Source organism: Narcine bancroftii, chromosome 2, assembly GCF_036971445.1.
Source record: "Narcine bancroftii isolate sNarBan1 chromosome 2, sNarBan1.hap1, whole genome shotgun sequence".
Taxonomy (NCBI): domain Eukaryota; kingdom Metazoa; phylum Chordata; class Chondrichthyes; order Torpediniformes; family Narcinidae; genus Narcine; species Narcine bancroftii.
The window spans coordinates 172368516-172440352 of record NC_091470.1 but is presented as its reverse complement, the minus strand read 5'-3'; the positions used below and the strand labels follow the sequence as shown (position 1 = coordinate 172440352).

General features: G+C 43.9%; 2 protein-coding genes across 3 annotated transcripts; both read left to right on the top strand.

Moving 5' to 3' along the window:
* Positions 1-15406: 15406 nt before the first annotated feature.
* Positions 15407-34128, top strand: LOC138752518 (proproteinase E-like). 2 transcript variants are annotated; one of them, XM_069915322.1, is made up of 8 exons: positions 15407-15443; positions 16693-16781; positions 25079-25176; positions 25385-25513; positions 28144-28280; positions 29375-29517; positions 31882-32034; positions 34047-34128. In XM_069915322.1, exons 3-8 carry the CDS (start codon positions 25154-25156, stop codon positions 34062-34064), a joined length of 603 nt encoding a protein of 200 aa, XP_069771423.1. In that variant the 5' UTR covers positions 15407-15443; positions 16693-16781; positions 25079-25153; the 3' UTR covers positions 34065-34128. The 2 variants fall into 2 exon arrangements, with proteins under 2 accessions (XP_069771423.1, XP_069771422.1); XM_069915321.1 differs by lacking the exon at positions 25079-25176.
* A 16980-nt stretch (positions 34129-51108) lies between these two features.
* Positions 51109-71038, top strand: LOC138754609 (F-box only protein 6-like). The gene is made up of 6 exons (XM_069919110.1): positions 51109-51526; positions 55896-56208; positions 65434-65560; positions 65985-66080; positions 67457-67592; positions 68867-71038. The coding sequence occupies exons 2-6, from the start codon at positions 55950-55952 to the stop codon at positions 68999-69001; spliced, it is 753 nt and encodes a 250-aa protein (XP_069775211.1). The 5' UTR covers positions 51109-51526; positions 55896-55949; the 3' UTR covers positions 69002-71038.
* Positions 71039-71837: the final 799 nt, after the last annotated feature.

The window sequence follows — 71837 nt, the reverse complement described above, 5'->3', positions numbered from 1 at the left end:
TCCTGCTGATCTGAGCTTTTCCACTCCAACTGCCTGAGTCACCTGACTCCAATTGCCAGGTGCAGCCTTCAGATAAAATCCCTGTTGAAGTCTGCTCTGATAGTTAAGATTGTTTATGGGATACTGAGCTACATTAGTCAAGGGATTGAGTTCAGGAACCATGAGGTGGTGTTGCAGGTCTAGAAATCTCTGGTGAGATCACACTTAGAATGTTCATTTCTGGCCACATCATTATACAAGAGGTTTGAAAGCTATGGAGAGGGTGCAGAAGAGATTTAGCAGAATGTTTCCTGGATTGGAAATTATGTCTTCTGAGGCAAGTTTAGCAGAGTTAGAGCTTTTCCCTGGGGAGTGAAGAAAGATGAGAGGTTGACTCAAGGGAGGTCTACAATATCATGTGATGTATAGATAAAGTAGACCGACAGCATCTTTTTTGCAAGGCAGGAGTAGCAAACACTAGAGGAAATCTGTATAAAGTGAAGGAAGGGAAGTTTTGGAAAGACAAAAGGGATAGGACTTTTACTTGGAGAGCTGTGGGTTCCTGGAATGCATTACCAGGGGTGGTGGTGGAGGCTGGAACATTAGGGGCATTTAAGAGACTATTGAACAGGCACATGAATGAAAGACAAATAGAGGGTTACAAGGTGCGAAGGGTTTTGTTTTTTCGGTAGGATGTCAGCAAACATTGACGGCCAAAGGGCCTGTAGTGTTTCAGTGTTTTATATTCTAACAGTATGGGAGAGTTACACTTCATTCTGCCAGAAAACAGCTTATTGCAGATTAGTGTGGCACTGCCTCAGAGAAGGGGGGTTGACCCTATTGAAGGCAATGGTCACATTGGTATCTCGATTGTGACTCACCTGGGGCAAGCCTTGCAGAGGGTTTCTTAGAATCCAGCAATCAATATTCCAAGATGGTGAAAACTCTGCCCCCAGTCACTGATCTCCCCTTCCAACATTCTCCATTTTTCTGACAGTACATCATCTCTATACACTTGGGAAGTGGAGAGTAAGTAGCACTTAATGAACCACATGATCTGAGCTCTGGGCTGAATGAAGTAATCCTGATGTCACCTACATGAGAGAGCAGCAGAAATTTGGCCAGAGATGCGTCCGTGATGAGATGGAGGTTGTGGACCAGTTCCTTTCATATTTATTACCTATTTTATTCTCTTATAGCATATTATGTTAATTAAATATATTTATTGGTTGTTAGTGTGCGTTACCTACCTGTGCAACTGCAACAAGCAGGAATCACATTGCATCTGCACATTGATAATGTTATTGATGTAATCTCAATGCGTTTATTGTCCTAGACATTGTATGATGCAGGAAAATTCTTCTTTGCTGCAGCCAGATACTTTGTTAAAAATTCAACTACAATTCTCTTCAAAATTTAATAAAAACTGATTATAAGTACAAAATTAGATAGATAATAAATCTTCAGTTATTCCAGCACAAAAAAAGTGACTTTGCGATAGTTCAATTAGACCTTTTGTGTTGTCGGAGCAGGGCCTAATTAGTGTAACAAGGGGCTGTTCAAGAGCCTGATAGGTGTTGGAGAGAAACCGTTCGGTCCAGTACATGACAATAAACTCTCTTCAGTTCGTTGATTTACAGATTTCAATGGCGCAGCACTTCCTGCAGATGTAAACTTCTGGTATAATTTTTTAAATATATTTTATTTATTAGAAAACAAAATAATAAACACAATTACAAAATTAAAATATTAACAAATTGTCAAAAAAGATTTCATGGTTACATAGAAAAAAAATCTAACACAAAGAATCCTAAAAAAACCTAACCATATCAGCCCCCATCTACCCCTCCCCTTAACCAACTTCTACCCCCCTACTCCCCGCAAAAAGGGAAACTAAAAGAAATAAATAAATAAGGAGAATAACCTCAATCCAGCTGCACTCATGGCCAGTCTCAGATTTTCAAATTAGAATAATCCAAATATTTTTAAATGTATAGTATTGATCTTGTAAATTATAAGTGATCTTCTCCAGTGGTATATAGGACCTCATTTCTGAATGCCATCGTTGTAAACTCAGCTCCATCTGATCTTTCCATGAAACAGCTACATGTTCCCTTGTTACTGCTAGAGGTAATCCCAGGAACGCCATTTGAAATTTATCTAATTTGTTGAATAAAGCCATTTCATTAAAGTTCCCCAATAAAAAGATCTTTAGGTCTAGAGAAAATTGTATTGTGTACTGCAGAAAGTCACTTAATCTAGCCCCCAAACTCTTGTCCCTATCGCAAGACCATACTGAATGCAAAAAGGTACCCTTCTGCTCATTACAACAAAACCACAAATCTGAAGCACTCAGTTTCTATCGTTTCAAACGCTCGAGTTAAACATAATTGGTGTATAAAATTATACGTCACCACCTATACCTAACATTAACTAACTTTGTCATAGTGAACTTTGTGGTACAATTAACTGGAAGAATCTTTGAGGTTTTCGGAAAGCCCAGGATAGACTTTTGTCTCCCTGCTGCCGTGCTGGGCCTAGAGGGAGCGACCTGAGAGGAATTCCTGGGACAGAAGCTCCAAGCTTTGGAAGGAATCGAGTGAAAGACTCGTCCGTCATTCCCAGCGATTGGACTGGCAGAGCAACAGGCTGAGGCCATTTGATATTAAATTTTAAAATTTAAATTTGGACATACAGCACGGTAACAGGGCATCTCGGCCCACATGTTGCGCAATTTACACCCCCGGCTCATTCTGAACAGTGGGAAGAAACTGGAGCCCCTTGGAGAAAACCCACGCAGACATGGGGAGAATGTACAAACTTTTTACAGACAGCGCGGAATCCGAACCCTGTTCCCGAGCACTGGCACTGTAAAGGCATTGCGCTAAAAACTGCTACACCAACCGTGTCACCCGTGTTGTGACCCTTCATCTCAGGAAGGAATGCTTTCCCATCGTTTACCTTCACAGTGGCACAGCTAGAAGAACTGCTGCTTCACAGTTCCAGCATCCTGGAGACAACCCTGGCTTCCCAAGCTGTCTGCATGGCGGTTGTACATTCTCCTCATGTGTGTGTCAGTTTTCCCGTTCCCTGTTTCCTCCCACATCCTAAAAGCATGGCGGTCGGGGGTGGAGGGGGTTAATTAGTCATTGCTACTCTCCCCCAGCGTGCAGATGAGTTGCAGAGTACTGGAAAGGGGGAGTTATGAGATTAAATGGAAGTTGTGTAGATAGATGGAGATGGTCAGTGCAGACGCGATGTGATGAGAAGCCTCTCTGTGCTGAATGATTCCATGACTTTCTAATCCCCATTATCGCTACTTGTGATTTTACACATGGTCTTTCATAGGATTTAATCAGATTTATTGTCAGAGAATAAACACATCACATACAACCCTGAGATTCTTTCTCCTGTGGGCGCGGCAGATTTACCACTAATTGGTAGTGCAAAAAATAAACTGTACATAAACATGTAAACAAACAAACAAACAAACAAAGAACTATAAATAGATTAACTAATGTAAGCAAACTGACTTTGAAGTACTGAGAGAACAAAAAGAAAATCAATAAAGTGCACAAGTAAGAGAATGTAAATAAATCCCTGATTGAGTTTGTCATTCAGAAGTCTGATGGTGGAGGGGGAGCCACTGTTCCTGAAACTGACGGTGTGAGTCTTGGGGCACCGAGACCTCTTTCCTGATGGTAGCAGCGAGAACAGAATGTGTGCTGGGTGGTGAGGGTCTTTGCTGATTGCCGCTGCTCTCCGATGGCAGCGTTCCCTGTAGATATTCTTGATAGGGTTTTACATAGTTTCAGGCAGGATGGTTAAAATACAACCATTGGGGAGGGTTTAAGATCTAGAGTATCTAGAATTTCATGAATATTTCATACTTACCTGAGATCAGAAGACTGGTGGAAAATTTGGCTGTAGATGATATAGAAGGTATTGGAGATTATTGTGCAGAATCAACAAGAATCGAGCTCCAATCCAGGTGAAGTAGGGATTTGCTTCAGGTGTCAGAGGCGATCAGGGAGGTCAGAGATTTGCATCCAGGAGGCCCCAGGGCTTCAGCTACTTGACACCATTAGGTGTAACATTGAAGTTTGTCAGGAGTCAGTGCCAATGTGTGTGAGACCTGCTAAATATGGCAGTCTGGCACCTGGCGAATGAGTGCTTGAGATGTTCGAGAGTACCAGTGTTCTACAAGAGCCAGCGGTATCTGAGTGAATCACTGACTCAAGTGCAGGAAAGAACCAGGACTAAAGGATTCAGGAGAAATCTGTCAGCAGGAGTTAGGCACAATGCAAAAAAAACCAGTGGGTGTCAGGCGACTGGGGATAAAGATCCCGGCTCTGGAGGAAGTGGATTAGAGCCTCTCAGAGTAAAGGGATGGAAGGTTGCGGTGCTCCAGAAATAAAGGAGCAACTGGATTTGAGATCTTGGGTATAAAGGATCAATGAGTCAGATTAGTGCACTGCAGAAGTAATCCAGACCTTAAGTGAAACATGAGATAAAGCCAGGGTTCCAAGTGTAAAAGACCAGGGTTTTAAGATATTACATTTAAATTTAGACATGCAGCATGGTGAGAAATCTTCTTAAAAATCCTTGTGCAGAAGGTGGGTGCTCGGTTTAATTTTCTCGAGGTTTCTTGTTTATGGGGCTTGGTTGAGTCGGGTGCAGATTTGAGAGGGCAAAGGGGTCAACTGGAATCTTACAAATGCAAGTTGGGTTGTATATTTGGTACTGATACTTTGTGTTCTACTGACTGATCAACGCGCTGTCGCGTTCATGTTCAACAATCCGCAGCAGGGCAAAATCAAAAATGATAAAATACTGCGGTGGAGAATAGAATTAACCACCTTAACTATGACAATTAACGAGCCACCAGACACCCTGACCTGTGGAACTTGTGTTTGCACCCAGATCAACTGACTGCAAAACCTCCATAATGATCTCTGTCATCCCAGAGTCACCAGGTTTTTCACCTTGTTAAAGGACGCAACTGGCCATACTCCATCGACGAAATCAGGATCGTAACAAAGAACTGCCAGGTCTGTGCTGAGGGCAAGGCGCACTTCTACTGGACAGACGGGGCACAACTTATTAAAGCCACCCTTCCCTTCGAGTGACTCAGTGTCGACTTTAAAGAGCTCCTGCCCTCCACCGACCATAACATATATTTCCTTAACATCATCGACGAATACTCCCGCTCTCCATTTGCCATCCCTCTAGCCCAATCATCAAGGCCCTGAGCAGCCTCTACACTCTATTTGGCAACCAGGGGCCTTCCTTTATGAGTGATGAGTTGCACCAGTACCTGTTGGTCAGAGGCATTGCCACAAGCAGGACCACAAGAGGGAAGTGGAGAAGGAGAGGGAGAGGGAGAATGCTACAGTCTGGAAGGCAGCGTTCCTGGGCTTGTGGTCCAAAGGCCTCTCAGTCTGCCGCTGGCAGGAGATTTTCTTAGAGGCCCTCCACTTTACCAGGTCCCTGTTGTGCACCACCACTAACGCTACACCATATGAACGTATGTTTTCCTTCCCCAGGAAATCTGCGACAGGGTCCAAACTACTGGCATGGCTGACGTCCCCAGGGCCCGTCCTGCTCCATTGGTCGAAAGGGTCCACTTCCTCCATCCCAACCCCCAAAATGCCAAAATGGCATATCCGGACAGACACAAGGACTCTGTTTCCATCAGGGACGGCTCCCACATGGGCCCTGGAGACCACTGCTAATCTCTCCACACCTTCCTCACTGTTGAAATCAATGATGCACATGACTGCTGGTATCTTGCCTCCACCCTGAGGGAGGGTACCCCAGGCACGGTGCCCACCCATCAGCACAATACCGACAGACACAATCAGGTGCCCGACACCGTCCAGGACTCCGCTGCTGCACCACAGCCGCAACCAGATCCACGACGGTCCCAGCGAATGATCAGACTGCCTGATAGGCTGAACTTACACTTTTAAATTGTAAGCGTCTAATTTTGTAAGTTCCCTTTCACCCCGTGGGAATCTTTATAAAAACAAGGGGAGAATGTGGTAAACCACTGTAATGTATAATTATCTGGTCAAGCATACCTATTGGCCGACTGTACCTGCGGCCCCTCCCCACAGCCTCCTGTATAAAGGTGACTGTTCCACAGCCCCCTGCAACTCAGTGCAGGACAACTGAACAGTAGGGATTTGCTATGTTCTCGTGAATTAAAGCCTATTGGTTTCTCCACAATAGTCTCCTATTTATTTTATGAACTTACACACACACACACACACACACACACACACACACACACACACACACACACACACACACACACACACACACACACACACACACACACACACACACACACACACACACACACACACACACACACACACACACACACACAAATACATACAGGCATACCTGATACAACATGGTTAATACGTTTCAAATAAGTTCAGTGTTTTGGAAAACTGTGTTGTTCGAATCATTATTACACTTTAACAAAATACGTTCTAAACCTATAAAATGATCTTTATTGGCAATAAGTGAGCATTTTTTATTGAAGAAAATATTAGTCTCGTGTAGTTTACCCTTCTTTGGACTTTTTTTCATTGTGCATTTCTTCATAACATTGTCATTTTGCAATTCTTGCTGAACTCCAATGCTTCTGTCGATGTTTGGTTCGACATCCTTAAGGTCAACACAAGCGTCATTGATTTTTCCAATAAATGTTGATAATTGCTTTAAGGTAAATTCTTTCATTGGTATTTCACAAACATCTTCATTTTCCAGCTCATCTTCATCTAAACATTGTTTGATCCATTTCAATGAGATTTTCATCATCAAACTTCACTTGAATGCAAATTAATGCATTGGTGCACATTGTCACAGTCCAAAGTTTCAAATCTCAGATCTTCCACAATGTCTTGAGAGACTGTAGTAATTTGCGCTTCAACACATTGTCTGACTGGTTTAATGTATCCTAGATTTATACCTTAAATGGACGGGAGGGGGGAGGTGGGGAGGGTGGAGGTGGGGAGGGTGGGAGGGGAGGAGGGAGGGGGGGGAGAAAATGACATTGTATATGTGTGAAAAGGAAAAAATGTGTATCATGGTTAATGTGATTTATGGTGTGAAAAATAAAAAAATTATTAAAACAAAAAACTAATGGTTTCACTTGCATTATGCGGTGGAAGATTGCGCCAACAGCTCTCAAGTTGCTTGCAGAAACTTCAACCTGTGACTCACTGATTTTTTTTGACTGCTTTCTTTATGTTATAACCTTTCCAAAACTCTGTTAGAGTTAGGGGATTTTCTCCTCTTGCTCATCTGCGTAGCCTCCTCTACCCTGTAGTGGAAGAGCCGTGTCGCCAGGTACAAGGCCAGCAGTTCGCGGTAGAACGCGCTGTATTTGAGCTATGGTGCTTGGAGGTGCTTACTGAAGAAGGCGAGGGGTTACCAGGGCTCATCGACCCATTGTTCTCGCACCGCGCCCAGCGCTCTGTCTGAAGCGTCCATTGTGAGGGCCGGGGGGGAGGTGGGATCCGGATGTGCCAGTACCGTGGCCTTTGTTAGTGCTGACTCAGTGGCGTGGAAAGCCTCCATGGCCTCCGGTGTCCATTGCAGCATCTTGTCGCTGAGTTTGATGAGGCCGAACAGGTGGCTGCGCCCAGGAGGAAGTGATGGTAGAAGTTGACCATCCCCAGGAACTCCTGTCGTCCTTTGGTCGTGCTCAGTTTAGAGATGTTCTGAATGGCTTCCACCTTGTCGGGTAGCGGCGTGGTGCCCTCTGGGGTGATGCGGTGCCCCAGGAAGTCCATTGTTTGCAGGCCGAACTGGCACTTGGCCGGGTTCACCGTGTGCCCAAACTGCTGCAGTCTGTTAACCAGGAAGGTGAGGTGCTGGCATCAGGGCTGGCAATGAGAATGTCATCTAGATAAACAAAGATGAAGTTGAGGTCCCTGCCGACCATGTCCATTAGCTGCTGGAATGTCTGGGTCATGTTTTTGAGTCCGAAATGCCTTCTTAGGAATTCAAGGAGGCTGAAAGGTGTGATGATGGCCATCTTCTGGACATCTCTGGGGTGTACCGGGATTTTGCTGGTTCCAAAACATTGGAACCGTTGGGGTCACCACTGTATTGACTGCTGCGGCAGTGCTACCGAATAAAGAGGCGTCCACACAGCTTGAGGGTGAACCAACGACTTTATTGATTTGAATTCGCCACATCTCCGTGCTGGCCCACCTACTTCTGGTACCTTCCGGCTTCTGGAAGTAATGTTATCGCATAACCCTGTAACTCTCTGGACGGCAGGCCGCTGCGCGAAAGTGGAGGACTCCTCAGCCTGCACGCGGCACTAGGCATGGGCTCCTTCTCGGCAGTGAAGGGGAGCCCGCGCCATTCTGATCTGGCTGCATGTTGCGGCGATTCAGCCCATTTACCCACGCGGTCGCTCAGCCCGCTGCACCCCACACTCAAAGGTGTTCAGGAAGCAAAATCATCAATGTCCAGTATAATTAGCCCTGGCAATAAACATGTAAGAATGCTCCTGAGGCAGATGGTGGACCATATAAACAGCACAGCCTTGACCCAGAGATCACAAAGTGTTTACTTTTCCATAGTGTGGGAAGTGCACAGCTACCAAGATTACCAAAATGTCGAAAGGATCCAAAAGATAGTGGCAAGCAGATTACATAAAGGATTGAATCCTCCACTGAGACTCTTAGTAACACAGCAAGAAGATGTACCGACTGCTGGTCTTCATGCTTCTCACAGCCAGGGGTAAGTTACCAGAAGTTGCTAGTCTGTCACATAATATGGTACGTGTTTGCACTAAATGGAAGAAGTAACGACCTGGAAAATGCCTTCTAACTTTTACATGCCACGACATCAACAGTGTGGGGCATCCAAAATCTTTTTCCATTAGCACTGCTATTTTGCATTAAAATTTCCCTGGCTGTGTTATGGGGTGACCCAGTGGAAACTGACATTGTCCATTTCAGTTTGGTATTTTCAATCAGAATTGGGAGCAGGAATCAATCACCTGGCCCGTTGAGCCGGCGGCATAATTCAAAAAAGTCATAAATGATCTGGCCATGGACTCAGCCCCATCTACCTGCCTTTTCACCATAACCCTCAATTCCCCAACTACGTAAAAATCTATAGAACTGTGTGTAAAATCGGCCTAAATTGATGGGCTCTTAAAGCTGTTAGAAATCGGGCTAGCAGCTGCGATCTGTGCAGCTAATCCTAAAAACAGGAATTCTATAATAAAAACTGAAAGCTGAAGGGGAGTTAAACCCTTGGTATCCACAATCAAAGCTACAGGCAGCCTCAAACAACCGGCAAAAAAATGGAGGAAAATACATTTTAAAAATGAAAATAAATAAGAATAAAATAGTAGGTAAAAAATACATAAGATTAAAAATGTAAAAGTAAATGTTCTCTGAAGTAACACATAAAACTTTGGTGAAGATGAAGCAAAAATTCAGCCAGCGGAGGGCCTTGGTCAAGCTTTGCTCATAGCAGCTGTTTGAGTAAAGTCGTGTGAAACAACGATGGCGTCACCCAGGATGAAGGGCTGGTTGATGCCGCTCGCCGTTGAGGTGACTCTCTTTGTAAGAATCATCCCGGTCAGAAGCTTTATATATAAACTTGGGGAGGGTGTTAATTATCTATAATGTTATTCTTTGGCAGCTCCGTTGTGTGGGGGATGGGGGGGGGAAGGGGAGGAACCTGCAGATGCAGTGACGGTTAAATATTTTCCAAGAATGTGACTGAAAATAAAGTAAAATGCTTTAAGGTTTATATATTTATGCAAGTGAAGTTTGTTCAGTGTAAATATAGAACAGTATTTTTGTCTTTTAAATGGTTTATTCTTAATGCAGGTGTATTAGTTCGGAATTGTAAGAATACGTCTCAAGCAACTGGAAAATGCACATCCGCCATCTACCAATCCCCATAGGTGCCAGATACTAGGGGTTTTACTATATAACTATTTTGTAAATGAATGTTGCAGGGGAGGGACACGATGGAAGAGCGCTCTGGGGTCTCAGAGCAACCTGGACATGCTGGGTAGGAACTGTGCCCACAAAAGTGGATGGGACCCTCCAGGGAGTCCTGACATGGGATTGCCAAGGAGATCATTGTACAGGGTAATTTGACATGACTGCTGCCTGTGGATGCCTGCTTCAGGAAGCCCGCAATGCAGGGCAATCCTTGCACTCACTTTACATGCTCCTGCAGACTGAAGCAAAAGGCAATGAAATCCCCTCTTCTGAAATATGGAGTTTGGGTGACCTCTCTAAACAGCAGTGATCAGAAAACTCTGAGATGTGCCAGGGATCAGCTGAAAACTGATGTTTATGAGGGTCCAGACAGGAGATCAGATTTCAGATTTATTGTCATATGTGACATCATATATAACCCTGACATTCTTTAACCTTTGGGGGAGGCAGAATTATCATTTACTGGCAGTACAAGAAGAAACTGTACTTAACGTACACATGTAAACAAATAAAGAAATATAAAGAAATTGACTGTGCAATACAGAGAGGGGGAGAAAATCAATAAAGTGCACAAGAAAGAGTCCTTAAATGAGTCCCTGATTGAGTTTGTCATTGAGGAATCTGCAGGTGGAGGGATAGCAGCTGTTCCTGAACATGACGGTGCGAATCTTGTGGCACTGATACCTCTTTCCTGATGGCAACAGCGAGAACAGAGTGTGCTGGATGGTGTGGTTCTTGATAGTGGGGAGGGTTTTACCTGTGCTGCGTCCACTACCTTTTGGAGGGCTTTACGCTCAGGGGTATTGATGTTACCATATCAGTCACCACACACCAGTCAAAATTTACCAGGGTTTCAGATGTCACGCCAAACCTCCGCAAACTCCTGAGGAAGTAGAGGCGCTGACGTGCTTTCTTCACGATGCTTTAGTACACATTTCTCATTGAGGGTCCTTGTATTGATCTTGCCATCAGCTGCTTTACAGCCAACAACAAAAAGAAGATGGGGTCTTGTTTTTTAGATAAATATTTTTTACATTTTATTTACAGCACAGTAGAAGCTGATTCTGGCCATTTAAACACTTTACACCCAAATTAACCTACTGCACGGTTTGTTCCTGGTTGGATTTTCCCCAGATGCTCTGGTTTCCCGCCACCCTTCAATGCACATTTCACATGTTGCTGGTCTGGTTCCAAGGTAGTTACTGAGGGGGGGTGGGGGGGAGTTTGGGTGTAACAGCCTTTATGGAGATTTCCAGGGGGAGGAGTCATTGGTGCAGAGGGTGGGCCAGCTCATACATACAGACAGGGCTAATAGCCATACAGCCACCACAATCTTTTGAAACAAAGTCCAGTGGGGTGAAGTCAGTCAATGTCCATTACAGGTTTAGCCTGACCCGGTGGTCTCGTCTGTTGTTGCAACTGTCGTAGGGTTGGCTGTGGTTCAGCTGCTGGCTCCCAGGCAGTGTCTTGCACGACAGGCTGTGCCTCCAATGGCTGAGGTGGGGTTAATAGGACCGTGGGGTCGCTTGCTCTGGGGCTGGGGCAGGGTGCAATTAGTGGGGCCAGCTGTTACTGTGAGGGGATGTTGATTGGTTGATCGAGGGGTCCCTGCAGGAGCCAGGTCTTGGATGGAACCATGTCCTGCCGCCCATCCTGGTACTCTACGTAGGCGTATTGGGTGTTTGCGTGGAGGAGGTGGACCTTCTTGACCAGAAGGCCAGTCTTGTGGCTCCTGGTATGCCTCTGGAGCAGGACGGGGCCAGGGGTCATCAGCCAGAATGGCAATGTGGTTCCCGACGCTGAGTTCCTGGGGAAGGAAAAGAGCCTTTCGTGGAATGTCGCATTAGTAGCAAAACAGAGGAGGGATCTGGTGGTGTGGAGCACCTCAGAGGGGACTTCTTGCCACTGGGAGATGGGCAGGCCTTTCAACCTGAGGGCTAGGAGGCTTGGCTCCCAACTATGGCATTCTCCCTTTCTATCTTGCCATTCCTCCAGGGTTTATAACCTGTGGTCCTGCTCATGGCTATGCCCTTGGTCAGCAGGTACTCACTCATAAATGATATTCCCATGGTCATGTCTAGGCAGGGGATGGTGAAATGGAAGTGGCAGTATTTATTGATGATATTTCAGATGCATATGTTCCTGTTGGTGGAGGGGAGGGGGCCACACTCAGGTGTTCGAAGTGCCGGGTGGCTTTAATCAGGTGAGCTTGTCTGGCTAGTGGAGTTGGGGTTTACATTCAGTGCAGATCGGGCAGCTCTGGGTCAGTTCCCTGATATCCTCAACCAAATAAGGGAAGTTGTGAGCTCGAACGAAGTGGTAGAGCCTGGTAACCCTGGGTGGCAGAAGTTGTTATGGAGAGTTTGGAGGTGGTCCAACTGCATGTTGGTGCATGTTCCCCAGGACAGGGCATTTGGAGAACTAGTTGACCTTCCCAGGCCAGTACAAGATCTCTAGGTGGATAGTTCAATTCTCCACCTCAGGATCTTGTTGTTCTTAATTTCTCCCCGCTGTTTGTCATTGAACATAAAGGCGACTGCACGTTGGTCAGTCAGCATGGTGAATGGTTTGCCAGCTTCCAGTGGCACACAGCTTCCACTTAGGCCTGGGCCTCTGTCTTGATGGCTGAGTGCTGGAGTTTGGGGGCCTGCAGGGTTTGGGGAAAAAATGCCACTGGCTTGCCCGCCTGGTTGAGCATGGCAGCCAGGGCAAAGTCGGACACATCACTCTCCACCTAGATGTGGATGGATTTATCCACAGCCTGCATCGCTGCCTTGGTATTGTCACCCTTGATACATGTGACTGCTGCTTGGGCTTCTGCCGACAGAGAGAAGAGTGGTTTTAACCAGGGACGGGCTTTGTCCTCCTAATTCAGCACCTTTTCTGGGCCTTGAGGGTATGGGGCAATGGGAGCTCCAGCAGGGGGCTCATACGGTCAGGGTCGGGCCCAATGACACCATTCTCCACCACGCAACCATGGATGGCCAGATGCGACATGCTGACCACACACTTCTGGTTGTACGTGAGGTTGAGGCTTTTGGGCGTCTGGAAAAATTTCTGTAGAGTAGTGTCATGCTCCTGCTGGTCATGGCCAGAGATGGTCACATTGTCCAGTTAGGGAAATGTGGCCTTTAACCCATAATCATCCACTATCCAGTCCATCACCCCCTGGAAGACAGAGACCCAATTGATGACCCCGAAGGAGACACGGAGGAAGTGGTAGAGGCAGCTGTCCACCTCGAAGGCAGCGTATAGCTTGTCCTCCGGTTGGATTTGGAGTTGGTGGTGGGCCGACTTGAGATGGATGGTTGAGAAGGCCCGGTACTGGGCAATGACATGCGGGCGATGCGGGGGAGTGGGTAGGCATCCAGCTGGGTAAAATGGTTTATGGTCTGACTGTAGTCAATGGCCATGTGGTGTTTCTCTCCACTCTTAACTACCAGCACCTGTTCCCTCCATGGGCTGGTGCTGGGTTCTATGATCCCTTCACCCGGAAGCCGTTTGACTTCTGCTTTGATGAGGGCTCTGTCCCCGGGACTGTGTCGCCTTCTCTTTGTGGTGATTGGCTTGCAGTTGGGGGTGAGGTTCTCAAACAGGGGGGACCCAGAGGGTGGACAAACTGTAGATCATATTCAGAGGGGAGGGCGGGTGGTTTAAAAGTTGATAGTTGTGGCCTATTAAACTGCATTTGAACACTTTTGAGCTGGCACTGGAAGTCCAGTCCTAGTGTGACTGGTGAGCAGAGCTGTGGTATGATAAAGAGCTTAAAGTTCTTATACTCTGAACCCCCCACAGTCAATGTCAGGGGGCAGCTGCCATGGATCTCAGCCGAGTGGGATTTGGAGGCCAGGGAGACTTTACACTTTGCCAGGGTTACCTTGAGGGAGTAGCGCTGCATTGTGCCTGGGTGAATGAAGCTCTCCACGCTTCCTGCATCAAATAGGCAGTGCATGATGTGACCATTTACCTTAATGTCCATCATGGCCTTGGTCAGTTGATGTGGGCTCTCCTGGTCCAGGGTGATCAAGGTCGCTGTCTGAATCATTGTTGTACTTCTGGTTTGGGAGCCCTCCAAGATGGCTTCCTCCACGCGGTGCTACTCCTCACCACCAGAAGTGACACTGGAAGTGGTGCCATCCCAGTTTGCTGCCCTGATGGTCCTGCTGAGCCATTCCCGGCGACTGAAAGTGGCACCAAACTTGGAGTCGGAAGTGATGCGGTACAAGATGGTGGTGCTGCCAGAGGTAGGTTGGGACCTTCAAACCTTCTCGTAGTGTCCCTTCTTCCTGCAGGTGGAGCATATAGGATTTTGGGCCAGGCAGCTCTTACGGGGATGTTTCGCATGACTGGAGAAGTAGTACCTTGGGTGCTCTTGGGACCCCGGTGGCTCTGGTGCTCCCCACATGGTGGCTGCATTTCCCAAGGAGAAGACCTCCGTGTTTAGCTGTGCTCTCCCGAGCACTTTAGCCAAGTCGACGATTTCCTGTAAACAGTTAAGATATTAAGTTTTAATATTAATGGGATTAATGGACCCATAAAAAGAAAGTAGGTATTATTGTATATCAAGAAATTAGGAGTAGATATTGCTTTTTTACAAGACTCATTTAACTGAATGAGAACATTTAAAATTGAAAAGAGATTGGGTAGGTCAAGTAGCTTTCTCTACATTTAACTCTGAAGCCACGGGAGTTGCAATTTTATTAAAAAAATTTTTTACCAGTTAAAATCCAAGATGTAATTACCGATCCGACAGGAAGGTGTCTTATAGTAAATTGTCAAATATTTTCTGGGGTCCGTATGCTAGAATAATGAAATTAAGATTATGATTTTATTAATTTCTTTCTTGATCAGTGAAGCCTTTCCCTTTATGATGTTTTTGAGGTCTTTGAGTGTCAACTGACGCAATCCGAATTAATTACTTGTAATTGTTTGATAATGAAATATTTTAGTTTTGGGGGGGGGGGGGGGTTATAGGTTTTTTTTTGTAGTTTGTAGTTTTTAGATTTTAGTTTTTATAAAAAGAGTTTCAGCATATATTTGTTAATATTTTATTATGTACTTATGCTATAACATTCTTAATTTTTGACATTATATATATTGAATAAATAAAATATTCAGAAAAACTACTATGGTAGGGTCATGTTGGTGGCAAAGAAAGATCCATCTTTGTGTGAGCATTGCTTGCAGCCTGAGAATGATTGGTGGATCATGGTTTCAGAGCTGGTTATTCATTGAGTAAATAAGGTGTAATGATATGGCTGGCCTGCCATCTGATGACATCCTCTCCTAGACTCCTCCCTGGTCTCCTCCCAAGAGATCCAGGCCATAAAGGTCGAGTCCCCTCTTTCTCTCCTCATTTTCCCTAGCTTTGACCCAGGCCATCAATCTCTCGTGTAATAAAGCCTATTGTTCCCCTCAGTCTTTGTCTCTGTGATTATTGGGGCAACTGGTAGCACCAAATAAAAGGTAAGGCAGTTTCCAAGCCAGTGGGATTTAAAATCACATCGGGGATATACTGAGGACATTTGGTGACACATTTTTGAAAGCTTTACACAGAGAAATGGTGTTTGGGCAAACATAAATCTAACCATTTAAATTGTTCACAGAAATATTGATTTTTTTCCAAAATTAAACCATTCACAATAAATTATTTACAGAAGAAATACCATTAAGTATCTGTTCCCACCCATACATCCTGTCACTGAACCTTGTTACCTTCGATTCAATTGACACCATCTCCACCCTGGTGGCACCTTGTCACTTCTCCTCCCTCAGTAGTTTGAGGAACTTCCCCTCTGGCTCAGCCCCTCAATGCCCGGTTGGTAATGGGAGGACTCTAGACTGTGGTCCTTCCCCGCAGCGACCTCACATTGGCTGCACCAAGCCTCAGTGTGTCCCTCAGAATTCCTGCAGCCTGGCATGTGCGAGTCGACCACATTCCCAACACTGACATCTCCTTGTGCTGAAAGACCAGCAGGTTTCGGGCAGAATAAAGTGCATCCTTCACCGAGTTGATGGTCTTTCAGCAGTTCTGGATTCTGACTCTGTATGCGTCCCTGGGAAGAGCCCATAGATCAGGTAGCCCTCTGTCACACTGCTGCCTGGGACAAACCATGACAGGGAACCGTGATGAGGCGCAGAAATATCGTTCTGTGGCACATCAAGTGTAATAATGACTTTACCATACTATTTCTTGGAATTGTGACAAAGGGTTTATTTGGCTGGGACACTCTGCTCATTTATGGGTCCTTCCTGAAATTCAATTCCAGTGGATATCGAGAGGAGACCTGTGATGTCCATTCAAAGATTCCAAAGCACAGATTCACTTCAACTTCAGTTTCGTAATATGTTTCCAAGGAGAATTGGGCAGCACGGATGTTGAAGCGGTTAGCACAACACCTTTACATTGCTAATGACCTGGGTTCGCAACCCATGCTGTCTGTAAGGAGTTTGTACATTCTCCTGGTGTCTGCATGGGTTTCCCTTGGGGGTTCAGGTTTCCTTCCACCCTTCAAAATGTACCGGGGATGTAGGTTAATTGGGTGTAAATCAGACAGCAAGGACTCGTGGGCCGAAATGGCCTGTTACTGTGCTGTAAGTCTTATATCTACATTTAAATTTAATTTAGATATTTGGAACTTATTTAAATATGCAAATGAATGTAATGGTGCGCAACTCAAAATGAACTGTTAACCTTTGATTCCTTTCATTTCAGCTTCTGGCTGTGGGCAGAGCAGCTACCAACCTTACTCCTCAAAGGTGGTTCATGGGATCGATGCAAGACCCTACAGCTGGCCTTAGCAGGTGGGAAAACACAAAAACTTTAAACACAAAAAGTCCAAACACATTAGGTACGAGAATGCAGAGGCCGGGGGTGGGGGGGGGGGGGGGGAGGGGGGGGGAAACAAATGGGAATTGCAAAAGGACAGTTAGTGTCCTTTGAAGGAACAGGATTGTCCTGGCGAATCTGATTGGCCACTGGGTGTTTCCAGCGTTTCCTTATGGAAGGTGGCGGTGAGATTGTTATATAGTCAGGATAATGTGAACTATTTTATAACCACATTTTCTGTAGAGCACCACTGAGGGGCATATGTATATGCATATGTTTGTGTGAACAGTGTCTTGTTATGGTGGAAGACATCAGTAAGTAAAGTCTTTTTTGTTATTTGAATCTTGCATTCAAAAGACAGTTCATTGGAAACAGAAAATGTCACATTAATGGCCTATGGTGGATCCATGATCAAGCAGCTAGGGGGAGCTAAGATCAATAACTGCCATAGGGAATGAACATCCTCTGTACATTCTATGTGATAGATGCAGGCAGACCAGGTTGGGATAGATGCCGGGTGTTGCAGTTAATCTCTGTCAATTATGAGATCCAGACGAAGAAGATATCCAAAAGCATCTACAGAAACACACAACAAAAAGATGAAATGATGTCCACAGAAGTACCTGCCAGACCATGGCACACAGTGGGAGCCGACTTGTTCACCGAGAACCAAGAATGGTACTTAAGCCTGTTACTACTCTGTTTCCATTTGTCAAAAGGGTGAAAGACCTGAGAGTGTCAACTATCACGAGCAAGAAATATGTGACAATGGAACACAGTTCACGTTACAAGAATTCAGGAAGCTGGCTGCAGAGTATGGGTTTGTTACCATTACATTATCCCCACACTGCTCCAAGGGTCATAGGTTCATTGAAAGACAAGTGCAAACTGTGAAACACACACTAGTTCAGTGTCGCGAAACAAAAGATGAACCAGATCTGGCTCTTCTATCATTACGAGCAACTCCTTTAGGGGCTGACATGAAGTCCACACAGAACTTCAAAATGGCAGGAGATCACAAACAACTCTGCCAAGCAAGATACATCCTCCAGAAGATCAGGAGGAAACCAGAAGACTGGCAGACCCGCAAGAAGAAGGACCCCAAACGTGCACAAACATTGCCAGAGCATGTGCATATTCAAGAGCTGATGTTGAAAACATGGACCCCAGCAAAGTCATACATTGTTGAGACAGACTCCGGCAATCAGCTGAGGAGGAACAGAATTCACATCCGGCCGACACAAGATGTGATGAAGCAGAAAGCTTTAAGACCAGCCAAGCCTGCAACACCAATATCAAGTGAGGCATCGTGAAGAGACCACAACCACTAAACATCAACCCAGCAGTTGTCAGGTGAAGCACAACACGTGGACCAGCAACACAGAGCCCGACGGTCGCAGCCCAATCCACAAGATGGCCGCCAGTACGATATCGAGAAGGACTATTTAAAACTAGTTGTGTAAATAAACGAGTGTAAAGTTCAGATACTTAAGTTACACTGGAAAGAAAGTGATAAAGAACATTTCCGCTCCGTAAATGGTTATATGGTTATATGGTTAAGGAGGGATGTTATATAGTCAGGATAATGTGAACTATTTTGTAACCGCGTAAGAATACACCCTTCTCACTGTCGTCACTGTAGTGCACCACTATGGAGTGTATGTAATTGTATATGTGTGTGTAGTAGTGGAAGACATCAGTAAATAAAGTCTCTTTTGTTATTTGAATCTTGCATCTCTATGTTATTTAATAAGCCTCCCAAGTAACCCAGAAACATAACAAAGATTTAATCAGGTCTTGATACCTCCGGGGAAGCTGAGGAAAGGAGCCAAAGAGACTTGCCTGTGGGCTATGTGTGGTGCAAATCAGATACACACACACAAGATAAAGACTGAACAACAGGCTTTAATCCACAAAAACCTCCACAGAGCCAGGCTGGCTGTGGCTGCAGCAACTCAGTGTGAGGCCTCGGGAGGCTGGCACAGGTTTATATCCCAGAGGATGATTGCCACCCGACCGGGTGGGGATTGATCCATTCAGGCCGACTGACTGGCAGCTGGCCAGATGTTGTCTTGTCCCCTTACACTTCTGCAGATAAAGAGAGGTTGCCCACTGCAGTAGGCCGGTGGTGTACCACCACATTCACCCTCTTCTTTAAAATTGTCCTGGCGGGGGTGAGGTGGGGGGCAGTGGCAAGGAATCACACCAACTATGTACACACAATATTTACAGGATGACAGAATTCGGCGGCCGCCGGGATCTCTGTGACCGTCGTAGGACTGGCTCCTGGTCACTGGTCAGAGGGGAAGTGGGGAAGCTGGCAGCAGGGGTGTGTGTGACTGGTGTGGTGTCACATGGAGGGGTGGCCAAGGGGGCCGGGGTCGATGTATGCGGGTCGTATTGGATGGGTGGGTGGGGGTCATCACCTAAGGCTGAAGTGGGCTCCTGGCGGTCAAGGAGGCTTTGCGTGCCCCATAGATGCATGGGGAAGGGGGTATATGCCCGGTCAGTGTCATCCTAGATTGGAGGGTGGCGTGGTGTGGTGGGTGCTCCTGCTGGTGCCAAGTCCCTGGTTGAGATGGTGTCCTCCCTGCCACTGCCGAACCTAACCTAAGCGTAGTTAAGATTTGCATGAAGGAAGAAAACCTGCTCCACCAGGACTTTGGCCTTGTGTGTCCGTACATGTTTACGCAGAAACACCGGTCCCAGGGATGTGAGCCATGCTGGGAGTGAGAACAGGCATTCGTGAGGGGTCTCGTTGATAGCCGTGCACAGCAGTGACCAAATGGCATGGAACGCCTCAGGCAGGGCGTCCTGCCAGAATTCAACGGCCCACCCTTTTGACCTGAGAGCCAGGACGACTGCCTTCCAGACCACCCCATTCTCATGTTCCTCTTGCCCGTTGCCTCTTGGGTTATAGCTTATCGTGCGACTGGTCGCGATACCCCTCGCCATCTGGTACTGGCGCAGCTCTTTGGTCATGAAATTAGACCCCCGGTCACTGTGGATGAAGGCGGGGTAGCCAAACTTAATGAAGATCTTCCCCAGGGCCCTGTGACGTTGGCCGTGGAGGTTTCTGGAAAAGGGATGGCGAAAGGGAAGCGTGAGTACTCGTCCACTATCGTGAGGAAGTAGATGTTTTAGTTCGTGGAAGGCAGGGGCCCTTTGAAGTCCATGCCGAGACGCTTGAAAGGCCGAGTAGCCTTTATAACGTGGGCCTGGTGGGCGGGGGGGGGGGTGGGGGGCAGAGGAAGTGAGGTTTACACTCTGCACAGACCCAACAGGTCTCGATCATGTCCCTAACGTCCCTGATAGTGTATGGCAGATTTCAGGACTTAACGAAATGGTACAACTGGGTGACACCCGGATGGCAGAGGGACTCATGCAATGCCTGCAACCTGTCGTCATGCATAGACGTGCAGGTGCGAGAGAGGGCATCAGGGGAGTCGTTAAACTTCCCGGGGCGGTACTGGTTGTCGTAGCTGTAGGTTGCCAGTTCGACTCTCCAGCACAGGATCTTGTCATTCTTTATCTTGCTCTTGTGGGAAGTGTTAAACATGAACGCCATGAACGGTTGGTCTGTGAGAAGCGTGAATCTCCTGCCAGTCAGGTAGTGGCGCCAGTGGTGGAACGCTTCCACAATTGCCTGGGCCTCCTTTTCAATGGCGGAGTGCCCTAGCTCGGAGCCGTGGAGTGTCCTGGTAAAGAAGGTGATAGGGCGCCCCTTGGTTGAGGGGAGCAGCGAGGGCCACCTCGGAGGCATCGCTCTCCACCTGGAAGGGGAAGTCCTCATCCACAGCCTGCATCGTGGCATCCGTGAGTATCTTGCCTGATGTGGGTGAAGGCTGCCTGCGCCTCAGGTGGGAAGGGAAAAGTCATGACTTGGGCCAGTGGGTGGATCTTGTCCGAGAAGTGAGGGATCCACAGCGATTAATAAGAGAACAGGCCCAGGCACCTGTGGAGGGCCTTTAGCGTGGGGGGGAGAGGTAACTCCATTAATGGGCGCATCCTTTCCGGATCTGGGCCGACGACTCCATGGGCCACGATGTACCCCAGGATGGCGAGGCAGTTGGTGCTGAACACACACTTCTCCTTGTTGTAAGTGAGGTTCAGCTCCTCGGCCGTCTGGAAGAATTTTTCCAGGTTAGTATTGTGGTCCTGCTGGTCACAGCCACAGATAGTGACATTATCCAGATATGGGAACATTGCCTTTAGCTTATGCCAATCTACCATGCGACTCATCTCCTGCTGAAAGATGGAGACCCCGTTCATGACCCCAAAAGGAATGCGGCGGAACTGGTACAGACGCCCGTCCGCCTCAAAGGCGGAGTAGCGCTTGTCCTTTGGGTGGATAGGGATTTGGTGATACGCCGACTTCAGGTCAATCGTGGAGAAAACCCAGTAGCGGGCAATCTCGTTAACCATGTCAGCGATCCTCGGCAGGGGGTAGGCATCCAGCTGGGTGTACCGATTAATGGTTTGGCTGTAATTCATGACCATCCTCAGCTTACTTCCCCCTTTGACCGCCAGGACTTGGGCTCTCCAAGGGCTGTTACTGGGCTCTATAATGCCTTCCGCCAGGTGTCGCACACCTCCGCCTTGATGAAGTCCCTGTCTGCATTGCAATAACACCTACTTCTGGCGGCGATCGGCTTGCAGCCTAGTGCAAGATGTGGGAAGACCATCGGTGGGGTGATGCACAATATGGAGTGGCCGCAGGTTGGCCAGGGCTGGTAGGTTTCTGTGCTGTGTAACGCGAGTGGAAGTTGGGGCCCTTCAAAGGTAAGGATAACACTCTGCACTAGTGGCATTGGAAATCTAGGCCCAGGGCACAGAGTTTGGGCATGACCAAGAGCCTGAACCCTGTATAAGTCTCCCCTCCCATCATTATATCGACTGAGCAGTGCCCAATTGTACCAACAGTTTTATCCTTGGTGGCGAGTGTGATTGAGCAGGTGGTGGGGTGGACCTTTAACCTTAGGGAGTGGGCTATACTTGGGTGAACGAACCTCTCGGTGCTGCCACTGTCCAACAGGCACTTTGTTACCTGCCCGTTGACTCGCATGTCCATCATTGAGCGCTGGAGATCATGGGGAATGTCCATGGTCAGCGTGGTGGCAGTCAGGACCATCTCGGAGTCAGAGTCATCGCTATCTGGAAGGATGGGGAGCATCGATAGGGTGGCCTGGTCATCGCCCGTGTTGACCACGTTGCCGTCTGTTGTTGGGTGCAGTGTGCGGCAGCTGATGGCTCCCAGAGGCGTGGGGAGTGTTAATAGGGCCTGGTCATCGCCCATGTTGACCATGTCGTTCTCAATATCGTCAGGGGCCCTCCGTGTCAGGCACTGCCTGGCCCAAGATGGCAGTGGCATGTGGGGAGCTGCTGTGTGGCTGGCCTCCTTCCCCAGCTGTGTCCACTGAGCCGGGGAAAGTTACGTCATCACGGCCGGCGGCAGTGATGTCATTACGTCATCTGGAAGTGACGTCATGCCGTGAGCCGAAAGTGACATCATGCCGTGAGCCGAAAGTGATGTCGCTTTAGTTCTCAGCGAGCGGTGAGGGCAATGGCTGGTGAAGATGCTCGGGGCACACGCTGCTAACGTTGCTGGTGGGGCCGGATGTTGCGTGGTTGAAGTCGGGGAAGATGGAAGTCATTGGGGGGACAATGGCATCGTCTGGCACGCGCACATGGTGGGTGTCCACGGGGGAAGTGGGGAGGTCATAGAGGGCTGCTGAGCTGCCGGCAGGTTTAAAGAGGCACACTTTTGCAAAATGGCCTTTCTTGCTGCATCGGGAACAATACAGGTTCCTAGCTGGGCAGTTTTGGCATGATCATCGATCTGACCCACACCAGGACCCACAGTAATTACAGGGGTGCCGGGCTCCTGCCGCAGCGACATTCTTCTCCCCAGCTCGATCTGGGGCTGCAGCTGCTGTGTGAAGGGGCTGTGAGGGAGCCTGGGGGAACCTGGAATCGAAGGCTTTGACATGCAGGGATGCTGCTTCCAGGTTTTGGACCACTTCCACATCCTGGTTAGGGCATAGATATTGTCTTCCAGCAGCTTCTGCCAGAAGGCCCTCAAGCATAGCCCTCGGATGAAGGCATCCTGGATCAGCCTCTCGACCTCCTCTACACCTACCCTGGGTTCAGCCAGACACGGTCGGGCCAACTCTCGCAAGTGTCCCTGATAAGACTTAGCCGTCTCCCCGGGTTGCTGGGCTCGGGTGTTGAGGAGGTATCTTGCACAGACCACATTCATGGGGAGCTTGTACAAGTTCTCAAGAGTTTCCATTGCGCTCTTGTATGTGGTGCAGCCTTTGATTACCTGGAAGGCTCGGGGACCCAGCTTTGACCCGGAGTAGGACCAACCTCTACCGATCGGAGTCCAGGATGTGTGTCTTGATGATTGCCTCGACTGCATGCTGCCAGATTTCGAAGCGTGTCTGGGCTTCCAGGTGGCATGGGTCGACCTCGAGGCTCCCTGCGTACAGGAGTTTTTCCATGGCAGCCGTGGGAAAATTTTGTGGATTGAATTGTGGTGCGCTGTCAGCCAGAAACAGATACACACAAGGTAAAGACTGTACAACAGGCTTTAATCCATAAAAACCTCCACAGAAATAGGCTGGCTGTGGCTGCAGCAACTTAGTATGAGGCCTCGGGAAGCTGGCCGAACTTATAGCCTAGTGGGTGATTGACACCCAACTGGGTGGGGCTTGATTCATTCAACCCAACTGATTGGTAGCCAGCCAGGTGTTGTCCTGTCCCCTTACACTCCTGCAGGTACAGAGGTTGCCCCCTGCAGTAGTGGTCAGTGTTCAACCTCTCCCAAATCAGTAAGTCCTGGGCTCTGGTATATGGTGTCAGTCAGAGGCGATGGTAGAGGCCAAGAACCGTCCAGGAGTTGACTGGCCCTTAGATTAGAAAGAAGATAAACTAAGTTTGGTTATTTAGTAATGAGGTGTTTTAATGTTCTTAATATCTTATCCCTTTTAATAATTCAATATTTAAATGTTGTTAATTATTTACATCGTTAATTGTCAGAGAACATATATAAATTCAGAAGCAACCCTGAGTTTCTTTTTCCTGCGGGTGAGGTACAATTAACCACTTATTGGTAGTGCAAAATAAACTGTACTCAACGTACATGTAAATAAAGAAATGTAAAGAGACTGACTGTGCAATACAGAGAGAAAAAAAGTCAAAAAAATTCACGTCAGAGTCCTGAAATGAATCCCTGATTGAGTTTGTCATTGAGGAGTCTGATGGTGGAGGGGGAGTGGGTCTTCCTGAACCCAGTGGCGCGAGTCTTAGAACTCTTTCCTGAGGTTGCAGGTGGAAGAGAGTGTGTGCTGGGTGGTGCAGATCCTTGATGATTCAATTTAAAATTTTCAATTTAAATCTAGACATATAGACAAACAGCAGGGTAACAAGCCATTTTGGCCTACTAGACCATAACACCCAATTACATCCAATTAACCTACACCCCTGGTATGTTTTGAATGGTGGGAGAAACCGGAGCCCTCAGGGCAAACCCACGCAGATATGGGGAGAACGTACAAACTCCTTACAGACAGCATGGGATTCGAACCACGGACACATTTTCTGGCACTGTTATGGTGTTGCATTAACTGCCATGCCATTCATGCTGCCCTGCTGATGCTCTATCATGGCAGTGTTCCCTATAGATGTTCTCAATGGTGGTGAGGGATTTTCCTGTGATGTCCACTACCTTTTGCAGGGTTTTTACACTCTGAGGTATTGGTCTCCCCATACCAGACCATGATGCAGCCGGTCAGCACATTTCCCACCGCACCTCTGTAGAAATTTACCAGGGTGTCCAAAGTCAAACTGATCCTCCGCAAACTCCTGAGAAAGTGACACCCAAGAACTTAAATTTGCTCGCCCTCTCACCGAATGAAGTCAAGTTTCCTCAGGGCCTTGCTCTGTCTCACCTCCTGGGTCAGTCCTAGCGCGAGGACCATGGGGCAAGTTCTGTCTGCAGGTTAAATCCAGCTTTGTTGCCAGAGGTGATGAGAAACAGGACAAGTTGAAAGATATGTCCTTAGGATTTCCAGAATCAGGGCTGGAATGGGAGGAAAGGCTATTGCTGATATCCTTCGGTTATGAGTAGGCAAATAAAGTAGAGAAGAGACAAGAGTGAGTATAAGAGATGAGAGAAGAGTCTCCAAACAGTAACACTAATCAGGGAAGAGAAATGGGTGCAGCCACAGGCGGCAAAAAAAAAATACTAACAGAATTTTGCTTACATTAGATTTCCTTGCAAGTTGGAATTGCCAGTTCCTTTTCCCACACTTGTGGTGGGACGTTAATTTCCTCAAACTGGGTGATGACAGCAGCTCACTGTATCACGTGAGTATGGGTGCAATATCAATGTATACTTTTTATGCGGGGCTGGACAAAGTGGCGATTCTCTGTCTGCCTTACAAAGTTAACGAATTTCATGTACGTCACATTCTAAATGTAGTATGAGGTGACAATAATGGAACCTTCACCTTTATTTCTTTGCTTCTTGGAGTAGGTGTGTTTGTATTTGATATAGTTTTCTTTTTGTTTTTAGCTTTGGACGGACTTATCGGGTAATTCTGGGAGAATACAACAGGAATATCCAAGAAGGGGGAGAGCAGTTCATAATGCCCAGTGTTATCCATGTTCATCCAAATTGGAACACGAACTGTGTTGCTTGTGGGTAAGTTATAACACAGGTAGAATCTCATTGTTTACTCATTTTTTAATATCACCCTTCTTTAAATGCACTTAGTTTGGATTACTTCGAGTAGAAAATGTATAGGAATTGTAAAAAATATTCAGAATAAAATTTAAAATGTTGTTCATGCCTAAAACTGATCGATGGACAGATCTTGCTGAGTGTAGTCATCTACTTCATGTGCTTCATTCTTCGAAGAAGATTCGTTATTTCAACTCTTAGAAATAGGAGCAGGAGTAGACCATTCAGCCCGTCAAGCCTGCTCTGCCACTCAGAGAGATCACGGCTGTTTGATAATACGCTCATCTCCACCTACCTGCCTTTACCCCATACCCATTATTTTCCCTACTATGTAAAAATCTATCCAACCTTGTCTTAAATATATTTACTGAAGTCACCTCCACTGCTTCAATGGGCAACAAATTCCATAGATTCTCCACCTTTTGGAAAAGCAGTTCCTCCTCATCTCCGTCCAAAATCTACTACCCTGAATATTCTGATCTATTTTTCTTCCAAAATGGATAACCAAGCATTTACCAACATTGTTCTCAATCTGCCAGACCCTTGCCCACTCACTTAAACCCATCTAGAACTCCCCCAGAACCTCCATATCCTCTGCACAATTTGCTTTTCCTATCAATTTCCTGTCATCTATATACTCTGACCCCTCTTCCAGATCGTTTATATCATGAACAGATGTGGGCCTAACACCGACCCCGGTGTACATCACTCAACACGGATTGTCATCCTTGCACCCCAGCTCTCTGCTTTCTCCTGGTTAATCAATCCTCTATTCAGGCTAATAAACCTTCAGTGAAGGTACCATCCTTGGTCTGTCCTTGATATCACTTCCTCCTTTCCTTCTCCACTACCTCCTCTTCTCAGCTACTGGCTTGGACTGTCAAGCCGTTGAATGCACACAAGCCATTCAACCAGGGTATTCTTTCCATGCAGTACCATGGAGAGCAGTGACATTATTGTCCACAATGCTGTCTACTGGGTGATAAGAGGCAGTGTTGTAATCAAGTCCCCAAATACTGACATTAGTGAACAAGTCAGAGTGGGATGGCGAGTGCACGGTTGACACCATGACAGCACCAGTGACCCGGGTTCAAATCCAGCACTGTCTGCCAAGAGTTCTCCCCATGTCTATGTGAGTTTCCTCAGGATGCCTCCAATTTCTTCCCACATTCCAAAAACTTATGGGGTTAGTAGGTTAGTTGGTCACATGAGTGTATTTGGGTGACGTGGGCTCATGGCCTGGAAGGACCTGTGACTGCACAGTATCTCTAAAAGTGGGGTTTATAATCAGAATCAGAATTTAGTGACATGAACAAGTCATGAAATTTGGTGTTTTTTGCTGCAGTGTCACAGTCCAAATATTCAACTTGTAACCATCAGTGTCTTTGGTTCATTGATTATGCAGGAATCTGATGCACTGTCAGGTAATTAAATGGATAAAAGAGTCAAGTTTGTTTTGTGGATATTGAATGGTGACAATCATCTGTTGCTCTGTTCCCTGATAAGTTGAGGAAAAAATGTTCATTTCAGTTCAAGGATATTGCAGGCTTCTTGTGTGAAGCAGTCAATGTGATGAATCAGAAATCCCTCTTGCATGGAAATCCCCTCACTAACTCTGAGTGCCCCTCTCTATTAGTCCCCCTAATGGGAGAGGAACATTGCAAAAGCCATGATGCAAATTCTGATCAGAGATGAAGAGAGCGGATCAGTTAGTTCCACACTGTAAAAGCACCAGCAATCGAGACTGGGCTTCACTGTCTGTAAAGAGTTTGTACACTCTCCCCATGTCTGCGTGGTCTTCCCCGCCAGTTCTGGATTTCTCCCACCATTCAAAATGTACCGGGGGTTGTAGATTAATTGGGTGTAATTGGGCAGCATGGGCTCGTGGGCTGAAGTGGCCTGTTACCTTGCTGCCTGTCTAAATTTTAAAAATACTTATTTAACCTCCACTTTCAGAAGGAATGTGGTTGTGGTGCCCGCAATGCTGCTTCAGCCTAGATCATAGACCATAGCTCCGTGAAGCCCTTCTCTGGAGTTAAGGAAGAAAATCTGCAGATGCTAGGGTCAAGTTCAAGGCACAAAAGTGTTGGAGAAACCTAGCAGCTCAGGCAGTGCCCGCAGGAAGTAAAAGGCCAGCAGGAGTCACAGATTTACCTTCCACCTGCTTCAAAAGAGAGCAGCGAGGTCGTGTCACTTCCAAGCATTTGATTGGCAACTGAGCAATAGCATCTACAGAAGGAAAATAGGATTTAAAACTGACGACAAGGGTGGTCCAGAGGAGCTCCTCACAGCTCAGTGGGCCTGGGGGTCTGTCTGCTTGGAGTCTGTGTACTCCCTGTTTCCCCAACCCCCCCACCCCAAAATCCTAAAAGTGTGTGGGTTTGTAGGTTCGGTAACCACTGTAAATTGCCCCAGTGCGCAGATGTGGGATCGAATCTGGGGGTTGCTGATGGGAACGTAGGGAGAATACAAATGACGGAGGCATTAATGGGTGCTGATGGCTGGAGCAGACGCAATGATCAGAAAGGCCTGTTTCAGTGTTGCGTGGCTCCATAACTGAACCTTAAGTGGGAATTTCCACTCTATTGCAGGAACGATATTGCTTTAATCAAGCTCTCGAAACATGCAGTCTTGAATGACAAAGTTCAGACAGCTTGTATTCCACCTTTCGGCGATATTCTTCCCAATAACTTTTACTGCTACATTACTGGATGGGGTCGACTCTACAGTAAGTCAACAACAACCCTTTAAGATTTCTCTTCTCGCGAAAGGTCAACCATCTGAAACATCAGATGGAGATGCATGTGATGGAATCTCCAGCAAAAAAACAATCTGTGGGAGGAGAATCGCTGGGAGGAAAAGAACACTCGATGTTTCGGATTTAACCCCACCCACATGAAAAGTTCCATCTCACGGACACTTATTGGCCTGTCCAGTACCTCCAGCAGATTGCTTTCTGAATCTGAAATCTTAACCTTCCTATTTTTGTGAAAGGATAACTGTTCCTTTCTCCCATTCAACTAATAGCAGCTGATATCTCTCCTACCAATAAGAGCTGTTGAATATCATTTTATAAGCCAACAGCAGCTAACCTTGCTTCCAACAAAAAAAGCTGTGGGCATTTCCCATTTTACCAGCCTCTTTCTCTCAGTTTTCTGTTTTTGTTTTGGTTTTCAGCAAACTGAAGGGTGGCACAATTAGCGTGTGGTTTAGTGTCAGTGACCCGGGTTCTGATCCATGCTGTCTGGGAGGAGTTTGTATGTTCTCCTCGGGTCGGCGTGGGTTTTCCCCAGGGGGAAACTTTCTAAACATATACCACTTTCCAAACATATACCACTTTCCAAACATATGCCACTTTCCAAACATATGCCACTTTCCAAACATATGCCACTTTCCAAACATATGCCACTTTCCAAACATATGCCACTTTCCAAACATATGCCACTTTCCAAACATATGCCACTTTCCAAACTTATGCCACTTTCCAAACATATGCCACTTTCCAAACATATGCCACTTTCCAAACATATGCCACTTTCCAAACATATGCCACTTTCCAAACATATACTAGGACTGTAGGTCAATTGGGTGTTATTGAGCAACACATGCTCGTGGGCCAGAAGGGCCTGTAACATCTACATCTCTCACATTTAATAATTTCCAATTCTTTACCAAGGCAAAGGACAGTGATCACTGGTCTCTACTGAAACTCCACACTGTGGAGACAATATTTCACAGAGGCACTTGTATTGTTGCTTATTTGATAAGTTTGACACAACACCATTGTGGCTGATACTTTTTTTCCAATCTGGGTTATTACAGCAAATGGACCATTTCCTGAAAAGTTACAGCAAGCTTATATCCCAGTCATTGACTATACTCACTGCAGTGCGCCAGATTGGTGGGGGACCACTGTGAAACGAACCATGGTTTGTGCCGGAGGCAGTGAAAAATCTGGATGCAATGTATGTAATACTTCCAGAGTTTCCTTTGTATGATTAAAGTGAGAAATTGAGAGGCCCTTCCACAGCCCCGCACTCTTACCCACCACTGGTAATGAGAAAGTGCCACCAGAACCCATGCAATGTCCCAGCAAGTGAGGACATTGGCTCTGAGCATTGTGGGCCATCATCCGGCGTTGACCACTCGGACCTTTATGTTTAGATCGAGGACCCTTCGTTAACTTGGAACCCAAGTTGTTGCCAAGTGCCACTTGCGTTTCTGGCATCACTAATTTGCTGGAACCTCCGACACCTAATTGTCATCAGGATGCCCAGGTCCATTATATTGTGGGTAGGACCACAGTACCACTCAACTCCCTTCAATGTTACACCAGACCCACTGAACAGTAGTAATATGCATCAAACACAATTTCCCAAACTTTCTAACACTTTTGGGATACTTGCACTGGATGGCTACCCAGGACAAGGGTCCGCTTCAACCAACGAGTAACTTCAATCCCACAATTAAAGTTGTAGGGAGCTTTCAAAATCGCGTGGGTTCTGAGATTTGACCCCTGGTCTCACCCAAATGATCTGGCCAAGGAAAGAGACAAATCAATCAGGGTCACTCCATCTCTCATCTCTTCACAATGATTTACTGTGAACCTTTATCGACATATTAATTCCCAGGATGTGAACATTTATTGTCCGACCTCCAATCTATTGTCCATTTCTCATCCTTGACCATTACAGAGGGCAGACAAGTCAAGAACGTTGCTGTAAGGGTCACATACATGTTACACTGGACGCAATTTCCTTCCTTCCAGGATATTAGTGAACATGGCAGGTTTCTAGGACAATTTGGATGTCCCACTGATTCTCTTTCCAAATGTATTTAATTACTTGTATTTAAATTTAGCTCCAAGTTGATTACCTTGATGACCCAATGAGATCAGTTAAATTCCAATGACCTGCCACATTTATGGTGGGTGCGGGGGGGGGGGGGGGGAGGGGGAGGGGGCAGGGGGAAGGCGTGGGGAGAAGCTTTGCCGTTTATAATCTTATGATGTGGAATATTCTTATTGGTGACGTCTGCTCCACATAAAGTGATTAGGTATCGAGGTGGACCATTGCTGTTGTTACAGTAATATTCCCAATAATCTAAATATCCTTGGGACTTTAGTAGTTTTCCAAACTATAGGTTGTTATCACAATAATACCCCAACACACTTCTATTTCACATTTAATAGTCATAGAGCCAAACATCGCAGTAACAGGCCCTTCGACCCAACTTGCTCACGTCGTCCAATGTGTTCACCCACATTAATCCCGCCTGCCTGTGTTTGATCCGTATCCCTCCAAACCCATCCTTTCCATATATCGGTCCAAATGTTTCTTAAACATTGCAATAGTACCAGCCTCACCCACCGCCCCTGGCAGTCCATTCCATACAACCATCACCACATGTCTCAGGCAGGAACCAGGTGATTTTGGAAGGGGGGAATGTTCAAGCACTCAAGAGCCTAGCTCCATCCTTGAATCTCCCCATCCTCCTGACCTCAACCCACCTCGAACTTCACCCTGTCCACCTTCCAGACTCCCCTAGCTCATGTGCTGGACCAATCTGGGCAATCGGATGCTGGATTATCGAACTTTTCCTGTCCCTTGTCCCACACGATCCTTCTTTCTTTTCAGATGGTTGTGATAATATGTCCATGAAGGTTTGATTCATGGCAACTCAATCCTTTATCAAACAAAAGCAAAACAACTGCAATATCAAATTTGCTTACATTTTACATCAAACTTAGGCACTGAAAAGTAAGTTAGTTTTAACTGCCATCTAACTTTTATGTCACCTTCCATCATCTGAGTTAACAACTTCAGACAGTCTCTAACTTTGGGTTTTTTTTGTATATTTTATTAAAGATCAACCCATTTAACAAATAAAAAAAAATCATACATCACATTATTACAAAGTTATTGATTTATATAAAACAAAAGGAGACGGATTAAGTGCACTTAAATACCGGATAAATGTTAGAAATAAAAACTCAAACTATCAATCAAACACAGTGAAGCAAATACAACAGGTGCAATTGAATTAATGGACTCCAGGACCAATATTTCCAAAAGTAATGCTAAATTTAGTTGGGACAGAATTGGCATAAATTGGGAAGGAGTTTTGCACTGTTTCATAGTTAAAAAGATGAAGCCATTGAACAGAATTCCTTTGGTGACAATTGGATGCAAAATAACATAACCATTTAGATCATGGAGAATTATTTTGACAAGGTATCTGAGAACTTCCAGTTCAGGTAGAGCAGTGTTGTCATGTGACTTGGCAACTGCCAGAGAGAAAATAGAAACATATCATCTTATTTTCTTCAGGGAGACTCAGGTGGGCCTTTGAACTGCAAGGGTTTTGATGGCCTTTGGTACGTACATGGTGTGACCAGCTTTGTGTCAAGTTACGGCTGTAACACCATAAGGAAACCCACTGTCTGGACTCGGGTATCGGCCTTTACTTACTGGATTTCTGAGGTAAATAGAATTTGGTAGCTAAAAGGAATATTACCACTTTTCTCTTGTTACCCAACTTGGAGTCAGGGAATAAATGCCAACTCAGTCTATTGTTCCCATGTGAGGGAATTCTTTCCACTGTTCCATTTATTCATCTCACATATCCTTTCACAACTTTTACTTCCAATTGTTCATCTAGTTTTCTCTTTAATGTCTACTTTTGATTTATTAAATTTCTTAATAATACTTGTGATGAGTAATGGTCTGAATTCTTTTATATTTCTGTAAATGCTGAGATCTCTTTGAATTTCCCAACAGTCAGAATTTCTTATTGTTCAGCAAACCAATGGATATGAACAGGTGTAGGTGTGTCTCTTCGACTCCTTCAATGGTTATTGCTACTCTCTGATTTAAATGTAACCGATCCAAAGGCTTTGCATTTGTTCTCCTTTATATAGCTTCCTCTGGGTATTATATACCGTACATTCAAGAAAGGCTCTTATGGCTTGGAACATAATGACATTAGGGCAGTTCGGTTAATGTAATGGTTAGCATAGCAGTTAGAGCAATACTGTTACGGCACTAGGGTCCCAGGGTCGAATCCGGCGTTGTCTGTAAGGGGTTCATCGTTTCCTGTGTGAGTTTGCTTTGGGTGCTTTGGTTTCCACTCACCCTCCAAAATGCACAGGAGGTTGTAGATCAATCGGGCATAATTGGGCAGCATGGGGTTGTGGGCCTGAAGGGCCTGTTCCCATGCTGTAGGTCTACATCTAAAAGAAGTGGTAGATGAAGGATCTTGCCTGTGCATTGGTTATTCAGGGAAATGGTAAAGATTTGTCAATAGCACAAAGTGCTCCAGGCCCAAGGACAGGTCTTAATATGATCAAAACACATAAATCTCCCAGCTACCAGGAGTGAGCAGTGAGCCCTGAAACCCAAATGTCATTAAATGCTGATACAATAATGGTACAAAATGCCCTGCCTCAGACAATTTAATGATGGTTTAGGCAAGACATCGCAGATATAGATATATTGTTTTTCATATGCGCATGTCCAAGAATGGTTGCAGTCCAATTTTGTGGCATTACCACCAGCCAGGGAGGGATTCTAATGTCCTTGTCTACTCCTCTTGGATGGATGCAAGGATCTGGATCAGTCACGAATGTCCAGAACACAGCTCACCCTCTCCATCTGGGTTTAAATTATTACAGCAATCAAATTGATATCAATTCTCAAAGAGAAGAATTGCAATGTTGGCGTGACTGCTCATTTACTTTACTCTTCCTCAGGGTTAGAGAAAGACATTGCTTTCTGATGCTGAAGTAATTTATCAGAAAAGGTTATGGTGGGGACTGAGCAACCCATTATCAAACAGCTCGTGTGGGTAACAAAGAGTCAACAGCATCCAGCTGTAAATGCCGAGGAATTTGACCTGTGGCTGGAACTGAGAATTGGTTGTAAATCTTAAGTGGGCACAAATGATTGAAAGGGGCATTGAAATTGTGCGACATTTCTGAAAGCCCTTGGAGTTTGTAAAAATCATCCCAGCCCACTTGTTGAAGGAATGGGGTTTTTTTTTTAAGGAGAATTCTAAATCAAAGACGCGTTTTGGTTAAGCACTCAAAGGCAGCTGAACCAGTGGCCATGTCATACTGGGCGTTTCTCAGTCCCCTGTCTCAGTTCACAGTACCATCCTTTCTGGGGAACTGTTGTCAGTGCAACTGGGAGCATTGGGACTCAGCAGATGGAATTTAAGGGATCTGGCCAGTGGCAGAGAGAATATAGGTCAGGTGAGGTGGTTTCAGAAACCTATTGTTTCCAACCAGAAGGAAAAAATGGTTCTATATATTTGGATTTTGATGTGGACGTCCTGTTCCTGTGTTGTATTGGACTATGGTACCTGAAGTACAAAATTAAGAGGGGATGAGTAGATCATACATGATTTACCCAGTGCACATGAGAATGTCAAGATCTATTTACTCACTCCTATCCAAGAGAAGCAGTGTAATTAATCTTTATCTTCCTTTTTTCAGATCATGGTCAATAACTAGTGGAAGAACGATTGTCATCAACTTGTTGATCATTAATAAGCAATAAATGTAATAATGAAGTAAAGGTTGGTGTCTGCGATTCCGTAAATTCTGACAAAGTTTGGTTTCCATGAAAGGAGAAGCATTGGTTTGAAATGTTCCAAACCTTGAATAAAGATAGCATGAACAATACCGTGGCTGATAGACCCAAGGAAAGCAATCCGCTTGTAGTGAACTGGGATTCACTAGAGGTGTCCCGTACTGACGACTGGTCCTGCCTCCCAGCCTCTCCCCCCAGGGGCCTGTAGATAATCCTGGTTTCCCGCCTAAACCTCTCTGAAGCCTGTTCATGAACCCTACCTGTGTTGTGAGCTAATAAAAGCGTTAGTTCTCCCTCCAGTTGAGCGTGGGGTTTATCTATGCTCCAATTTTATTAGCTTACAAACAAGGATGGAGGTGTTACTCAAGCTCAGTACACTGTTAATAGACCCCCAGTCCCCCGACGCAGCTGAGGAGTTCACATATTGGCTAGACTGCTTCCAGGCCTACCAGGGGAACGTCTTTGGTGAATCCCAGTTCACTACACCCTTACACAATGGTTTTCAAATGGCCTCCCTAAACTCACATTCCATTTTAAGTATTCCCTATGCCATCGGTGCTCTGTGATTAGGAAGGGATTACTTAAAGTGGTAAGTAAGTGGGAAGAAAAAGTTTGAAAACCACTGTTTTAATCGTCCCTAATTGACTCATAATGTGCACGGTTTCATAACTCTAAAGGAAATGGGCCAACGACAATTTTTCTCATGCAAAATATTTCAGTAACAATTGGGTCTGAAGCAGAGATTCTCAACCTTCCTTTCACACTCACATCCCACCTTAAGCAATGCCTTACTAATCACAAAGCACCGATGGCATCAGGATTACTTAAAGTGGAATGTGAGTTTAGGGGGCAGTTTGAAAATCACTGCTGTCATGATAATGAATATGCATGATATGAAAGGAAGTCAGATGGTATGCACTGGAGGTGGAAGGTGCAGGATGATGAAATAAGGGAAGCAGGAAAATAAAGACACTGAGATGTTCAACTGGTAAAGCATATGGTGATGGTGTTATTAATTTCACATTTCGGGCCACAAATGTGACATTGGCGACGAGGATAAACATTTTGGATTTTAAATGTGATAAACATTTTGGTTTTTGAATCGGTGGCTTTGAGCTGGAAGGTTTTCTTCATGGCAGTCACAGAAGCTGAATTTCTAGCACTTCGAGGTGTTCCTCATTTTGACCCGACGGGTGATGCAAGCACTGTGAGTGTGAAGTGGAAGGCATGGCTGGAAGAATTTGAAGCCTACGCCAACAGTCGTGGCCTATTTCTCGATGGGAGTACGGCAGAACAGAAAGTGCAGCAGAGGGCGTTACTTCTCTTCACCGCAGGACCCGCAGTTCGGGAAACTTTTAAGACGCTTTCGAATACTGGAAGGAAGGAGGAATAGCAGAAAGCCGTAGATGCATTGAATGCACACTATGTGGTGACACCGAATGCTACATTTCAACGCCGTTTGTTTCGCAAGACAAAACAAGAAGATGGAGAAACGGTTGCCCAGTACGTGACGAGATTGCGACAACTGGCTGTGGGATGCAATTACGTGGTAGCTGATTTGGACAACCAGTTATTGGATCAAGTTGTGCAGCACTGAAGATCAAACAAACTCAGAAGGCGACTGCTGGAAAAAGGGGGTGAGTTGAAACTTACCAATGCTTTAACAATGGCTGCTGCATTAGAGGCAGTTGAGGGGCAATTTCATACCATGAAACTGAAAGACAACTCAAGCCAGCCCAGTAAAGACAAAGTTGGTCAACAAGTAAATAGGCTCTCGCATAGCCATAGCCAGCCAAGAAATATGCCGACACATGACTTGGAGTGTTACAGATGTAGAAACAGAGGTCATTTTGGAAAAGACCCATGCTGCCCAGCAAAAGGCAAAGTTTGTAGAAAGTGTGGAGGTAAGGACCACTTTGCAAAGAAGTGCAAAAGCAAGTCAAATGCAAACCAGAATGGGAAGAGTACAGCTTCTAAGGGCAAATCTTGGGGGAAAGGAAAGTATCCTGGAAAGAAAGGCACTATTCACCATATAGAAGGTGACCCAGAAAGTGACGATGATGATGCCAACCAGGATGGGCAGAAATACTATCAGTTTACATTGAATGATGTACAACATGAGAAGGTCCCAGTGATAATTGGTGGTGTGACAGTTCCGGTCATTGTAGACTCAGGCAGTGACAGTAATGTAATTGACCGACATTTATGGGAGAAATTGAAAAGAAAAAAATCATTTGTACATCAAAGAAGTGTTCAAAGAAACTGTATCCATACACAGCAACCAAGCCATTGCAGACCATTGGATGTTTCACTGTGACTGTTGAAGCTGGTGACAAGTACACCGAAGCAGAGTTTGTTGTCATAGACGAGAGGGGAGAACCATTGCTGAGTAGACGCATGGCGCAAGACCTGGCAATACTTCATATTGGAGCTCATGTCAATTCAGTTCAGTCATACGAGGATATGAAGCAAGAATTCCCCGCAGTTTTCCAGGGAGTAGGAAAGCTGAAAGGTTGACAACTAAAGCTAGCAGTGGACAAAACAGTCAAACCCAAGGCGCAACCAGTGCGCAGAACTCCATTTGGACCATGGGAAAGTCGAGGCCAAAATCAAAGAGTTGATCGAGCAAGACATTATTGAACCTGTAGAACATTCAACACAATGGGTCAGCTCAGTAGTGATCGTGCCCAAACCAAATGGTGACATAAAACTGTATGTTGATATGAGGATGGCCAATGAAGCTATAATTCGAGAACGACACCCCATACCAACAGTGGAGGAAGTACTTCAGATGTTAACTACCAGTCAGGTGTTCTCAAAAATTGATTTAAAATGGGGCTATCATCAATTAGAGCTGGACCCAGAATCCAGGGATGTAACAACATTTGTGACTCACTGTGGATTGTACCGGTACAAGAGACTATCGTTTGGCATCAATGCAGCTCCTGAGGTCTACCAGTACAAAATCCATCGAGTGATTCAAGGCATTCCTGGAGTTGCCAACATTTCTGATGACATCATAGTCCATGCGGCTACACAGGAAGAGTATGACAGACGGTTGAGGATTGTGCTATCCAGACTACAGGGGGCAGGTCTTATCGTGAATGGAGATGTGCCAGTTTGGTGTCTCAGAGATGGACTTCATGGGACACAGGCTTACACGGGAAGGACTGAACCCAGCTGATGCCAAGGTGAAAGCTGTTGCAGATGCACGTGAACCCCAGAATGCAACGGAAATGAGGAGCTTCTTGGGATTGGTTAATTATTGCGCAAAGTTCACCCCTAACTTTGCTACACTGGCAGAACCATTGAGGAAACTAACCAGGAAAGGTGTACCATTCCATTTTAGTTCTGAGCAGAAGGAAGCATTCACAGCTCTGAAACAAAGTCTGCCAAATGCCGATACTCTTGGGTATTATGATCCGGCTGCACCAACCAAAGTCATAGCGGATGCTAGTCCTGTTGGTTTAGAAGCCATGTTGGTCCAGATGCGTGATGTGGGACCAAGAATCATTGCCTATGCCAGCAGATCTTTGACAGATGTGGAAAGGAGATATTCTCAGACAGAGAAAAAAGCACTCGGACTTGTATGGGCCTGCGAGAGATTCCATGCATATTTGTATGGCTTTGAATTTGAACTCATCACAGACCATAAACCATTGGAGGTGATCTATGCCGCCAGGTCCAAACTGTGTGCCAGGATAGAACGATGGGTGCTCAGACTCCAACCGTACAAGTACAGAGTAGTTCACATTGCTGGGAAAGCAAACATTGCTGATCCGCTGTCCAGATTGTTGAAAGATGGATGCCCACAATCCAAGTCAGAATTGGGGACAGAAACAGAGAGTTTTGTATGCTTCGTAGCTATTCAATCGACACCGGGAGCTGTGACAACAAGGGAAGTCGAGAGAGAGTCCGAACATGACCCAGAACTCATGGAAGTTAGAGAATGTATCCAAAGTGGACAATGGGACAAGTGCATTCACAAGGCATATATTCCCATTAGAGACGAACTTTGTTGCATCGGGCAGTGTGTATTGAGGGGGTGTCGATTGGTGATATTACAGAGGTTGAGACCGAAGATCGTATCATTAGCTCATGAAGGACACCTAGGTATTGTTGGTACCAAGCAAAACCTCAGGAGTAAAGTATGGTGGCCAGGTTGTGATAAAGACGCAGAGAAATTCGTCAAAACCTGCCATGGGGAGGGGGGGCGTGGCAAGATGGCGTAGGGAGCGGACGTGCATTCCCGGTCTCCCCCAGGCAGTTATATAAATACCTGTTTTAAGAATATTTCTTTTCTGTTAAAACTCTTTGTTTTGTTTATCAATTGTTTTTAGTTTAAAATGGCAACAAAGATTAAGGAAAATAGAGTTCAAATACAGAACAAAATTACACTCTCCGACTTTGGAAGAAACTCGGCTTACTTGCCCTGACAGAATCACGGAGTCAAGGCTGGAATCTTCTTAAGAACGGAGCTCATTAATTGGACTGTCGGATAAGCTGGCCTTGGACACCCCTCTGAAAGATGGTGATGAATATTGATTTGAAATGTTTTATGAAGATAAATTGCAGTAATTGGCATTGGTTGCCCGTGAGTTTTAAAAATCCAGATAACATTAAAGTTTATTAGTGATTTTTTTTGGATGGAATATCGGAAGGATGAATTTATTATCTATAAATACAGAACAAAATTACATTCTTTGACTTTGGAAGAAATTTGACCTATTTGCCCAGACAGAACCGGAGTTGGTGCTGGAATTTTCTCAAGAACAGAACTTATTAAAGTTGATTTCGGACTCCTTTTTGAAAGATGGCGACAAATGTTGATTTGAAATATTTGAAATATTTTCTGAAGATAAACATATATATGGAACTTCTTGACCTGCAATAAGGTTTATCAGTGATTTTTTTTGGATGGAATATTGGAAGAGTGAATTTATTATCTTTTAAAATGGCAACAAAGATTAAGGAAAATAGAGTTCAAATACAGAACAAAATTACACTCTCCGACTTTGGAAGAAACTCGGCTTACTTGCCCTGACAGAATCACGGAGTCAAGGCTGGAATCTTCTTAAGAACGGAGCTCATTAATTGGACTGTCGGATAAGCTGGCCTTGGACACCCCTCTGAAAGATGGTGATGAATATTGATTTGAAATGTTTTATGAAGATAAATTGCAGTAATTGGCATTGGTTGCCCGTGAGTTTTAAAAATCCAGATAACATTAAAGTTTATTAGTGATTTTTTTTGGATGGAATATCGGAAGGATGAATTTATTATCTATAAATACAGAACAAAATTACATTCTTTGACTTTGGAAGAAATTTGACCTATTTGCCCAGACAGAGCCGGAGTTGGTGCTGGAATTTTCTCAAGAACAGAATTTATTAAAGTTGATTTTGGATTCCTTTTTGAAAGATGGCGACGAATGTTGATTTGAAATATTTGAAATATTTTCTGAAGATAAACATATATATGGAACTCCTTGACCTGCAATAAGGTTTATCAGTGATTTTTTTTTGGATGGAATATTGGAAGAGTGAATTTATTATCTGTGAGTATGCATACATTGCAAACAGATTTTAATAGTTTTGAAAAGGTTTTTTTTAACTAAACAACAAGATCAGTTTAATATTGAGAAAATTGGAAAAAATGGAAACTTTATTAAATTTGGAAACTCAGTAGAAAGAAACTATGAACAAGATTGATGATTTATAAAATTAAAGTCGAAGGAGCAATGTCCAAGAAGAGTTAAAAATTTTGAATAAGTTTTTCTTGAAAATAAACAATAATTTCAACTTAACATTGAGAAGATTGACAAAGTGGAAAATTTGATATTAAATTGGGAAACATAGAAGAAAGAACTTATGAATAACATTGATGCTTTAGAAGATCAAGACCGAAGGAATTATGTTCAAGAAAATTTTAAAAGATTTGAAAAAACTTTTTTTGAAAGTAAGTTACAAATTCAACTTGAGACTGAGAAGAATGGAAGATTCGGTGTTGAACTGGGATGTTCAGAGGTGTTTTAATTCAGTGGATGAAATTCAGGAAGACTTGAAAAAAAAATTAAAAAAAAGCTTTTATTGATTGTAAACAATGTTTAACTCAGTGTTTGGAGGGTGGAAAGGGTGCAAAATTTAATATCAAGTTTGGATTTTCAAAAGAAAGAGTTTATGAATAAGATTGGTTAAATTGATGGACCGGGGTTTTACGGATATAAGAAATGATGATTTTTCGGTTTATACGTGTATTTTGTCTGCTTGGGGAGGGGGGGGAGAGGGGGTGGTACTTCTGCTCCCGAAAGTCATATGCCACTTGTGGTTTATACCACACCCATTTGGGTTTTTGGGAATTAACCACCACAAGGTGGTTTCCTAAGGGGTTAGGGGAGGTGGGGGGGGGGTGAAAATTTGAAAATTATTTAGAATCTATTATGTAATATTATACTAAGTCAATTTGAAATGAATGTATGGAGATACTATAAAAAAATTTCAAAACAAAAAAACCTGCCATGGGTGTCAACTCACAAGTAGGAGTAATCCTCCAGAGCCGATCTGGAGTACGCAACTCCCGACAGGACCCGTGGATCGATGTAGCTGTTGATTTTCTCGGACCTTTACTAACTGGTGAGTCAATCATGGTAGTTGTAGATTACTACAGCAGATACTATGAGTACTCTGTGATGAGGTCAACGACCACTGAAAAAACAATACAAGGATTGACAGAGATCTTCGCGAGATATGGATTGCCTGTTACGCTATACTCTGACAATGGTCCACAGTTCATTTCAGAGACATTTGCTGAATACATGAGGACCACAGGTATCCACCATCACAAAGTAACTCCTAAATGGCTGCAAGCCAATGGGGAAGTAGAGAGACAAAATCAGTCCATCGAAAAACGATTACGGATTGCTCATGCTGAAGGTCAGAACTGGAGAGAAGCATTGCTATCCTATGTAGCTGTCTATCGGGCAACGCCTCATGCAACCGCAGGAAAAAGTCCAGCAGAAGTAATTTTTGGGAGGAAAATCCGCACAAAAATGCCCGAAATAAAGGAAATCAGGGATGACCAGGAGATGTGGGACCACAATGCTGAAAAGAAGGGGGCAGCAAAGCTGGATGCAGACTCGAGGTGTGGGGCCAAGTACTCAGACATCATGCCTGGAGATAATGTTCTTGTGAGGCAAGAGAATGGTGGTAAGCTAGACACACCTTATTACCATCAACCCTACACGGTTGTGTCCAGAAGCAGCAGTATGGTGACAGTCAAGTCTCCAGCTGGAGTCCTGTACAAAAGAAATGTGTCTGGTGTAAAAAAGTACCAATCCAGAGCGACACCGAGTGAAGTGGTTGGAAGTCCAATACGAGATGCTCAACCTGAGGGACCAAATGATGTTCCAGAGGTAGTTACCATCATTCCCGATGAAGTGGCCAGAGTACCAGAAACACCAGAGCCCGCAGCGAGCAGTGTTTCCGGTGCTGAGGGTGAACAACCAAGTTGCGACAGTAGCATTGCAGGAAGGCCGAGACGGGACAGGAAACCACCTAAGCGATATGAAGATTTTGTGCCATATTTCTAATCGTGCCCGCATTATCACGAAAGTGAAAGTTTGTGATAGTTGGAATGAGTTTCAATGAAGTGCAGTAATGTTACTCACCAAGGAAGAGAAATGATAATGGGAACATTTGGACAGTGATTTGATCAATACACCATAAAGTACATGTATGAGTGCTGTATGAATTGCATTTTGTTTAGTCGACTATTTGGTATTAAATGAAAAAAAAACAAAAGTATTGGAATTTAAACGTGAGGTGTATAAATTTAAATGTTTACATTTTGCATGAGGTGAGCATTGTATTAGTTTCATTACAGAAGAACAGTTGAGCTATTATATTACATTTGGTTATAACAGGCTTATGTTACATTTTGTGAAGAGAGAATTTGAAGTTGCTTTTGTTTTGAATTTGAAGTTGTTTTGTTGGTTCAGAAGGCAGAAAAAATGCTATTGATAGTGTTAAAGTGTTTACATTTAAACATAAAGAGATAAAGTTTATTTCTGGTGAAAGGAGGGATGTCATGATAATGAATATGCATGATGTGTATTAACCAGATGGTATGCACTGGAGGTGGAAGGTGCAGGATGATGAAATAAGGGAAGCAGGAAAATAAAGACACTGAGATGTTCAACTGGTAAAGCATGTGGTGATGGTGTTATTAATTTCACATTTCGGGCCACAAATGTGACAACTGCCTTGAACCATCAAAGCTGAAGAAGAGGGAGAAAGGAGGATATGAGCGCTCAGGTTACAGACATCCCGTACTCCCAGACAAGTGTGAGACAGGGTTGGATTTTCTGGCTACCACAGAGCTACAAACATCTCCTGCAATGTTGGGAGTCATGCATTTCGCTTCGCCTTCTCTCCCGCACCACGAGCCACAACCATCATGGGATGGATGGAGCTAAGCAGACTCCCCCACTCACTGAGTCAGTGAGGAGAGTTCACAGCCATTCTCTCCCCACCTGCTCGCTCTGCCTTTTAGCCATCTCCCTGATCCTCTCCCACACAGTTTTTTTCTCCAAACTACTAGCAGTGTTGGTTACAAACAGTTCTCAGGAATGGAACCTACCATAACCCAGGGACTTACTGTCAGGACAAAAAGAGATCTTGTATAACCCCATGTTACATTTCTCAGCCCTGATTCACAGACAAGGAAACATTTCTCACAACAATTATGCTATTTGGGTCTGAGTACCATTTTGTGTTTAGTAAGCTCCAAACATGAATAAAATGAACAGCTCGTCAGGAAGTAATGGTTAAACATAACCATGGTTTGGGTTATGAATGTCATCAGCATGAGAAATTTGATGGCCATTGAATTAGACTTCTAGTTTCAGCTTTTGAGCCAGATATCAGTGGGTATTTGCAGTTGTCGGTATTTGCAAATATCAATTTCTTGAAATCATCCTCATCTTTTAATATGTCAAAGAAGGGGGCCAATCAGTCCATTAAACCCATGATAGCTCTCCGAGTGTTCCAATAGTCTCTAATGTCCCTCAACTTATTCCTGCTACCTATTCTCTCTCACAGGCAGTGGCAGATTTACTACCATCTAGCCCCTAGGCTGGATATCCCCCATCCCCCCCACGACCTTGTGCCCCCTGCCTCACGACCCCCACCCTTTGTTGAGTAAAGTGAAATTGTTCGATGCCCTCAAATATTCTAAATTTACCCGTCGGGTATGTTCTGGGAATACACCCATTGGTGTTTGGTTGATGAATCGGACATTTTGGTGCCAACAGTTTGTCACCGGCTCTTGCATTTGGCGACGGACATGGCGTGTAATTTATTATAATTTTCATTAAATATAACAAAATTAGGCATTGATAAAAATTGTTTCTTGGCACTAACAGTTCAGCTACAACAATTTACTCACTGATTCTATTTATTATGAAGTGAGGAGCGGTGCTTCGGGCTGGCGTGTGGGGCCCTGCTCTGGGGACAGCGGCTGTCACTCTATCACATCAAGCTGACCGACAGGGCAGCTACGGTGCCGGAGGCTGACCAGTGATGAGTCTGTGATGCAAGGCATTAGGATAGATGTATGGACTGGCTAGTCCTGAACCTCCCTGAGCTTCCCTAACCCCTCCCTTGGCTCCTCCCCAGATTTCCCAATAAAGGCTAGCGTGACTGGTCTTGCCCCCTCTTGCTCCTGTACCTGGAACTTGGCCAAGTCGTGTATCAGATTTTTGGTAATTAAAGCCGTTAATCACTCCATCATGTCGACGTGATTATTGTGTGCACCACAAGTCAACAGGACCAGTGGACGGGGGATCCTGGTGGAGGGGACCAGGTAGCAGAGGGTGACTGGAGCTGAGGGTGATCAGGGATCATGGGGGGAATCTGTGTCCAGTCTCTGGCCCTGGAACAACCTGCCTCCGTTACCCCAAAAGTGCTCAGCAACAGATTCCCTCCCACCTTCTGCCACCGCCGCTCACTCACTGCCAAGCGCTGGTCAGCCTCCGGCGCCTGTAGTGCCATGTCGGTCAGCTTGACGTGATAGAGTGACAATCACTGCCCCGAGTGCAGGGTCCCGCACAACAGCCTGAAGTGCTGCTCTTCGCTTCATAATAAGTAGAATAAGTGATTGTTGTAGCTGAACTATTAGCACCAAATTTCATTAAAATCAAACTTAACCTAACAGAAGCCATCTGCTACCCCCAAATAATTAAAAAGTCTGTTAGTTACAAAAGGATAAATCAGTTCTAAAAACACAGTCTCAATACGAAATAACACAGGAGAAGGGAGAGTCGTTTTTAAAAAAGTAAACTGCATCTCCACAGAGATATAGTGACAGTGAAGAGTCTTTACCTCCTATGGATGCTGCCAGACCTGCTGAGTTCCTTCAGCATTTCCAGGTTTGTATTTGGTGAAAGAAGCGTAGTCCCTGTCCCCCTCAGGGTGCCCATTGCACAGGTGCGAAGGAGAATGATTGACAGTTTTCATTCCTGAATCCGGTGGAGAACAGGACATGTGGTTGCGATTGGCCTGGAGGGGGATCCAAGAGGATGGCAGGTTTCCGAAGTTGAGCTTGGGAGCGGGGATGAGAGGGCGGGTGCTGGGCGTGATGATGTCATTACGGGAGATCATGTGGATTAGATGCAGTTTGTGTATTCTTTTTAAGGCAGTTGCGATGGAACCATTTCTGCACCGCCTTGCATTGTGGGTAAAAAGCTGACATCTCTCTTGCTATGCCCCATATGAAGAATTCTGTTCTGGCAGCACTGCTCCTCTGTACTGGGTGAGCCCATATTGAGAAGTGGTTACATTGGTGTACTAGTGGTTGTGAAGGGCCTTCTTACCTCTGGGCCCCTAGGCTTCAGCCTACTCAGTGTGATGGTTAGTTCACCACTGCTCACAGGCCCATCAACTCTGTCAATTCTCCCACCACCCTTCTACAATTTACAGGAGCCTTAACTGTGAGAGAAAACTGGAGAACCATATATTCACAAGGAGAACATGCAAACTCCACACAGACAGCACCTGAAGCCAGTATTAAACCTGGGTCATGGATAAATATCTTCCAAACAAATAACTGCAATCAGTATTATCAGCTTAATTTGCATAATGTATATAATTTTAAAAACAGTTTTCTATGAGAAGTCAATGTTAATCAAGGGAATCACTTGCTTTTACCAAGGGTGGCAAAGTTGGGGAAGCGATTGGCACTACGCTGTTACAGTGCCAGTAATCGGGACGAGGCTTTGAATCCCATGATGTCTGTAAAGAGTTTGTACCTCTCTGGGGGGGCTCCGGTTTCCTCCCACCATTCAAAATGTACCAGGCTGTAGGTTAATGGGGTGTAGTTTGGGTGGCACGGACTCAGAGGGTCGAATTCCCTATTACTGTGCTGCATGTCAAAATTTTTTAAAAGTCTCAAACATTCCTATCTCCTGCTCTACCCCCATACTCCAACCTATGACGTTCCATCTCCAGTGCAGCATTCACATCAATGTCCAATTTCTGTTAACCCACTCAATCTTGCTCTTTCCCTATCCCTCTGTCTGCTTCCCTCCGACTCCCCACCCCCTTCCCTTCCTTCTAGTGGAGAGCCACCCCCTCAGACCTCACCCCCTCAGACCTCACCCCCTATGACAACTCTTCTACCCTCCCACCTGTATCTACCTATTATCTCTTACCTGCTAAGCTCGGCTCCAATGCAAGGAGAATTTATGAATCTAGCAGCCACAACTCCAGACTTTCCATCAGTTCATTAATTCTGGGCATCAAATTTTAAATGCCTACACTTCAACACTGAATTTGAAAGACTTAACTTTGAAGTAACTTTGTAGATTTTGTCCTGGACTGTAATGGTCGGGATATATCACACCACCCCCGCCCCCCCCAACATAAACACACACACATATATATATATATATTTACACACACACACACACTTGCATATAATTGGGGATAGGTGTAATGTTAAGGATAGTTTAAGAGTTAAGTCTATAATTTATGGGTAAGAAATAAAATTAGTGTTTTAAATGTAAACACTGTTTGCTTCATTGTCTACTGCTGCTCATTACACGCAGTTTGTAACACATCGATTAGACTGGCAGGTTAAGACCAATCACTGAGAATGACGGACGAGTCTTTCACTCGATTCCTTCCAAATTTCAGCTTCTGTCCCAGGAATTCCTCTCAGGTTGTTCCCTCTCGGCCTAGCATGGCTGCAGGGAGACAAAGCTCTATCCTGGGCTTTCCGAAAACCTCAAAGATTCTTCCAGTTAATTGTACCAGAAAGTTTATATCTGCAGGAAGTGCTGCGCCATTGAAATCTGTAAATCATCGAACTGATGAGAGTTTATTGTCATGTACTGGTCTGAACAGTTTCTCTCTAGGCTCTTGAACTGCCCCTTGTTACACTAATTAGGCCCTGCTCCGACAACACATAAGGTCTGACTGAACTATCGCAAAGTCACTTTTTTTGTGCTGGAATAACTGAAGATTTATTATCTATCTAATTTTATACTCATTGTCACTTTTAAAATAAATTGTGTATACAATTGTAGTTGAATTTTTTTGAATATTTTACTTAAAATGTTAAAATCATAATACTTAGTTAATATAACAATTAGTGCATAATATACATTAGTAAATACACATGGTGTACAGTCCAAAAAGAAACAAACACCCCACTATCCCATCCTTTAATCAATGTAACCCCTCCCCCTTACATACCCCTCCCCCTTACCTAATTCCACCCTGAAACTACCATCTATCTACCCCACCCCACCAACAAAAAGAAAAAGAAGGAGATGTAAACTACAATAACACAGACTATTACTGTGGACTGAGGCACTTCCACACATGGCTGTAGAATTCAAAATTTTAAACCCATAGAATCCAAATAAGGGCCCCAAACTTTCCGATAAAAAAGTTAATTACTAAATACCTGTTTTACAAAAGATCTTAACTGATAATACACAAATATAGAATGACCACTTATATCAAATCTCTTTTGCAATTCTACAAAAGAACAAAAATGACCTTCTAAAAAACAGTCAGATAAATTATGTATTCCTTTCTCCTCCCATTGTTTCAAAATAGTATTAGATACCATGAAAGGAACAAGTTGATTATTAAATAATGGTAATCTTCCCGACCACTTATTTTTCAATCCCATTTTATGTAATTTACTTGTCCATAAATTCATTAAATGTTTCAATATTGGTACATCATAAGTTCGTAACAAATTTTTATTCCATCGAAATAAAAATTCATTCGAAAATTTTTCAGAAATAACTGCCAATTCTATCTGTGCCCAACTAGGCGTTTCTTGTGTGGCCATTAATACGCTAAGAAATCTAAATTGAGCTGCTTCATAATAAAATTGAAAATTAGGTAGTCGTAACCCTCCAAATTGAAAAGCCCACATCAATTTTTTCAACGCCACCCTAGGGAATTTTCCTTTCCACAAAAAATCCCTAATTACCTTATATAAGTCCTTAAAAAATCTTTTTTGTAAACAACAGGGAATTGATTGGAATAAATATTGTATACGAGGAAAAATATTCATTTTTATAGTATTAATTCTTCCTAATAAACCCAAAGGTAAATCTTTCCATTTAACTAAATCTGCCTTAATCTTCTTCATTAAAGGAAGATAATTAAGTGAATATAAGTTTTGGTAATCAGTATTAACATTAATTCCCAAATATTTAATTTGTTTCGTCCACTTCAAATTCGTAATATTTCTAAACATTGAATAATCATCTTTACTAATTGATAAAATTTCACTTTTAGTCCAATTAACCTTATAACCAGATAATTGACCATAAATCTCTAAAGAATCTTGAAGTGCTGGCAGAGAAACATCAGGATCCACCTCTCTCTCTCTACAAATGTATTGTCTGAAACTGATTTTGAGAAATACGTGCTCTCATTTCCAAAAAAGGGTTATATATCAGGCTTGTATCGTATTTTGCTGGAATGTGAAAGTAAAATAGATTGGGATAAAGATAAAATGAAATGGGAAAAAGATTTAAGCTTAACAATAACTGAAGAAGATTGGTCTGAAATTTGTCGTAACAGTGTTCGAAAATTGATCAATGCTAGATTGGCGATGATCAATTATAGTTTTATACATCAATTATATTTAACACCCGAAAAATTTAAAAAATTTGGTTTTAGTAAGTCAGATCTTTGTTTTCGTTGTGATCAGGTTTCTGGTACTTTTTTTACATGCTGTTTGGTTGTGTGATCGGTTACAACAATTTTGGAAAGGTATTCAATCTGTATTTAATAATCTATATAATCTTCATATTGTATTAGACCCTGATATATTTTTATTAGGGAATATGCAACTGTTGATTGATTTAGAATTAGATAATTACCAGATCTCTTTTATTTACTTAGCGCTGGCAGTGGCCAAGAAATGTATAGCGATTACTTGGAAGAATAGAAATGTATTGTCTTTAGATAGGTGGTATTCAGAGATGAAATTTTGTTTGGTTATGGAAAGAATATCTTTTTCTATACAAGATAAGATGTCTTTTTCTCAGTTAAAGTCGACCCCATTTATTGATTATATACAATTTAAATAAGTTTGAATTAATCATTTCTTTTCATTTAAATGAAAAAAACTTTTCATTTATATGTATATATTTTTCTATATATATGTTTTTTTTTCTTTCCTTTTTTTAGTTTTTTTTTATTAGTTTTTTTTTGTTTGTTTTTTTTATATATAGTTTTATATAATAAAAATTTTGTGGACTAATAATTAATACTTAATTAATATTTTTTAAAATATATATATTGATTTTCTTTTTAAGATATATTTTTAATTTTTTTTCTCTTATTATACTAACTATTAATTCTTCACTCTTTATTGTGGGGGTGGGGAGGGGGGGTTTAGGGGTTAAAAATAGTTTCTTTTAGTCTTAGTTTTTAGTTGTCAGGGGGAGATTTTGAGATTGGTATTGTATTAATTATGTTACTTTGTATTTGTATTACTTCGTTTTGTATTTTTTTGTATGTGAATTACTGACTTTCTTTATATGTTAAAATTAATAAATAAAGTTTCAAAAAAAAAGTTAATTACTCATAAATGATGCTATTTTTTCCGATGGTATACAAAATCTCAATTCTGAATGCCATCAATGTAAATTCAAATCTATATAATTTTTCCAGGTAATCGCAATACATTTCATCCCTACTGCTAAGGCTAATCTCAAAACAGCCATTTGAAATTTATTTAATCTTAATTCCAAACAAATCTTTTTAATATTACTTAACAAAAATATTGATGGGTCCACTGGAAGTTTAACTTTTTAAGAAAATCTTGTAAAAGTTCCTTAAATGCGTCCAGAAAAGTTTTACCTTATCACAAAGCCATGTAGAGTGTAAAAAAAAGTTTCTGTTTCTTTCTGACATCTGAGACATAAATTTGTGGAAAATAAATTATATCTCTTTAATTTCTTGGGAAATCTCGAGTTGAACTTTTAACAAAGTATCTGGCTGCAGCAAAGAAGAATTTTCCTGCATCATACAATGTCTAGGACAATAAATGCATTGAGATTACATCAATAACATTATCAATGTGCAGATGCAATGAGATTCCTGCTTGTTGCAGTTGCACAGGTAGGTAACGCACACTAACAACCAATAAATATATTTAATTAACATAATATGCTATAAGAGAATAAAATAGGTAATAAATATGAAAGGAACTGGTCCACAACCTCCATCTCATCACGGACGCATCTCTGGCCAAATTTCTGCTGCTCTCTCATGTAGGTGAAGGTAATAGGGTGACATCAGGATTACTTCATTCAGCCCAGAGCTCAGATCATGTGGTTCATTAAGTGCTACTTGCTCTCCATTTCCCAAACTCTGCCCAGTGTATAGAGATGATGTACTGTCAGAGAAATGGAGAATGTTGGAAGGGGAGATCAGTGACTGGGGGCAGAGTTTTCACCATCTTGGAATATTGATTGCTGGATTCTAAGAAACCCTCTGCAAGGCTTGCCCCAGGTGGGTCACAATGGAGATACCAATGTGATCATTGCCTTCAATAGGGTCAATCCCCCTTCTCTGAGGCAGTGCCACACTAATCTGCAATAAGCTGTTTACCGGCAGAGTGAAGTGTAACTCTCCCATATTGTTAGAACATAAATCACAGAAACACTACAGGCCCTTCGGCCCTCGACGTTTGCCAACATCCTACCAAAAAAAAGAAACCCTTCGCACCTTGTAACCCTCTATTTGTCTTTCATTCATATGCCTGTCCCCACCAACCCTGACAAGGCAGTCCAGGCACCCACAACTCTGTAAAAAAAAAACTTTCCCCTGATATCTCCCCTGAACATCCCTCCCTTCTACTGCAGAAACTCGGGATCCCAGTCAGTTCTTGACCTTCTGTCCCAAAGGTTGTCTCTCCTGCCCTCTCAAGATTTTGTTAGCCTCCAATGTTACTGGCCAACAGCTGGAGCATGTGTCTGGGCAGCCTAGTACTAACTCTGCCCAGGCCAGAGAGGTGGCATCTAGAAGTGCCAAGTGCAGGGCATGCCCAGGATGTTGTGAAGATAACACCGCAAATCTCCAAGTGTTTAGCGCAGCCCTTGTCAACCTTTTTATTTAGTTATGGCCTCCTTAAGAATCTGCTCAAAGCTTATGGGGCCCCTTCCCTGTGAGGCAGTTAGGTTTAGTTGGTTTCTTCCCGGACGCCCCAGCGGCGGGGAGCCGGGTCACCTCAGCACTGGGGAGCTCCGGACGCCCCAGCGGCGGGGAGCCGGGTCACCTCAGCACTGGGGAGCTCCGGACGCCACAGCGGCGGGGAGCCGGGTCACCTCAGCACTGGGGAGCTCCGGACGCCCCAGCGGCGGGGAGCCGGGTCACCTCAGCACTGGGGAGCTCCGGACGCCCTAGCGGCGGGGAGCCGGGTCACCTCAGCACTGGGGAGCTCCGGACGCCCCAGCGGCGGGGAGCCGGGTCACCTCAGCACTGGGGAGCTCCGGACGCCCCAGCGGCGGGGAGCCGGGTCACCTCAGCACTGGGGAGCTCCGGACGCCCCAGCGGCGGGGAGCCGGGTCACCTCAGCACTGGGGAGCTCCGGACGCCCTAGCGGCGGGGAGCAGGGACGGGCAGCCGCGCCGATGCGGAAGTGAGCGAAAGGGGCGACGGCCGGCACGGCAAGGAACGGAGCACAGGCTGGGTGCTGGAGGGTCCCGGCAGGATACGCAGCCTCCGGGGCGAACGCTGGGCCCGGAACACAACCCTACCCAGGGATCACCTCCTGAATATCTGCAGCACTTCGACAAGTAAAGGGCGGGGAGCGGCCGGACCCGAGTCCGGTGATAGGAGAACAGCAGGTGGTCGTCTGTCGGGCGGGGAGGGGCGGGGGTGGTAGAGAGAGAGGTGGTGGGGAGAGGGGTAGAGAGAGAGGTGGTGGGGAGAGGGGGTTAGAGAGAGAAGTGGTGGGGAGAGGGGGGTAGAGAGAGGTGGTGGGGAGAGGGGGGGTAGAGAGGTGGTGGGGAGAGGGGGGGTAGAGAGGTGGTGGGGAGAGGGGGTAGAGAGGTGGTGGGGAGAGGGGGTAGAGAGGTGGTGGGGAGAGGGGATAGAGAGGTGGTGGGGAGAGGGGATAGAGAGGTGGTGGGGAGAGGGGGTAGAGAGGTGGTGGGGAGAGGGGGTAGAGAGGTGGTGGGGAGAGGGGGTAGAGAGGTGGTGTGGAGAGGGGGGTAGAGAGAGGGTGGGGAGAGGGGGTAGACAGAGAGTGACGGGGAGTAGAGAGAGAGGGGTAGAGAGAGAGTGGCGGGCAGAGGGGGGGTAGACAGAGAGTGACGGGGAGAGGGGGGGTAGAGAGAGTGGCGGGGAGAGGGGGTAGAGAGAGAGGTGGCAGGGAGAGGGTGGTAGAGAGAGGTGGCGGGAAGGGGGTAGAGAGAGAGGTGGCGGGGAGGGGGTAGAGAGAGAGGTGGAGGGGAGAGGGGGATAGAGAGAGGTGGTGGGGAGAGGGGGGGTGGAGAGAGGGGTGGTGGGCAGAGGGGGGGTAGAGAGAGTGGCGGGGAGAGGGGGTAGAGAGAGAGGTGGCAGGGAGAGGGTGGTAGAGAGAGGTGGCGGGAAGGGGGTAGAGAGAGAGGTGGCGGGGAGGGGGTAGAGAGAGAGGTGGAGGGGAGAGGGGGATAGAGAGAGGTGGTGGGGAGAGGGGGGTTGGAGAGAGGGGGGGTGGAGAGAGGAGTGGTGGGGAGAGGGGGGGTGGAGAGAGGGGGGGTGGAGAGAGGTGGTGGGGAGAGGGGGGGTGGAGAGAGGTGGTGGGGAGAGTGGTAGAGAGAGAGGTGGTGGGGAGAGGGGGTTAGAGAGAGAAGTGGTGGGGAGAGGGGGGTAGAGAGAGGTGGTGGGGAGAGGGGGGTAGAGAGGTGGTGGGGAGAGGGGGGTAGAGAGAGAGGTGGTGGGGAGAGGGGGTAGAGAGGTGGTGGGGAGAGGGGATAGAGAGGTGGTGGGGAGAGGGGATAGAGAGGTGGTGGGGAGAGGGGGTAGAGAGGTGGTGGGGAGAGGGGGGTAGAGAGAGGGTGGGGAGAGGGGGTAGACAGAGAGTGACGGGAGAGGGGAGTAGAGAGAGGGGGGTAGAGAGAGAGTGGCGGGCAGAGGGGGGGTAGAGAGAGTGGCAGGGAGAGGGGGTAGAGAGAGAGGTGGCAGGGAGAGGGTGGTAGAGAGAGGTGGCGGGAAGGGGGTAGAGAGAGAGGTGGCGGGGAGGGGGGTAGAGAGAGAGGTGGCGGGGAGGGGATAGAGAGAGGTGGCGGGGCGAAGGGGTAGAGAGAGGTGGCGGGGAGAGGAGGGTAGAGGATGAGAGGTGGTGGGGAGAGGGTGGTGTAAAGAGAGGTGGTGTGGAGAGGGGGGTGTAGAGAGAGGTGGTGGGGAGAGGCGGGTGTAGAGAGAGAGAGGTGGTGGGTAGAGGGGTGGTAGGGAGGTGGTAGTGGAGTGGGGAGGTAGTACAGTGTGGGGGAGGGGAGAGAAAGAGCGGAGTGGGCTAAAGATAGCGGAGAGGGAGAGTGGAGTGGGGGAGACGGGAGTAGGGGCAGATTGGGGGAGAGAGAGCAGTGTGGGGAGGGAGAGGGCGCGGTGTGGAGGAGGGAGAGAGCGCGGTGTGGGGGGTGTAGTGAGAGCGGTGCAGGGGAGGGAGAGCGCGGAGTGGGGGTGAGAGGTTTGGTGATCATGGGGGTGGGGGGGTAGAGGGAGGAAGGAATGTGGAGAAAGGGGATAGGAAGAGGGGTAAGGGGCGAACATGGGGTGCTGGGTGGGAAAAGTGGGGAGGGGAAATGGGGAAAGGGAAAGATGGGGAAGGAGCTAACAGAAATTATACAGTCGCTCCTGGCTTATTTTCTCTCTCTTTCTCTCCCCACCCACACTTGCTTTCACCTGTTAGCCTGTACTCCTCTATCTGCCCCTTCCACGCTCCTTCCTCACTGTTTTTATTCAGGTTCCTGCCTGTTTTTGCTTAGACCTTGATGTAGGCCCCAGGCCACAAACCCTTCGCTAAATAAAAGACACTGTTTGACATGCTGAGTCTCTCCAGCACTTTTGTGTACTACACTCAATATTGGTGCCGCCTGGTTGGATGCTCCCGAGGTGGAATAAAAGGTGCTCCTCCAATTTGCGAGAGGCCTCAATTTGGCAAATGCATGAGGCCATGGGCAGATTACGTCCGTAAGGTGTGGAATTTAAGTAATTGGCAACGGGCAGGTCCTTGTTGCTGCAGAAGAAGGTGTTCAACATAATGGTGATGCCCTTGACTGCGTCCAGTCTCACTGATGTAGAGAAGACTTCAAGAAGACTTCATCGGGCCACCGGGTTCAGCAAATTAGCCCTGTGGATTCACATGCAAAGTGGTGCTTCTCTGGAAGGGCTGACTGGGGCCCTGAATGATGATGAGGGAGAAGGTATGAGAGCGGGCGGAGCATTTGGAATGGTCACAGTGGGGAGTACCGAGGGGGCGATTGGTGGGAAGGGATGAGTGAATGACAGAGAGAGTGATCCCAACAAAATGCTGAGGTGGGGAGGGGTGGGAAGGAAGGTGTGTCTCATGGCGGGAATCCATCGTAGGTAGCAAAAATTGCTTGGAATAATATATTCGAAGTGGATACTGATGGGGTCTAACCCTGTCGTTGTTATGTCTTGGTGGAGTGGGAGTGGGGAGGGTGGGTCAGGGGAGAAGAGGCCTGGCCAGATTTGTGGGGAAATAGATGCAGGTGAGGGCTGTTATTGGTGGTAGAGGGAAAGCCATCGTTTCTGAAGAGGGAGGACGTCTCTGACATTTGTCGAGAATTGCGTAAGATTTGTGGAGCAATCCATAGTACAACCCTACACAGGCAAGGATCGTCAACTCTTCCACCATTACATTGGTGACTGTTGGTGCTGCCAGGATGAACTCATCAATTTTATATACTTTGCAGCCAATGTCCACCCATCACTTGGTCCATCTCTGGTAACTCTCTTCCTTTTTCGATCCTTCTGTCTCTATCTGCAGACATCTCCACACCCACCAATTGCCACAATGACCTTGACTGCACCTCTTCTCACCCTGTTTCCTGTCAGGATTATATTCCTTCATCTCAATTCCTTCGTCTCAATTCCTTCTGTCTCTTAAGCAACTGCTCTCAAAATTTGGCCTTCCATTCCAGGACATCGGAGATGTCCACTTTTTTCAGAAAATGAGACTTCTCCTCTCCTGTCTGTGATTCTCCTCTGTTCCAAGGAGAATGCACCTTCCTTGTCCATTCTCTCCCTGTAACTGAAACACTCCATTGCTGGTAACATTCTTGTGAATCTCCTTCACACCCTCCCCAGTGCAACCACCTATGACCTGTAGTGTGGTGACCAGGAAAACACTGCTTGAAAAACTTAGCTGGTTAATCAATATACTTTAAATAGCAATGTTTGGGTTTTACTCCTTCATCAAGGTACAAAGACATCTGAGCTCCTGAGTCCTCAATTGCGGACTTGCCACCCTGTCCTGGCCGCCTCTCAATGTCTCGAACGCGCGTTACTACTCTGTCCTGACCATCCACCTATCCGAGCCCCAAAGCCTCAAACAACACAGGAACCTAGCACAGTCAAAAGTAGTTTGGGTGTAATAGTCAACCCTCTAAAAATTGCTCCACAAAATTCGACTATTGAGTGTGTAAGTATTTCACGGGGTCTGTGAAAGCTGACAAGGCTACACGCAAAAGTTTTGTTTGGAAGATGCCTCTCCAAACACATTTTCTCGCTACTGACTTGTGCTATTTGGCTCAAGGTTTTGAAGCATAACCTCCTGGATAGGGGCCGGAGGTGCAGTCTCAGGTCCGAAGCTCAGTTCTGTAGGCTGCCGGGTTCCAGGTGAAAGTTCATGGCAGAGGCCCAATTTTGCAGGTCACCGAGGCCACAGTGAGACCACCCGCAAATTGGAGGAACAGGACCTCATCTTCCATGTGGACACCCTTCAACCGGATGGCATTAACATTGACTTCTCTGATTTTTATTAAAACTCTCCCCTTCATCTTTGCTTATACCTTGAAGACGTCAGTAATATGTCTCTATTTCCTATGGTCACTGAGGCCAGCTGAGTTCCTCCGTTATTTACTGTGTTTTTACCGCAACCTCCTGAAGCCTGCTAACTGATGGCAGAGAGAGAGAGAGATGGTGGCAGAAAAGAAGCAAAGCATTAGTCCGGAAATCTTATCTTTCTCTACCCTCTTTGGATTGCAGCTGGGAAGACCTTTGACCTTGTGTGAGTGGAAAGCATCCTCCCTCTCTTGAAGCATGGCGACCATTGGACATTTACATGAGGATATTCTGACGGTGATCTTGTCCTACATCCCTGCGAGAGAGTTGGTTCTGACTTGCCGCTTGGTCTGCCGGTCTTGGAAGGAGTTGGTGGATGGGTTGCATATTTGGAAAACAAAATGTCTCCGGGAAGGAATTTTTAAAAGGGGCCAGGATCCATTTCCGGAGAACTGGATGAAATATTATTTCTTCAGCCCTTTCAGGAGAAATCTTCTTAAAAATCCTTGTGCAGAAGGTGGGTGCTTGGTTTAATTTTCTCGAGGTCTCTTGGTTATGGTGCTTGGTTGAGTCGGGTGAAGATTTGAGAAGGCCACAAGCGGTAAACTGCAGGTTGGTGTTGTATATTTGGTACTGATTCTTTGTATTTTATTGACTGGGGCTGCATCAGTTGGTGTCTGTAAGGAATTGGTACTCCCCCCCAAAATCGGCATAGATTTCTTCCCACATTCCAAAGACATATGGAATATATGGAATTAATAGATTAATTAGTCACAAGGGTGTATTTGGGTGGCATGGACTTGTGGGCTGGAAGGGCCTGTTGGCATGGTGTATCTCTAAATTACAATTAAATTTGTTATGTGCATTTAGCAAAGTTTTCCAAAGCAATGCGCAGATGGTTTCACTGGAGAAGGAGTCTCCTTTTATGGAATGAGAAGTTTTTAACGTGTCTCTGGGGAAGCCTTTTGGGACCAGTGAACTTAATTCTATTGGAATCAAAATCATTAAGGAAAAGACCTCTGGTTACATGCTAAATTTGGGATTGTAATTTTTGAGGGGATCAAGCAGAAACTTGCAAAAGTTGATTGGGACAGACGATTCGATGGGAAGAATTGATGGTCAGCATGTTCCTGTTAGAGTGAAAGGCAGTGCTGCCAGATTTAGGGAAATTGATGAAGTGGGATTCCTAGTCTGACCTGCCTTTTGAGCTGCATTTTGTATGTGGCTACTTCAGTTTCCCTCACGTAGGATTAAAACCTCAAATATGTGCCCTTCTTTCCGAGAATTCCATGTCTGTCGCCTTCCCAATAGATATGCAAGCTCTGAAATAGTCTTCCTGAAGTTTTGCTTGAAACCTTTTGATCCTGTGCTGCAGTTTAGCCTTGCCAACTTCATTGACTATCTGCGGTCGATGACCACATTATCCTTCTCCAATGGATGCCTCTCCAGGGCAGCCTAGTGAGTGGGCCTGTGATTGCCTGGTTGCACTTTTACCATTGCACTTGTGAGTCCTATGTAGTGGCTGCTCTTCCTGCTTCTGCACTGGTATCTTGTATTTCCCTTTTATATCTATATAGCACACTTCAATTATATTATCTGAAGACACAATGTGAGGTCCGTTCTCTCTCCCTCCCCCCCCCCCCCTTATAAGTCATGATCACCTCTCTCAACATCTTAATGCAGTGGTTCTCAACCTTTTTCTTTCCGCTCACATACCACTTTAAGTAATCCCTATCCCATCGGTGCTCTGTGATTAGTGAGGGATTGTTTAAGGTGGTCTGAAGGTGGGAAGAAAAAGTTTGAAAAAACACTGTTTTAATCGTCCCTAATTGATGTGTTATGGGCCAATGACAATTTTTCTCAAGCAAAATATTTCAGTAACAATTGGGTCTAGAGCAGTGGTTCTCAACCTTCCCACCCACATCCCACCTTAAGCAATCCCTTACTAATCACAGAGCACCGACGGCATAGGGATTATTAAGGTGGAATGTGAGTGGAAAGAAAAAGGTTGAGAATCACTGTCCTAATGCCTCATTGCTTACTTGATATTCTGTGATTTACTTGAGTTAATTGTTGGGGACTGTTGTTCAAAGTTCAGATTTATTGTCAGGATACATACATGATATCACAGACAACCCCAAGATTCTTTTTCCTGTGAGCATGGCAGAATTACCACTTATTGGTGGTGCAAAACAAACTGTACTCAAAAAAAATTGTGGGGGCGTGCCACGTGATGACGTGGGGCGAGACTTGAATTCTCTACTCTCTCTGAAAAAGTTTATAAAAAGAGTTAAGAAGCCTGAACTGACTGCGAGAAAATAGAAGAGGAAGCTATTGGAAGACCTTTAGAGCAATAAACAATGCCTCCCAAGAGAGATAATCCAACTGTTACTTGTCAAGATCTTGAACAAGAAAAAGAAGCTGATGAAGAAGAGAGGCTGACCTCGAAGAAGGATTCTGGAGCTCCCATGGTGACAGACCTGGAGCTGGGGAGACCTTGGACATTGCTGTACAAGGCCTCCCCCAAAAATGGCGACTGCCACAGGTGAAGAAGTGACAATGCGCGTGCGTGAGGAGTCACGCACATGCAGAGCACAAAAAAAGGAGACAACTTTAAAAAAAGCTGAAGAAGCCACCAGCTTCAGTGATGAAGATGAGGAGCAGGAAGAAGAAGAAAGTTGAACACAGAGTTTTGGCCAAAAAACAGGAGAAAATAAAGGAGTCTCACAACTGAAATGAAGGATATGGATTCTTTCCAGCAAACTTTGCTACAGTTAACAATGGAAGTTAAAAAGTGTAATGAGGGTATAATTGAAAATAAGGGTTCTACGAAGAAGGTGGAGAGAATGCTGTTGCAAATGGGAAAAAAATTTGAAGTGATGGATGCAAAAATTAAAGGTAATGAATTTGAAATTCAGCAAATGAAGGTTCAAGCTGAGGCAGCTGCAACTAAAGAACAATTAATTCAAAAAAATTGATATGTTAGAAAATTTTAGTAGAAGAAATATAAAAATTGTTGGACTTAAGGAAGGCGACAAAGGGCAAGACATGAAGAGATTTTTACAATGTTTGATTTCGCAAACTTTGGGGGTAACTGAATTTCAAGGAGAGATTGAGATTGAGAGAGGTCATCGAGCATTACGATCTAAGCCACAGCCAGATCAGAAGCCGCGTTCGATTCTGGTCAAGTTGCTTTGATATGAAGTGAGGGAGAACATTTTGGAGCTGGCTATGAAGCAAGCGAAGGAGAGACAATCGCCATTGATTTACAATGGTAGTAAGATTTTCTTTTACCCTTTTATTTCAACAAATCAAAACAAAGAAAAGAATTTAATGCTATGGAGAAAAGGTTACACTTTTTCTTTAAAGTGCACAGCAGTGTTAAAAGTTTTTGTTCCTGAGGGTAAAAATAGATTTTTTATGGAACCCAATGAAGCAAAAGTGTTTTCAGATTCGTTGCCTGAGAAAATGAGATGAGAACTGGGAGATATTTGAAGAGAGAGAGAGAGGAAGTGGAAAGATTGCATTTGGAGATGTGTAATGAAATGATGCAAGTTTTAGGAGAAGAGAGAATATTAGAGAGGACAGTTTTTACCCGATAGATCTGTGTTTAAAAAAAAATTGAATTGATCATTGTAAGTTTGAAGCATAAGAGATCGTATACTTTCGGGGAAGTTAGGTGAGAGTATGAGCCTGGACTCCATGAAACCGTGTGGTTTTCGATCACAATTCCAATAAATCAGGGGTATAAAGGTGCGCTGTTAATAATGTACGCCGGGGGGAGGGTGGTAGGGTTTCTGTTCTTTCCTTTTATCTTTTTAATACACCTAAATTTAATCATTGTATTATGTATGAAATATTTAGTTAGTATTTTGAATATAGGAGGAGCAGAGATGGAAAGTTGGATGGATATTGGACTTTATGAGAGTTTAGATGGCTGATAAATTGAATTTTATTAGTATTAATATTAATGGGATTCAGAATCAAATAAAGCAGAAAAATTGATTAGTTTATATGAAAAAAATTAAAACAGACATAGCTTTTTTAACAGGAAACACATTTGGTGGAAAAAGAACATGAAAAATTAAAAAGAGATTGGGTAGGAACAGTAATAGCATCATAGTAATATTAATTAATAAAAATTTACCAGTTGAAATATTGGATATAGATGCAGCGGGGAGATACTTTGATAAATTGTCAAATTTATTTGGAACAATAGACCTTAATGAATTATATGCACCAAATGTAGATGATGGCAAACTTATGCAAGATGTCTTCATAAATTTATCAAATGCCAAGAGAAAAGTTATATAGTGTAAGGTAAAAACATCATGAGTTGGGACCAAAGAAAGAGTCACCCAGTACTAAGGAGTAACAGGATGCAGGTGTGACGTTGTACGCTCAAGATAAGTTTGGCAATAACAAGCTGATGAGCAGCAGACTAACAGAGAAGGGTAACAACAGCTTATTCACTGGACAATGTAATGGTATGATAATTTACTAAGTACGTGTCCTGAGGTATAAAAAAACACCACTTGCTGATATCAGAAGAATGCGCCTTCTCCAACTAACACTGTTAGTTGCAAGTGTTACAATCCGGTAATAAAGAACCTTGATTTCGACTCAGTCTGGTGTCTGACTCACTCATTCTCGAACAAAGCAGACTTAACAATAGGGAGGGGATTTTAATTTTGCTTTAGACCCTAAATTAGATTGATCAGGAGATAGAATGATGAAAAATAAGGTAGCAAAAATGGTAACAGATTTCATGAAAGATATGGAGAAAAATCCACCCCAATGAAAGAGATTATTCTTTTTATTCTTTTGCATTTAAAACATATTCGTGGACAGATGTTTTTAATTTCTGCACAACTTCAATATGGAGTACAAAGAGTGGAATATCAAGCGTGGGTTTTATCAGGTCATTTATTTTTAATTTTGTCTATTTCATTGGAAGAACAACAAAAGGTAGGTTATAGATGGAAATTGAATACTCTTATTGAAGAAAAGGGAATTTTGTGATTTTATGAGTCAATAGATAAAAAAATTTCTAGATTAGGGTACACGATACTTTATCCGGACATCTAAAATCCAGAAAGCTCCAAAATTTGGTCAGTAGGGAGAGAGGTGGCTGGGCGGCCGGTGCCTGGGGGAGGCGGCCAAGGGACTGGCGTTTGGGGGAGGCAGCCGGGCGGCCGGTGCTTGGGGGAGGCGGCCGGTGCTTGGGGGAGGTGGCCAAGGACCCAGTGCTTGGGGGAGGTGGCCAAGGACCCAGTGCTTGGGGGAGGTGGCCAAGGACCCAGTGCTTGGGAGAGGTGGCCAAGGACCCAGTGCTTGGGGGAGGTGGCCAAGGACCCAGTGCTTGGGGGAGGTGGCCAAGGACCCAGTGCTTGGGGGAGGTGGCCAAGGACCCAGTGCTTGGGGGAGGTGGCCGGGCGACTGGAAGGGGGTGGGAGTGAATGTGGCAGCACCATTCAGTTGGGCTTTCCGAAAGTGGGAAAAATCCGATATCAGGAACACTGTCCCCCAAGGGTTCCAGATAAATGATTGTGTATCTGTACTTAAGGATTCAGTTGTGAGTAAGTTTGATGATGGGATTCAATGACGGCATATTTGAGAAGTCAAATCATAAGTTATACTTCAAAAATAAATGGATATATGAAAGAAGTAATTCAATTAGATAAAGAAATAATAAAATTGGAGAAGGAAATTCAAGTACATAAAGATGAGAAGAGAAAATTGAGTTGAAGAAATTAAAATTTATGCTGTGCAGACGTATAGAGTGGAGAGAGAGATATAATGAGATCACAACAAAAAATATTATGAGTTGGGTGAAAGGGCCCATAAAGTTTTAGCATGGCAATTAAAAACAGAGCAGAGTTCTAGAACAATAATTGCTACAAAGAAATTATCAGGACAGATCACTTAGAAAATGCAGGAAGTAAATGATCATTTTAAAGACTTATGCTAAACCTTATCGTTCAGAGTCTTAAGAGAGAAGATAATAAAATAGATTATTTGTGATAAATTAAATTACCGCTGTTAAAGGAGGACGAAAAGATAAGACTGTCCAAGAATTTTTCAGAAAAAGAAGTTTATGAGGCTCTAATGACTCTACAGAATAATAAGGCACCAGATGAAGACGGTTTCCCACCAGAATTTTATAAAGACTTTAAGAAGATATTAATATCTGTATTGATGGAGGTATTAGGTCAAATGAAAGAGGTTTATGATCTACCTGAATCTTTTAAAACAGCATTAATAACTGTAATTCCTAAAAAAAGGGAAAGATTGTTTACATCCTTCTTCATATCGACCTATATCATTATTGAATACAGACTAAAATGGTATCGAAATTGTTAGCTAATAGTCTAGTTGAATTTTTGACAAAATTAATAAATTTAGATAAAACTGGTTTTATTAAAAATAGAAAAGTAGCAGATAACATAGTTAAATTTTTAAGTTTGGCAAATATAGCTCAAAATAGGAAGATGCAGAGAAAGGATTTGATCGATTGGAATGGATTTTTAAAATATTTGAGACACTTAATGCTTTTGGGATTCCAAATACTTTTATAAACTGGATAAAGGCATTTTATGATCAGCCAAAAGCATAAAGGATTATGAATAAACAAATCTCACAACCCTTTTTTCTTGAAAGGTCTTCTAGATGAGCTTGTCAATCATTGCCCATTTAAGTATCAGAATTTTTCTTTCAAACTTGAATAAAATAATACGTGAATTTCTTTGGAAAGGTAAGATGTCAAGAATTGGTTTAGAAAAATTAAAGTGGAAATTTGATCAGGGTGGACTGACTACCAAATTTTAAGAATTATTTTAAAGCAGCTCAATTGAGGTTTTTGGCCTCCTGTTTTCAACAGGATGAAAAGCCAGCTTGAATAAAATTGGTGAGACTATTCCGGAGTCAATTTTGTATACATGGAATAGTGAGTCGTTTAAAGGAACTAAAGACTTTTCCGTATTGAAACATATTTTAAACAAATGGAATAGAATTCATATTGAGAGAGGAATTAAAAATTATCAATTACCAAAAATGTTGTTAAAACAAAATCAACGTCTTCCTTTAACTTTGAATAACTCTTTATTTGATCATTGGTTTAGTAAAGGTATACAGAGAAAAAAAGATTGTTTCTTAGGATTTTAAAAAACTTTTGATCAATTAAAATATAAATACAATATACATAATAATACAATTTTTGCATATTAACAATTAAAATATATTTGAAAAAGAGACTGGGAGCAGATTTGAGACTCCCTAAACAGTCAATTTGAAGATATAATAACAGATACATTTGTTGTTAAGAAATTTATTACTAATATGTATATAAAATTACAAGAGACTGTAAAGAAAAAAAAGATTTATATACATCAAAAATCTGATGGGAGAAACATTTAAATATACAAATTCAGGAGGAGATTTGGTCAAAATTACGTTATGAAAGTGTTACGAATACAGTAAATGTCTTAATCAATTGTATTATGCTCCACATAAGTTAAATGGACTTGAGCCTAATTATTCAAATAAGAGTTTTCAACGTGCGAAAGAAAGAGGGACTTTTTTGCCTTTAGTGTGATCTTGTGAAAAAGTGGAACTGAGTTTTTTTATTAGGGCAAATTTTGAAGATAAAGGATCCAAGAATATTTTTACTTGGGGATATTTAGGAAAAGGATATAAAATCGAAATTACCAAGTATTGGAAAGAAATGTATAGTGATATCATATAGAGAAGTGTTATTATGTTATTAATAAGATGCAAAATTGTAGACCTTTGGAAAAAATTACGTATAGGTTAAGGAATCGAGTTGAAAATTTTTATAGTATTTGGAAACCATATACGGATTTTATGGATAATTTTCTGTCCACCTCTTCTATCTTATCCACTCCTCTTAATTAGTCATTTTAAATAACAATTAATAATTATCTATGCAAATATTATTGTATATAAAATGGTAGGTGTTTCTTTTCTTACTTTTGGGTGGGGGGGGATGGGGAGAAAAATCTAAATATTTTTTGTATCATTGACTATGGATATTTAATTAATGTTTTATTCTTTTTTTGTGTAATGATGCAAACAATTAAATATTTTGTTTTTAAAAAAAGAATACATTTATGGATACCTGGGAAAAAGAAAGAAACAAGAATTTCTGTGGGAACAAATTTTGAGAGTCAAATTTTTGAGTAGAGATTTGTGAATTCTTCAAGGGAAAATGTCCATAATCCAAGCAACTGTAATGTGGGGAAAGTTTGTAATTGTAAGATCATGGGAATTTGAACAAAAAAAAATCTGTGTTAATGATAATACCTGTACACATAACTTGAAAATTCTGAAATCTTGAGGACAATTTGGCATCCATCCAAAAGAGGTAAATTAGATGTTGAAGGAAATGTTAGAACAAAGGTCTCATTGACTGCCAAAGGAAAAATGGCCTGTTCACGTTTCCTGTGTCTATGTTCTAATCACCTCAATTCAAGGGCAGTGAGAGATGGTTATAAATGATGGCCTTGCCAATGACATCTTCAAGTCGTGACTGAATAAAGAATAAGCACCAATCTCTAATTTTCATATACGAGAGCAAAACACTTTCTGTTCATTCAAATCTATTCCTAATTGTATGTGAATCCAAAGCAGAAAAAAAGAGATGGAAAAAAAAAAGAAAAAATTGTATATGAAAGAGAAATATAAAAAAACTGGGCAATGCAGAAATGTAAAGTCCTTAAATGAGTCTCTGAGGAGTCTGATGGTGGAGGGGTAGCAGCTGTTCCTGAACCTCGTGGTGCGAGTCTTGTGGCACCAAATACCCCTTCCCTGATGGCAGCAGCGAGAACAGAACACGTGCTGGGTGGTGTGGATCCTTGACGATTGCTGCTGCTCTCCAACGGCATTGTTCCCCATAGATGTTCTCAGTAGTGGGAAAGATTTTGCCTGTAATGTCCTGGGCTGCGTCAACGGCTTTTTGCAGGGTTTTCCACTTCAGAGGTTGTCACAATCCCATCACAAAGTTTTGGTCTCCGCTGACATCATCTCTCTGCCTGGTTACTCTCTGGGCTTTTACCTTTGTTGAACAGGCACCAGGTTATCTCTCCCTAACTGGATGAAAATGAGGGAACCAGGAAAAGTGACCAAACTGTTCCTGATACCGTGGCATCCAAGAGAGGGGAGAAAAGAGAAATGCTCGGGTCATTGGGGATAGTATAGCTGGAGGCACACTGTTCTTTGCAGTGCAGAGTCCCGAAGGCTGCGGGGTGTGGCCGGTGCCAGGGTCTGGGACATCTCTTCTGGGCTGGAAAAGAACATGAAGGGGGTAGATGCAGTTGACGTGGACCATATATGCATTCAACACATAGGCAGGATGAGGAAAGAGGTTCTGGGGGAATTGCGAGGGGCAAAATTATAACGCAGAACCAAAAGTGTTCATCTCCAAATTATTACCCAAGTTTGAGGTCAAATTGGAATAATCTAATTTAAGGGTAAATAAGTGTAGGGAAATAAATATGTGGCTCAAAGATTGGTGAGGATATGATTCATGAGGTAAGGTTAAGAGAGAGATGATCTGTTTGTACAAGCTTGGGCCAATGTCCTGAGGAATCAGATAAAATGGGGTTGCAGATGGCTTTAAATTAATTGGGAAGAGGGGGGAAGGGTTCTAGTGATGGGACATCTAGTAAATTGTAAGGAAAGGGGAGAACAGGCTTTTATATCTCTGGCTATTTTATCCCGACAGAACAATTTCAGTTTTGGACCCTCGATGATAATGGTGGAGATGAGTGGAACATTGAATACTTGCCAGGGGACCATGGTTCTAACATTTTTGACAGCAATGTCAAAAAATACTTTGTGACATCTTATGGGTGAGAACTTCATTGTCTATACCCTCCCACCCTGCTGTGGTTTATACGATCTCTGCCAGTCTAGTTTCTGTAAGGGCTCTTCATTAAAGTCACATCTAACCTATTCATTCTCCCTTGGCCCCCAACCAGCCCTCTCCCTCTACCTTGGCCCCTCTGCCCTCTCTTTCTGCACTCCCCTCGCCCTCTCACTCCGCGTTGCCCTCTCCCTCCACGCCCCCGCCCTCTCCTGCCCCCTCACCCTCTCCCTTGTGCTTGTTCAACATTGCCTTAAACATATCTCCACTGTTTTGCCTGACCGCTCCATGCAGCTGTGGTTCTTTTTGATTTTTCAGAAGAGATTGCCTGGATTTGTGAAAGATTCTGTAAAATGCTTATTGTTAATGGGCTCTCATTATTCTCATCTTTTTTTTGGTGGGGGGGTCAGGCGATGCCGGAAATCACAGATGATTGATCTAGTGGCCAATGGATGTTGGGAAAATATGCTTGATGTAATTCAACCTAAAATTGTAGTAAAAGATTGGTAAGTAAAATGACACTTTCATTGTTGATGTTGTGAGGGTGAAAATGCAACTCATGGGGATAGGTCGAGCTAAATTTAACAGAGTTCTACTTCATACAAATGCAAGGATAATAAGGTTTGGATATGATTGTGAGGAGGAGGCAAATGCAATTATTATCTGCCAAAATTAGTCCCGACGTAGAGAGTGTGGCGAAGCATTTGGGGAAATCCTGTTGGCCAGAGAGCCGGGTTTGAATCTGGCGGATTCTGCAAGTTTGTACGTGTTCCCCGTGTCTGCGCGAGTTTCCTGTGGCTGCTCCGATATCCTCCCACGTTCCCAAGATCCACGGGGTGAGTAGGTTAATTGGTCACATGGGTGCAGGACGGTCCTGTGTCTATAAATTTTTTAAAAATTGAAATGATCAGTGCCCCAAAGGAGCTAATGGATGCAGAACTTGGATTAAATCAGTGATTTCCAAGCAGGCTTCCTAATCCCAGGGAGTGTGGGAGGAGGGCCAACAATCGCAGGGGTTTTTGATGCTTTAATAGGATTGAAGTGAATCAGTTGGAAGGTTCAAGCTGGAGCTTATGGCTTTGAGCAGCCTTTGGAACAACCTCAGCTCCTTCAAAGGAAAGACCCGTTTAGTCATCTAGCATTTGTGGAGTTGATATTCAGTTTAAGTCAAGTTGACATAGTTTGTCAAGTTCAAGTTCCTTATAACCAGATGAAACAGTGTTTTTCTGGACCACACTGCAGCACAATGATCACAGATGCACAAAGATATAACTTAAAATAAATGTACATAAATATTTTGGAAGGATACTGTTCATCAATCTCCCCGCCTGCAGGAAGAAGCTGTTTCCCAACCTCTCAGTCCTGGATTTGATACTCCTGTACCTCCTTCTGTTAAAGGTGGTGTGTGCTGGACAGAAAGGGTCTTCAATAATTCTTTGAGCCCTATTTAAGCAACACTTCCAGCAAAAGAGACCCTAGTGATCTCCTCGGCCTTATTGACTTCCTATCCGAGGCTTGGCACCTGCTAAACGATGCAATGGTGCAGCCAGACCGGACACTCAATTGGGCTCCTGTAAAATGTGGTCAAGTTGGGGGCCAGTAGCCTTGCCCTCCTCAACTTCCAAAGGAAGTGTAGGCACTGCTGAACAATGTTTAAAAAAAAATTCCTGACTAATAAAGAGATGTTTACCAAATGTGAATAAGTGAGGCATCTGTTCAGTAAGGTTGGAAAGCATTGAGCTAAGTGGGTTATGAGGGGTGTAAATCATGAATTTGGCTAGTGGACTGACTGAAAATCCTTGGCAAACTTGGTAAAGTTATTCTGATCAAGGTTGGTCTGGAGTTGCCCTCAACATTGAAATATCTCTCTGTGCTGATTCAGGTACTCCGCAAGGCATGACTGTGGCTGCATTTACAGATTATCTGTAAAGCTACTTTCCAAAGAGAAGGTCCCTCTCAAGAAATTCAAATCTCAGCTGATTAATATTCCCCAATGGAGTGATGCAGTGTGGAAAGAGGTATCCAATTTCATTTTCCATTTGTTTTGGTTAATCTCTTAATGCTTCTTCTAACGAGAGATTGTGGCAGGATTTCCTTTCAGGACTTGGCTGGCCACTGATGTGTCAAAAATAACATTGGTGATAAAATGCTTCCATTTGTTATATCCTTGTATGTTTTCACCCCCTTTTGTTCTTTACCATTCCTTTCACCATCTACCTTTCTCCCCACCCCCACCCCTTCTCCCTGATGTGTTAGTTTCCTTATCTGAGGGCCTACAGCTGACATAGCCAACTAACCAACCAGAGAAGATATTTCTGTTGATCCTTTTCCTCTTTATAGCAGCCAGCTGCTCTTGCAATAAGATGCCTCTTCCCATGGGTACATGGCAATGAGTTGTAATTCGCTCCATTGTTGTCATGCTAGAAGAGTTCAGTGACCCACGACCCACCCTCATTCTGCAGATATAAGCTTTGCCTTGAGTAACCTTTATGGTCACAAAACCACATGAAGCCTATTGATGCAGAGTACAGTAAAAGCCCAGTTATCCAGAATTTGAGCACCAGCAAACGTAAGCCAGCGGAAAAAAAAGAATTGAGGACATTCAATAAATAAAGCATCGGACTCGTCAGCCACAAACGAGCCTGCAGCTGACGTGGACTCTACCCCTCCATAAATCTTCGTCCGTCAAGCCAAAGAAAAGAAAAAAGAAAAGAAAAAGAATAAATAAAAATTTAAGTAAAAGTTTAAAATTGTAAATGTTCTCTGAAGTAACACAAACCCTTGGTGCAGATGGGAGGAAGTATTCAGCCAGCGGAGGGCCTTGGTCGAGCTTTGCTTTGCCTGTAGCGGCTGTTTGAATAAAATGGCGTCAGCCGGGATGAAGAGCTGGATGATGCCGCTTACTGTTCGGCGGCTCTTAAAGTGTCTCCTTATCTCTGCTTAGTAATATCATTAGTATATTATTAAGTATATTAGTAAAGCTTTATCTCTAAACTTGGGGGAGGGGAGAGTTAATTATCTATAATGTTATTGTTCGTCGGCTCCGTGGAGGGGGAGGAACCTGCAAATGCAATCACGGTTAAATGTTTTCAAAGAATGTGACTGAAAATAAAGTAAAATGGTTTACAGTTTATATATTCATGAAAGTGAAATTTGTTCAGTATATTACCATATGGTATTGTTGTAAACTGTTTATTCTTAATGTAGATGCCGGATATCAGGGGTTTTACTGAATATACCACAATTGTTCTTGTGCATTATACAATAACTAACAGTGGTATTTGCTTTACAGATGGTTCATGTTTTCAAGGACTATGGGCCTGGTGTTAGATATGTTCACTTTTCACATGAGGGGCGAGACACTCAGTTCTGGGCAGGTTGGTATGGAATCCGTGTCACCAACAGTAGCGTTACCATTGAACCTTGAGCTGCGCAGATAGAGTCTGACTGGATGTTCAAGCTCCAAGAGTCTGGCTGGATGCTCACAGTTCAAGAGTCTGGATGAATGCGATGAAATACTTCAGCTAAGTTTTAGAAAAATACCAAAAATATCACATGCTGCATGTCTGAAATAAAAGCTGAAAACAGACAGCAGGTTGATAGAATCCGAGAGATCAAACTGACCCGAAATGTTCGTTCTGTTTCTCTCTCCACAGATCCTGCCCGACCTGCTGAGTGTTTCCAGCATTTTGTGACTTATTTCCATATTTATAATCAATATGTCATTACTTGAAAGTTCCTGATTCTCTCTTGCTAGGCAGTATCTTGGACTTGATGCTTCAATGAGTTTATTTTCTCCTCTGACCGGCCTGAATAAGAGCTGTGTTGGAAACGAGCTGCCAAGAGAAATTAGCAGCTTTCATTTTAAAAGGCATGTGCTTTATGAGGGCTTCATTTCCTGCTGCTCCCCCCTCAATACATAAGGACTACTGCCCTGAGACCAAGTCGGATAATGGGCATGGGTGGCACTGCCATGAGGTGGCTCTGCATTTTCAATGTGATGATTCAAAGTCTCTGGGAGACCCTTAGACCTCCCTCCCTGTCCGTGAAGGCACCTTTGAATCAATAGACTGTTGGAAAAGACAAAGAACATTTCATCGTTCTCTACTTTTTTCACTTTCAGAAGATGGCTACACAATGGAATTAAAGTCATTGCTATTGAATTATTAAGATTTGCTTTCAATGAGGTAGCACTAGTTTGTCCATCTCTTATCATTAACAATTTTTAAAAATCCAATACATGGAAGAAAATAGAGCAAATTAATACAAAGATAATATTTTTTCAATGTGTGGACTGAAAGCATTGTTCTTCAGGAGATCTGATTTGACTAATGGTCTGAATAACCTCCAGCGATTCTTTGTGTCTGAATTCTTTTACTAAAAGTTTCTACTGAATAATTCAGTGGAGATCCAAGGCGGGGGTGACCTCTGTCCGGTTCTTGACTGAAGCTTCCAGTATTTGTAAAAACAAAAATCCTGAATAGATTCACTCTTTGCTCTTCCAATGCTTAACTTAAAAGTTTGGGGAAGACGCATCATAGGAAAAATCTGTTTGACTCACTCATGTACGCTTCCCAGCAAAACACACAGCGACGATACCATAAAGATCTTTCCCATTTGACTACTTGACGCCATTTGAAATAAATCATGGATTTCATGATTGCTTCTCCCGAAAATCATATTAATGTCTTTGTACATTTTGGGCATTTTGCTTTGTATATATTTGTTGTGCTGTTTTAGGTCAAATTCATTGGTCAAAGTGGAAAAAAAAGGACCATCAGTGATGTCACCTAAAACATATGATGAGACGAGGTTCACTATATCTGCTCACATTAAATCTGGACCTGCTTTAGACAAGTGTCTGAGTGGTTCTGAGAGGTACAAAATCCACTCGAGTCTCTTAGTAAAAGATCAGCACTTTTAAAATAGACCCCATGAGGTTACCTCATTCTGGTGTTGGGCTCTAAGCAGTGCTAATTTAGCGGTACCAGGTGGAGTATCTGCTTGAATCAGATGACAGGTCAAAGGTTATAGCCATGACCAAAAGCTCTTACGCATTCAAGTGCAACAAAAAACATTAATGGTCTTTCTCAATGTTTTGTGATTTTTTTTCTCCCCCCCCCCCCCCCCCCCCCCACATACCAACTTCTCATTCATAGTGGAATGCTGTTGGCCAGAGACGAGTCAGGGTTTTGTTTGTGGGGTGGGTCTAGTGCTTAAAGTGGCCTGGACCAAGGTAAACATTTCTGAAGTGGAAAGAGCATAAAGTAACCAGGGGGTGTCTAAAGGATCAGTTTTACTGAGAGGTTCTTTTGCAGAAAATATTTATAGTTTAACATGGGGAACGTGCATTTGTTGGTGTTGAAAATTATTAGGTTTTGTTTTATTAAAACCAATTTGTGCTTTATCCCCAAGTTCACTGTAAATGCATTGTTCTACAATAAAGTATTCTTTAATGTCCTGACCTACTTATGTTCTTGATGGACAGTTGGAAAAAGTGTTACTCTATTTGTTTTTTTAATAAAGATTAATCAATACAAACATATAACAAGAACATATAATGATCAATCATATGATCCCAACCTCCCCAACTATTACCCTCCCTCCTCCCCTCCCCAACTACAAAGAAAGAGAAAGGAGATCATTATTTAATCTTAATAAAGTTAAAAACAAGAAGCTTCTTGGCTGCAGGAGTGAAGATGTCCACTGGGGTGGATCGAGACCTCGTACTTTAATGCCAACAGCTTTCAAGTAAGGGCTCCAAACTTTAATAAAAAAAGAATATTTATCTCTCAAATTATATGTAATTTTTTTCTCAAGGAATGCAGGCTTTAATTTCATTGTGCCATCTTTTATCCCTAAATTTAAATCAGATTTCTATAAAATAACTAAACATTTTTTTGAAACTGCTATTGATAAACGTAAAAACTCAATTTGATACATATTTAGCTTCAATTTTAAAGCCGTTGATTTAATAAAGTAACATTGCATCAAGTGGTCATTTGTTTTTAAAAAGATTTAATTTGCACCCAGAAATTTTTAACCTTAGAACAAGTCCATGTCGAATGTAAAAAAAGTACCTCCTTTTTTGACCACATCTAAAATATGTATCTGAGGAACTGAGCTGGGATTTTTAAAAATTTTAAACGGAGTCAAATATAATTGATGTAAAAAATTATACTGATCTAATCTATTACATACATTTATTACTTTTGTCATACTGTCTCTACATACTTTTTCATCTATCTTTCTATCTAAATCCA

What these genes read in the sequence shown, in the direction of transcription:
- LOC138752518 (XM_069915321.1), top strand. Translation starts at nt 16,744, where the DNA reads ATGGGATCGATGCAAGACCCTACAGCTGGCCTTAGCAG. An exon ending in TGGATGGGGTCGACTCTACA is followed by an intron (nt 28,281 to 29,374) that starts GTAAGTCAACAA and finishes GGGTTATTACAG; the next exon opens with CAAATGGACCATTTCCTGAA. An exon ending in GTGAAAAATCTGGATGCAAT is followed by an intron (nt 29,518 to 31,881) that starts GTATGTAATACT and finishes TATTTTCTTCAG; the next exon opens with GGAGACTCAGGTGGGCCTTT.
- LOC138754609 (XM_069919110.1), top strand. Translation starts at nt 55,950, where the DNA reads ATGGCGACCATTGGACATTTACATGAGGATATTCTGACGGTGATCTTG. An exon ending in TAAAAATCCTTGTGCAGAAG is followed by an intron (nt 56,209 to 65,433) that starts GTGGGTGCTTGG and finishes TTATCCCGACAG; the next exon opens with AACAATTTCAGTTTTGGACC. An exon ending in AAAATTGTAGTAAAAGATTG is followed by an intron (nt 66,081 to 67,456) that starts GTAAGTAAAATG and finishes GTGCTGATTCAG; the next exon opens with GTACTCCGCAAGGCATGACT.